The 53,625-nt window shown below is 42.6% G+C and overlaps 3 protein-coding genes across 7 annotated transcripts; all 3 read left to right on the top strand.

The window, feature by feature from the left end:
• Positions 1-2,877: 2,877 nt before the first annotated feature.
• On the top strand, positions 2,878-18,160 carry kdm5a (lysine demethylase 5A). 2 transcript variants are annotated; one of them, XM_086147017.1, is made up of 29 exons: positions 2,878-3,965; positions 4,693-4,770; positions 5,126-5,248; positions 5,715-5,885; positions 6,271-6,396; positions 6,669-6,747; positions 6,857-6,948; positions 7,033-7,191; positions 7,907-8,026; positions 8,193-8,351; positions 9,568-9,749; positions 9,832-9,994; positions 10,098-10,217; positions 10,309-10,503; positions 10,670-10,851; positions 11,322-11,446; positions 11,575-11,725; positions 12,071-12,191; positions 12,328-12,504; positions 12,585-12,763; positions 12,861-12,999; positions 13,372-13,551; positions 13,679-14,239; positions 14,336-14,494; positions 14,835-14,963; positions 15,055-15,202; positions 15,318-15,538; positions 15,777-16,247; positions 17,275-18,160. In XM_086147017.1, exons 1-29 carry the CDS (start codon positions 3,819-3,821, stop codon positions 17,593-17,595), a joined length of 5,178 nt encoding a protein of 1,725 aa, XP_086003143.1. In that variant the 5' UTR covers positions 2,878-3,818; the 3' UTR covers positions 17,596-18,160. The 2 variants fall into 2 exon arrangements, with proteins under 2 accessions (XP_086003143.1, XP_086003142.1); XM_086147016.1 differs by having other exon boundaries at positions 6,271-6,462.
• Positions 18,161-20,054: 1,894 nt separating this feature from the next.
• Positions 20,055-30,056, top strand: LOC147234200 (sodium- and chloride-dependent GABA transporter 2-like). The gene is made up of 15 exons (XM_086147019.1): positions 20,055-20,121; positions 20,348-20,539; positions 23,424-23,558; positions 23,641-23,781; positions 23,881-23,968; positions 24,063-24,195; positions 24,274-24,408; positions 26,279-26,382; positions 27,064-27,188; positions 27,259-27,371; positions 27,466-27,603; positions 28,396-28,498; positions 28,630-28,730; positions 28,849-29,019; positions 29,193-30,056. Exons 1-15 carry the CDS (start codon positions 20,115-20,117, stop codon positions 29,340-29,342), a joined length of 1,836 nt encoding a protein of 611 aa, XP_086003145.1. The 5' UTR covers positions 20,055-20,114; the 3' UTR covers positions 29,343-30,056.
• Positions 30,057-30,700: 644 nt separating this feature from the next.
• Positions 30,701-52,769, top strand: usp15 (ubiquitin specific peptidase 15). Of its 4 annotated transcripts, none has more exons than XM_086147012.1 (23): positions 30,701-30,809; positions 31,530-31,657; positions 31,989-32,113; positions 34,397-34,523; positions 35,191-35,336; positions 36,854-36,915; positions 37,380-37,469; positions 41,707-41,844; positions 42,486-42,633; positions 44,934-45,107; positions 45,450-45,608; positions 45,994-46,218; positions 46,334-46,417; positions 46,862-46,956; positions 47,604-47,792; positions 48,069-48,187; positions 48,309-48,587; positions 48,758-48,828; positions 49,122-49,246; positions 49,336-49,485; positions 49,992-50,095; positions 51,114-51,202; positions 52,169-52,769. In XM_086147012.1, exons 1-23 carry the CDS (start codon positions 30,721-30,723, stop codon positions 52,541-52,543), a joined length of 3,291 nt encoding a protein of 1,096 aa, XP_086003138.1. In that variant the 5' UTR covers positions 30,701-30,720; the 3' UTR covers positions 52,544-52,769. The 4 variants fall into 4 exon arrangements, with proteins under 4 accessions (XP_086003138.1, XP_086003139.1, XP_086003140.1 ...); XM_086147015.1 differs by lacking the exon at positions 30,701-30,809 and adding an exon at positions 31,277-31,451; XM_086147013.1 differs by lacking the exon at positions 41,707-41,844.
• Positions 52,770-53,625: the final 856 nt, after the last annotated feature.

The raw sequence follows: 53,625 nt of genomic DNA, 5'->3' as shown, positions 1-53,625 counted from the left end.
TTAACCCAACCAGACTCTTTACCCAAATAACATACAGAAGAAAGCGGATGTTTGATGTTTGCTCTATTGCAAAAAGAAAGTGTGACAAACTCATCCAGAGAGCTTCAGTAGGCACAGGACTCCCAACCTGCACAAGAGAGGTAGCTTCTGCAGAAAAAGCTGTGCATGCATCCAAAGATGTTGCCAGCAATGTGAACATTTGGTTCCTTATACTGTTTCTATAACTCCAACCGAGGAAAAATATCTAATTTCTCTAATTTCTCATATTAAAATATACAATAACAAGTGGTTGGTACATGGTGAATTAAGGGCTGTTCTTGCCCACTTACATTTCTCCCCACAATGGATGATGGAGAGGACCACAACTGTGCAACAGCAAAAACTAAAAGGTACAAAGGAAAATGACTGCCTAACGCAGAATGATTTTTTTGGTGACAGGAAAATTCAAGTTGGATGTTCTGTAGAAACTGCTCATCACATACTGCAAACCCAATACCATCAAGTTACTGGCAGAACTAGTAGAACTGAAAGCAGCTTGCAAGTTATTCAAAGACTGGATCATCATTTTGTACACAGCATGTGTATCTGCTGCTCTGATTATGTATAATCATGGGACAAAACTCACATCTTGACAAAATCTTTGGCTTGCACAATGCTCCACCAGTAGACTGCAGTTTTGCAAACTTAACGCTCACCCCACCTCTTGATTTCACAAGGAAGTGCTCGTACACACACACACACACTGCGGTTTGCTGTTTATTGCCATATGGACAGTCTGGAAACGTGTTGCCTGTACAAAGAAAATTCTTACTTTGCCGTCCACAGTGCATCCAGATATATGTAGTAAATAATAGGAACAATAAATTGATAAATAAATTATAAACATACTGTGGTGATAGTGCGGGAAAATGCAAGCAGTGCAGGGAACTGTAAACCTACACAGAAATGTAAGCAGTATTAATATTATCAGAATTACTGATGCTTGTAGGTAGCACCAAAATATGTTTTTGCACTACCTCCGTCTGCTTACCTCTCTCATCAGTGCAATATTTAGATTTATATTACATGGATACAAATGAACCTTACTCATTAACATTTTATTTTTCTACCCACATCCTCTACTATACTACTACTCTAACCTGTAATTTTGATAACCATTCCAAAGTCAAAGTCCTCATGTTTCTCCATATGTACTAGACATACAGAGGACTCGAGAAGACATTTCTCACTTTCCAGTGACGTGAAATTAACGAAATAATGACAGATTGGACAATAACAGTAAAATGCACAATAAACTTTAGACTATATAATATAAAGTGTAAAGTATAAAGTACATACGGATACAATCCACTGGTTCTGAAATGATGGATGACAGAGATTTTACAGCATAAAAACCTGAAATGTAGTAATATATGTAATTTGAATTTGAATAGAGTAGCAGCATAGACAGTATATAATACCACACAATAGCAGGTGAGAAAATGATGTGGATTTCAATGCATAAAAAAGTCAGTATATAGAATATAATACAATAGCAGCATGATGGATTTTACCGTAACCATGCAAAAATAGCAATAATCCAAAGTGCAAAGGGCAATTCTGTTTATATCTTTACTTCTGTATTCAGTTGTGTTCCCTTGTGCATGGTATTTGTTTTATTCTTATCTATGTCCTTTATTCGATTTTTTTCTAATATTACTATTTGCAAACTTTTCTACCCTCTAATGCTGATGTGACAAATATATTTGCTCGTTATGAGATCAATAAAGTCCATCTTATCTTTTCAACACACTGACGAAACGGCTGGGGTGAGGGCGGATCGCTAACCCACAGGTGAGGAACACAGACAAAAGGTCAAGAGCCTGTCAACCCCAACAAAGTAATGACCTGATGGAAGTCCAGCGTCACCGTTAAGAGCTTCACCTTGGAGTACAGAGGACACTGGCACCTGTTTAGAGCCCAGGACGTTGCGGTTTGTGGTGCTAATTGTTTTTTTCTGTTCTTACTGACCTGGAGGTGCATGGTGTTATAAATATGTACAGTGTCTCTCCTTGCTGCATGAATATTAATCTGAATTTAATTATGATTGCCAGGGCAATCCGCTGACCATTGGGAGCTGAATTGTCTGAGGTAGTTTTGTAGATATTTATACTTTGTCAAAATTGATTAAACAGGGGAGTTTACAATGGTTAATCTGTGCAGACTTGGATTCTCTACATGTGCCTGAGGATGCTTATGATCATTGTGTACCTGCACGTAGAAACGGCAATAATGTGAATGAGCACTGTTTTGCGTTTTTATTTTTGGCTTATTTTCTTGTGCCTATATCAATGACAATATTAATTCAAAAGTAAACTCTAAAATTGTGAAAGATTAATCAGTTAGTTGGAAAGTCAAGGTCTAATGCTCATTTACGTAAGCTGAAGTAATGATGCGTTTAAGGGTCATACGAAACAATACGTTTCTTCCTCTTTAACCAGGAAAATACTGTCTACCCGTATCGTTTATGTCGTCGATTGTTGAAATTATTTTCATTATTGTAGCCCTCGCAATGACTCTACTGAACCGTATCGTTTGGATTCTAAATAAATGAGAAAATAGATGTTTTCCCCTTTTTTTCGCATCAGCGCCGTCATCAGTACTGTATATTCTTATTTCACAAGCTAAATTCCAACCGTCAAAAGTTTTTTTCCGGTAGAAGTAACTCTAAATTTATACTGTACTTCAATGCAACACATAGCTGTTTTTTTTGCAAAACGCGAACTCGGAAGTGAAGAAATTATCCGAGGATGTTGAATACACCATGTACTCGACGGCTCCCCGTACCACTGCTAGTTGCTGCTAGCACGTAAGCTAAATATGCTACAGTCGCTTGTTGCGACGTGAGATGAAATGAAAAGCCATAACTTCTGAATCAACACGAAAGGAGTGTTATCGTATCAAACATTATGCGAGCATCTCGCTGTGGAAAAAGTGGGCTGTTTTTATTCGAACAGTATCTCGGCTAACGTAAACAGCTGCGCAACGAGCTATCGCAGTTAAGCTCGTTTAAGCTAACAAAATTAGCCCTGCGCTAGTTCTCACGGCGTAAATGAATGGGTGTCGCTGTGAATGAATACACAAGTCAACAATGTACGCCTGCTACTACTAGCCCCTTGTTGTGGCGCTGCCTTTTCCGTACTAAAGTTAACTACCAGGTGGTCTTGGAAGTGGATACTTTTCTGCTGGAGGTGAATACAACGTTTTTCGCTGACCGAAGGACCCAGTCAGTCGTTGCTAACTCTTGGAAATGCATCATCATGAAGAAATCCTGCACTACCCGGTTACACGGGAGTAGCTAGGTTAGCATGTGATCGCCCCCACCCCCTCCCCAGCCATCATTGGCAAGTTTGAAACCAGGAATGGTTTGTTTTTGCACGCTTCTTTCCAAGTTCTGCGATCGTCCTTGGGCAAAGTAACGCAATTCCCCGCCGAGCTGATTTTGCGTGGATGCCGTCAGTGAGAAGGAATGATGGCGCTTTGGACAGACCCTTCTCGCTGTCCCAAGTAGAAGACTGTTGGCAAAGATTCCCTGTTTTGGTGTGTTTACGGATGCGGAGGGAACGCTGAGACCATTCGCAGCAAGTGACTGTCTTTTATCCACCTGATAAGCCATCGCGTCTGGGATGTCCGGTCATTGACGTGATTTGTAATTTGGGACATTTGAAGGATCATGGAGAAAGTCCACTCACGAAGAAGACTGTCAGGAATTATCATGGCCTACTGAGCTGAACTCCGCATCCCCATATTTAAGACTATCAACCAGCACAACTCTTAACATGTCTGCTTTTGCTGAGTTTGTCCCCCCTCCCGAATGTCCGGTTTTTGAGCCGAGTTGGGAAGATTTCTCAGATCCTCTTGGGTTTATCAACAAGATCCGACCCATTGCGGAGAAAACGGGAATCTGCAAGATCCGACCCCCTGAGGTAAACGCGTTTATGATTTTCCAGCGTTTGGATAAAACATTGTGTTGGGGTCGCGCAAGGATTTGATACTGGTGCTCTTGCATAGCCAGGGCTGGTTTAGTGTGGGCCTGCGTGAATTCTGGGAAATCCAACGACAGGACTAGTTGCCATCCCTCTAATAGAGGTCAAATAAGGCGTTATTTCTTTTAAAAGCAACTCAGTCGCTCACATTTTCCACATCAGGGTGATCCGGGGTTGGGGGTTCAGTAAAGAAAACTTCCACAGAGGTGGAGTACAATGTGTATTTTTGCTCATATTTTGCACTGTTTTAGTATTTGCAGCTAGCTACGTTCCAGCACGTTACACCTACGTTAGCTGCGTAAATGCGACATTGGGCCTAACGCTGTACTTACTCCTTTATAAACTCCCATTTATGCAATTAAGTGTGAACAAAAACAAACAACCACAGGGGCGGGAGGGGGAAAGAACCATTTTTTTTCACCCATAGCTATTGGTGAGGTCTGTCTTCACTTCTGAAATCGCAGCCAAAACAGAATTACATAATCACATAAGCTTGATAGACTATTTGCGCGCACGTCCTGAATGTTTCACAGTTAACAGCGGTTCCTCTCAGTGGTGCGTTTGAGAGCCGTCCGGTCATGACCGTTTTGTCACCTCGACAAGACGGCCGACGAACGAAAGGAAGTCTTCCTCGTCTCTCATAAAGCCTGTACTTTCTGTTTGTCAGGACTGGCAGCCCCCGTTCGCCTGCGATGTGCGCAACTTCCGCTTCACTCCCCGAGTGCAACGGCTGAACGAACTTGAGGTGGGTTCGCTCAAAACCATGCATCCTGAACACGAGAGCCACACAGGCCCGGAGGAAAAGCTAGAAGCCTATCCTTGAGAATAAAATGCTGTTTTATTTGTTGAGGACTATTACAGCATTCTATCGTGCTGCGCCCCCATACTTAACATTGCTTTGAGATGTGTTATTTAACTCCTGGCAGCATAGTATTTACCTTCGACTTCTTTGTCATAACACCTGTGGAGTCCCACAGGAGTTTTGCAAAGCATTGTTTTGAACTAAATTACATCATTCAGACATCTGTGCTGTGTGTGTAACAGTAAAAGGATTTGGCCTACCTGCGGAGTAATTTTTTTTCTCTCTTTCTCTCGTCCAGGCCCTCACTCGCATCAAGCTTAACTTTCTGGATCAAATTGCAAAATTTTGGGAGCTGCAGGGGTCCAAGATTCGATTTCCACATATTGAGAGGAAGATCCTGGACCTCTATCGACTCAGCAAGGTAAACAGAATACTTCTATTTATTTATTTTTAATTTTTTTTTTTCACTCATAAAGTCAACACAATTGGGGAATGGTGTTTTTTCAACGACTCATGAGTCAAACGACGGTCTTTTTTAAGTTTAAGACGCAAAAAATATGACATATTTTCGATGGAGTGGACCGCTGCACAAATAAACTGATCAGTGAAGGAACAGAAAATAACGGTTATTCGGTTATTGATGAGAGAGAATCCAGTGAATACTTGTGAGAATATGACAGAGGTATTTCAATTTGAATCGGGAGCAAAAATATTATGGAGCACAGCATTTGAAATATAAATTAGGATTGTCATGATGATACCTGACGTATAGTTGTTATTAAAAATTGATTATAAATAAACATATGTACACAGTGCTCAGTTATTCAGTGCCATTGGCCAGCCTTGGTTAGTTGTATTGAATACCTCTGTGTTTCTTTGTGCTTCAGATTGTGTCGTCCGAGGGCGGCTTTGAGACGGTGTGTAAAGAAAAGAGATGGTCCAAAGTGGCTGGGAGGATGGGATTCCCACCCGGGAAAGGGACGGGGTCATTACTGAGATCCCACTACGAGAGGATCCTCTATCCCTATGAGCTCTTCCAGTCTGGAGCCACTCTGACTGTAAGAGCTGCTGAAAACTGAAATTAAAGACAAGACGCTTTCTGTGCTATGAAATGACACACACAAATCACATTTTACTGCATTTTGCGGAAATATTAAGGCATTGTTTTTTTTTTGTTTTTTTTTTTTACATTTTCTGAAATATTTCCTAGTGCTCCGTCATTTTCATGTGTTTTAGGAGGTTTGGCTAAAATAGTTATATTGCTGCATATTATCATCATTTTTATTTTATTTCTTTTTAAGAATTCTACATCAGTATTTATTATAAAGGAGCCTGTGATGATGTCAAATTACAAGATTAACAACTGAAATGACTAATGGATTTTAATAGCAAATTAAATACATAAAATTGATTTTTTTTTTCCACGCTCCTTTTTCCAATCAGGGTATTCAACGGCTGTATGAGGAGGGCGATGACGGGGAAGATATGGAAGAGAGAGCTGGTGAGGATGCAGCAGAGGAAGAAGATCAAGAAGAGGAGGATGACAAGGATAAAGACAAAGACGAAGCGGTAGATGCAAAACAAACCAAAGAGCGGCTTTTGCCTGAGAGACGCTCCAGGCGCCTTAAGTCTGAGGTGAATAAACTACAGAAAAGTTAATGTTAAGGCAGGAGTTTGGGTCCGAGGAAGGACATCCATCTACATATTTTGCTAGTATTATTGTTGAGAATAGGTCACAGATGAAGGAAGGAAACTCGATTGAGGATTTTTAAGATATTCAATTCAAATTTGGGTGTGTCACTGACTGTTGCTCCGTCTGCTGTCTTTTTTTTTTCATCCAGAGGGAAAACAAGGAGCCTAAGGACCTGAAGTTCTTTGGCGCAAGTCCCAAGGTGGTGGGCCTAGAGATCGTGTCAGCAGGTAACGCATATTTTTGGTTCGCCTGAATTTTTTATTTTTTTTGCATGTGCTGCCCATTTCACAATGGTCTAACTGTTCTTCCATTTGTGTTTTTTCGGATTTCGCTTAGACGACGGGTTCACCAAGAAGCACCGTCACCTCAAAGCCCAGGCCTTCGCCATCAAAATGCGACCACGCAAGGAAACCTTGGAGGTCAACTTTGTGAGTGTCTGTTTATGTCTTGGTGTGATTTGGCCCCATTGATTCCGTATTTGTTCAGCGGTTGAAAGGTCATTGATCTCTTAGATCGACCTCTACCTCTGCCTGATGTGCGGACGGGGAGACGAGGAAGACCGCCTGCTGCTGTGTGACGGCTGTGATGACAGCTACCACACCTTTTGCCTGATCCCACCTTTACAGGATGTACCCAAGGGGGACTGGCGTTGCCCTAAGTGTGTTGCCGAGGTAACGTCTTACGTGTAAAAACACAAAGAAAAGTTCTTACCTGTGGCCATCAAACTTTGTCTTTCGTACCTGTGGCCATCAAACTTAATAACTCCTCCCCATTATGCAAGAATGAAACCTGGCAGCATTAAAATCAATATCATGTATCAAGTGAATGAAGACGTCTAGCAGAAGAATTTCTTTCGGGATTGATAAAGTTCTGTTCTGTTCGCGAGAAATTTGGGTTTGGTAGATAATCCCTTTGATGTGTATGGTTCTCCCACGCGCTACTTAGCCTCCGGTTTGTAAATTGAATCAAATGTGGGATTGCCAGTAAGTCCTGTTCCTTCAGACTTCATTCACCTGATCCGCAAAACGACACCAAGCAAGAGTCAATAGTAGACTAGGCTGTTTGGCATTGGCAGAAAAGACTTGGCATGTTTTTCATGGCCGCAGCCTACATGCTCTTCTCTGCTGCTCATTACACAAATGCATGTCCCTTACAAATGTGGCAGCGTTGAAAAGGGAAATATACAAGCTTTCCAGCAGTGTAAGATTTATTGGTGAGAAGCACTGTTATAACAAAGAAATAATCTACAAGCAAAGAATTTCCCTTCCTCTTTTGTGCTATGATTATTTCTAAATCGTTCTTTTATAGCAGAGCTATTTCTTTTTGCGCACTGCAAATATACACTTGTTTGTACCCCATCCTGAACTTGCCCCTCTAATCCGACAGGAGTGCAGTAAGCCTCGGGAGGCATTTGGATTCGAACAGGCCGTGAGGGAGTATTCTCTCCAGAGCTTTGGCGAGATGGCTGACCACTTCAAGTCGGACTATTTCAACATGCCCGTTCATGTATGTAAAATCCAGTGCTCTGACCTTGGGCTCATTAACAGTTAAGCTGACAGCCTGCGATTATTTTGCCACAATACTCAACAACATAAGTTGTTATGGCTGCTCAAAGGGCTATTAAGTGGTGAACAGGTGAGGGATTTTTACAAGTTCACCCTTGTGTCCGCAGATGGTGCCTACTGAGCTGGTGGAGAAAGAGTTTTGGCGTTTGGTCAGCAGCATTGAGGAGGACGTCATCGTGGAGTACGGCGCCGACATCAGCTCCAAGGACGTGGGCAGTGGCTTTCCTGTCAGGGACGGGAAGAGGAGGCTACTTGGAGATGAAGAGGTTGGAAAGGTCTTCTGTTTTTCATGCGTCTCCGCACAAGGTCTGTCGCAGACCTTGACTTCCGATTGAAGTGGAGAGTTCTTCTCGTGTTGAAGCACAATATCGAAATGCTTGCAAAAATTCAATGATCCATGCTTATTTGCAGCTTAAATGTGTCATCCACTTCAGAATAGTGGAATATATGTATTTATTCGATGCATCTCAGCTTCTCTTATAATTAGAGCCCAACTGGTGCAAGTCAGCCACTATCAACCTTTGATATAGAAACTGCAGTATGCTATCGCACCAGCGTTGTGTTGGCCAAAGTGCTACAAAATGAAAACACAACAAAAGATGATTTTTTTTAATGTAAAACCAGACACCAGACCAGACACCAAAATGGCATTCAATATTGTTAGTGTCTCAACAACTTTTTTTTGTTTACACTTTGTTTTAAGCCCAACATTGGATTTCACTGGCAAGTTTGGCCGAGACAAAGCCCAACATCTATCTGGTATTTAACATTTAAATGGTGCATGAAAATCAATCAAGTGATAAATATATGACTAGATAAAATAAAAATGAACTTGTGAATTTAAATTTGCTTTTGGCACTGTTATAAAAGTTTTTGTTTACAGGACTACTTGTATGTTAATACTTATTGTATTATTTCGAAAAAGTAATTTTGAGTGTGACCAAACCCCTGACTTTTTTTTTTTTTTTTTTTTTTTTGCCACCTCTATGAAACCGTTCAAACTGCGTGACTCATTCTATCTACTCTCAAGGTCAATTACCAAATTTTTAGTGAATAAATTGGCTTTATTTGGTTTTAATGACCTCCCACTAGACTTTAAATACTGTCACAACCTGTGCAACGTGAAATACTGGGGGGCAGATAGGGGTTGTATCAACCACACATATGTTTACTAGGACAAAGTTGAAGCAGGGGGACATAACTTGCACTCGGTCCCATCGGTAGCTTTAAATGCCGCTAGTTTAACAACCCAATGTTATCGGGTCATTAAGTTTTTTAAAGTGTTCTATCAAATAATTTTCCTTTTGTATTTCAGCCATATGGGAAACGTCGTATCACTGTGCATATTCGCCTCACATCTTGTAGAGACATTTGCTCGGACGTTCTGTCCTAAAACCCATGTTTGCCAAGTAGTTTCCCCACCGTGTCGCCGTGGAGCGTGTCCTCGAGCTGACAGAAGCACATTTCCCCCTCTTCTTCTAGGAGTACGCAAACTCTGGCTGGAATCTGAACAACATGCCAGTTTTGGAGCAGTCAGTCCTTACTCACATCAATGTGGACATCTCAGGTATGAAGGTTCCATGGCTCTACGTGGGCATGTGTTTCTCCTCGTTCTGCTGGCACATCGAGGACCACTGGAGCTCCTCAATCAATTTTTTGCATTGGTGAGTGGCTCCATCGTATTCGTTAACATAGGTGCGGGACGGCGTGTACTTTAGAATAATTGCTAAAATAATTGCTCCTTAGGGGTGAGCCAAAGACCTGGTATGGAGTCCCGGCCTCGGCAGCTGAGCAGCTGGAGGCGGTTATGAAAAAGTTGGCTCCGGAGCTGTTTGACTCGCAGCCAGACCTCCTCCATCAGCTGGTCACCATCATGAATCCCAATGTTCTGATGGAACACGGTGTCCCTGTATGTAGGCCGAACATGGCATCGCTATTAAACCCTGTGGGGTCTCGATGTTTTTAATTTCAGAATCGTGTTTTTCCACCCCTTCCCCCTTCCCCCCCGTCAGGTGTACAGGACCAATCAGTGTGCGGGCGAGTTTGTGGTGACTTTCCCCAGGGCTTATCACAGTGGCTTCAACCAGGGCTACAATTTCGCGGAGGCCGTAAACTTCTGTACTGCTGACTGGGTGGGTTGAAAAGCAGAACGTTTACATCCTTGAAACCTTTTATTATTTTTACCCTTGTCTTCTCTTAATGCATATGTGGCTCAATTTTCAGTTACCAATGGGTCGTCAGTGCGTCGCTCACTATCGGCGCCTGCACCGCTACTGTGTCTTCTCTCACGAGGAGCTGCTGTGCAAGATGGCCGCTGATCCGGAGAGCCTGGACGTGGAGCTGGCCGCCGCCGTTTTCAAAGAAATGGGGGAGATGATGGAGGAGGAGACGAAGCTGAGACAAGCAGTGCAAGAGATGGTAGGATGAAAGATGTAGTTGGGTTTTTTGGGTGATTTGTCGTGAAATTTGTCCCTTACCCCAATATTTTGTGTAGAAATGATAACATGCGTATACTCACATGTGGATACTTTAAGGGATTAAAATGTGCACATCTTCAGTTTTCGGAATCCCACTCTGCTTGCAGGGGGTACTGTCCTCCGAGCAGGAGGTTTTTGAGCTGGTACCCGATGATGAGCGCCAGTGCCACAAGTGTAAAACCACTTGTTTCCTCTCCGCGCTGACCTGCTCCTGTAGCCCTGATCGACTGGTTTGTCTCCATCATGCAGCTGACCTCTGCGACTGTCCGCTCGGCAATAAGTGTCTCAGGTAAGAATCGCAGTTTAAACGTTGTACCTATTACATCTCTGGATGTGGTACGAGTTATCAACTAATGCTAAAACGGTTCTCCGCAGTTAGAGCTGTAACATTTGGTTGTGTGGCCGCGGCTGCTTTTGTATGTGTGAATAAAATACAGAGAGGAGGAGATGGTTGGATAGCGGACAAGTAAACCAAGGAGTATGACGCTTACCATCGGTTGCTTGGGGTTGGGACCAGTCTAGCATTGAGCGGTGTTTTATTTTAATTGGTTGGTTGACCATCCGAACACCGTTTTATCTCTGCATACACTCCTATATTAATTATTGAATTCTCATCAACCGGACTTAATTACCTTCACTTTTTGAAGTGAAGAAAATCAAGTCCAGTTGCCACGACAGGAAGATTTCGACAAGAATACACCCCGACCTGGATGAGCCAGAACCTCCATTTACATACACTCATTATCATTACCCTTGCAGGTATCGCTATGATCTTGATGAGTTTCCAAATATGCTCTACGGCGTGAAGACTCGGGCACAGTCCTATGACACCTGGGCAAAGAGGGTCACTGAGGCCCTGGCTGCTGACCAGAAGAACAAGAAAGGTCTGTTCTTTATTGAATAAATAAAAAAAAACAACACCATCTTCGACAACATTGCACTTGTTAATTGCTTGGCAAACGTTTGTATTAATACCGGTTTATACCTCCTTCATCTCCCCTCTTTGCTCAAGATCTTATTGAGCTCAAGGTATTACTGGAGGACGCCGAGGACAGGAAGTACCCGGAGAATGCTCTGTTCCGCCGCCTCAGGGAGATGGTTAAAGAGGCAGATACGTGCTCCTCTGTAGCCCAGCTGTTGCTCAGCCGCAAGCAGAGACACAGGCCAGTGGAAACACTTATTTTATACGTTTATTTATTTTATAAAACTTAACTTTTACTTACCTTTCTCCTGACACCCTTTCGGGGCAGATGGTTTTACTTAGAGTGAATTTCCTTTTACTAATGTAGATGATTTCAAGGTTTTGAGTGCAAACGTTCAAAGCAGTACAGAAACGTAATAAAACCAAGAGTTGGCAGCGCAGTGAAAACAATGTTAAATGAAATGTGTAAAACAAAAGACATAAAATGCATGAATGTATAAATCAAAAGAAGTTTTTTTTTTTTCTCGCGTTTCAATTTGTCTGCGCATCGCGTCGCAACAAATGCTTTTTCATGTCAAATCTACAGCAGTCGCCTGCGTTCGGACAGCAGTCGTAACCGCACCAAGCTGACGGTGGACGAACTCAAGGCCTTCGTGGAGCAGCTCTACAGGCTGCCCTGTGTCATCAGCCAGGCGCGGCAGGTCAAAGTGAGTCCGCGCACTTGCCGAGGAAACTGTTTTTACAGTTTTACAACTGTTTTTTTAATTAATGTTATCCCTCAAATTGTGTGATGGCCATCTATCAAGTCTGTAATTTCAACTGTGATCACTCCTGTGTGCCCAGGAGTTGCTGGAGAATGTAGAGGACTTCCATGAGCGGGCCCAGGTCGCGCTGGCTGATGAGATGCCAGATTCCTCCAAACTGCAGGCCCTGTTGGACCTCGGCAGCGGCCTGGATGTAGAACTACCTGAGCTCCCCAGACTTAAGCAGGAGCTCCAGCAAGCCCGATGGCTCGATGAGGTCAGCCTTCATCAGGTGACATATTTGGAGCATGGAAAGTGAAGTTAATAAGCAAAGGCCTTCTGCTTGTGACATCGTAGGTGCGCATGACCCTGACCGAACCCAACCGTGTTACCCTGGAGCTGATGAAGAGGTTGATTGACTCTGGGGTGGGCCTGGCTCCCCATCACGCCGTGGAGAAAGCGATGGCCGAACTTCAGGAGATACTAACTGTCTCAGAGAGATGGGAGGACAAAGCTCGCGCTTGCCTCCAGGCGAGGTAAGGCGACACACCACGGAAAAAATTGTATTATAGCACGTCGACAACTTTCAAATATGCCTCCGTGTATGATGCTTGTCTTTTTCAATACACAAAGACCTCGCCACAGCATGGCCACATTGGAGAGTATCGTGCTGGAAGCCAGGAATATCCCAGCATACCTACCCAACATCCTGGCCCTCCGGGAGGCCCTGCAGAAAGCGAAGGACTGGACCTCCAAGGTGGAGGCCATCCAAGTACGTACTTGAGAGTTTCACTCTTTGAGAGTCACTTTGGGAAAACCTGATTTCCGTAGTGAATCGAACAACACAAATAGAAACAAAAAGTGCAACCGGGGAATGTAAACAGAGCCGGATTCTTCGTATAGCCCTGCATGATGATGTAGAGGTCCTTTCGGATTGCCAACTAGTTCCCACGAGAAATTGGTTTTAAGGTCACAAACGGTGTATGTCGGAATGATGGAACTTTTTTACGACTTTCTTAAAAAATTCACGGGAGATGGCGACGTTGCCATGAAACGCCGTAAACTGAGGACTTCATGTACATTTGTGAAGACGATGCAAACCCATGGTTTGTAATAATAACAGTAATCTGTCCGTCACACACAGAGCGGCAGTAGCTTTGCCTACCTGGAGCAGCTGGAGAGCCTGCTCGCCCGGGGTCGCTCTATCCCCGTGAGGTTAGATCCACTGGCTCAGGTGGAGTCTCAGGTAGCTGCGGCACGAGCGTGGAGGGAGAGGACGGCCCGGACCTTCCTCAAAAAGAATTCCACATACACGTTGCTGCAGGTGAGGGAGAAGCAGTCGTCGATCAGGTTCTTACCTTGGAAACGTGATCATTTTTGCATTCAATGAAAATGTTATGCAATGCTGTGCAGTTGCGATGTGTGAATTTTTTTTTTTTTATATTTTCCAGGTTCTGAGTCCTCGTGTGGACATCGGCGTGTACGGCAACAGCAAGAGCAAGCGCAAGCGTGTGAAAGAGCTGATGGAGAAGGAGCGAGGAGGCTTTGACCCCGACACCTTGAGTGACTTAGAGGAGAGCTTCGAGGAGGTGCGAGACCCCGCCAGCGTAGTGGCGGCCTTCAAAGCTAAAGAGCAGAAAGAAGTGGAGGCTATCCACTCACTCCGGGCGGCCAATCTCGCCAAGATGGCCATGGCCGATCGCATAGAGGAGGTCAAGTTCTGCCTGTGTCGAAAGACAGCCAGCGGATTTATGTTGCAGTGCGAGCTTTGCAAGGACTGGTTCCACGGCGTATGCGTGCCTCTGCCGAAGACGGGATCGCAGAAGAAGTTGGGCGCTGGTTGGCAAAGTAACAGCAAAGATTCCAAATTCCTCTGCCCGCTGTGTCAGAGGTCGAGGAGACCGAGATTAGAGACTATCCTGTCGCTGCTGGTGTCCCTACAGAAGCTTCCAGTGCGTCTCCCGGAAGGAGAGGCCCTCCAGTGTTTGACGGAGAGGGCAATGAGCTGGCAGGTTTGCATCGAAAAGCATCCGGAAAGCGTCCCCTCCCTGATTTACAACCAATCGGCATTCAAAAAAAATGAAACATTTTGTTTCTTTCCCAATCAGGATCGGGCGCGTCAGGCCCTCGCCACCGAGGAGCTGTCCTCAGCCCTGGCAAAGCTGTCAGTGCTGAGCCAGCGCATGGTGGAGCAGGCTGCGCGGGAGAAAACGGAGAAAATCATCAACGCTGAGCTTCAAAAAGCCGCCGCCAATCCCGACCTGCAGGTGCTTTAAGATTCGCATTTTTCATAACGGTCGGATTTCTCCGAAACGCACAGTCGGAACGTCACAGTGACACTTGGACTGTGTGCCTCCTCTTTGGGTTTAGATGTAGAGATGAGCCTCACCACAAGAGGGCAGTAACATGAAATGACAGAAAAGGACAGGATCAGACGTATTTTCAGGCTGTATGTGGCACAAACAGTTGATTTAATGGATTCAATTTCAAAATTCTAGCGTCAGAGAATGTTGTCCGTAGCCATCCATATGCGATAATCTGCTTACCCTTGAATTTTTTTTTTTCACGGCGGATGTCAAAGTAAATACCATGTGTTTCCCGACCCAGGGCCACATCCAGACATTTCAGCAGTCGGGTTTCAGCAGGGCAACGTCGCCTCGCCAATCCGTGGACTACGATGATGAGGAAACCGACTCAGACGAGGACATCAGGGAGACCTACGGCTATGACATGAAGGTATAAGGCAGACAAACGATTCATTTGATTTTATTTTTAATCATCTCCGAACCCACTAAACTGAGAAAGATACCCATTCGATTGACCTCAGGACCCTGGTGAGGTAAAGCCCTACCTTTTCTGCGATGAGGAGATCCCTGTAAAGTCTGAAGAGGTGGTTAGTCACATGTGGCCGGCTGCAACGCCCTCCTTCTGCGCTGAACACGCATACTCCTCAGCTTCCAAGTCCTATGTTCAAAGTAAGTCATCCTGACTGACTATTTAAGTGCAAGTAATTTTGCAAAAACAAGAGTCAAGAATGTCAGAAAATAGCAGAAAACATTCGCATTTTGATATCCAAACGCCACATTTCAGATTTGGGAACACCCAGAAAGCAGCCCAGGAAGACCCCCCTGGTGCCGCGCAGCTTGGAGCCGCCTGTGCTGGAGCTCTCCCCGCAGGCCAAGGCTCAGCTGGAGGAGCTGATGATGCTGGGTGACCTGCTGGAGGTGTCCCTGGACGAGACCCAGCACATCTGGAGGATCTTGCAGGCCACGCACCCTCCCTTGGAGGAGAGATTCCTGCAAGTCATGGAGGTAGGAGAGTCAGTTATTACACAACCTGCTCAGCTGGACCCAGTGGCAAATACTGGGTCCGGTCTTGTCAGTAGATTGGTGTCGCAATCCATTTTCCGGTGTTGTTTCCAATTCCCTCTCCAAGTTTAAACCAAACTTTTTAAGACCTGAAAAGTTTCTGTAAACAATAGCAGCATGTTTTAAGCTCCAGGTTTTTTTTATCTCCTTTATCCTTTTTTTTTTTTTCCTCTCTCTTCAGCCCGAAGACTCTCCAATGGAGAAACCTCTGAAAATCAAACTAAAGGACTCTGAGAAGAAAAGGAAACGGAAGTTAGAGAGAGCAGAGCACCACCACCACATGCTGATGGCCGCCACGGGCGGCGCCTCGGCAATGAGCGACGCGCGGCCGGCAAAGTCGAAGGAGCTGAAGCGGGTCGGGCTGGAACTCGGCATAACGGGGAAACCCAAGAAGAAGAAGCTCAAGCTCAACCTGGAAAAGAGCCGCGAGATGAAGCAGCTTGCCAAGAGGCTGGCGAAGGAGGAGAAGGAGAGGAAGAGGAAGGAGAAGGCGGCTGCCAAAGCGGAGGCCATCAGGGAAGGGCTGGAGAAGCGGAAGGAGAAGAAGATCCTCGACATTCCTTCCAAGTATGACTGGTCCGGGGCCGAGGACTCGAACGACGAGAACGCCGTGTGCGCGGCCAAGAACTGCCAGAGACCCTGCAAAGATAAGGTGTGGACCTGGCAAAATACAATTTCAGAACCCCCTCCACCCCACTTCCCTCTGAAAGCAAGTGCTTTCGAGCAGTGGTGGTTTTTCAGCGAAAAGCACAAGGGTTATATCATAGATGATTGTTAGACAGCGCTACAGCTTAGATGTTAACAGAGGTCAAAGGTGACCATGTGACTGTGCATCTTTTTTATAAATACTTCCGATACGGCATGACTCGCCCGACACCTTTCTGGATCCTCGCGATATTGGTCCCGATAGCGTAGAAGTACCTCTACTTTGAGTTCGACGCAACGTTAGGTTGCCGCTGGCGTTCAGTGCTTTCGGTCGTTGCTTTTTCAGTCGATCTCCGAACGATAGCGAGGAACCGGACTGGGTTAGCCTAGACACGGTTCTCTCCGAAATTCGCTCTTTTCCGAAGTTCCCCTTTTATTGCCATGGGAAAACAGCAGTTGTATGTTCTGCAGCCTTAGAATTGTTGAGAATTAAAAACACACAAAAAAAAAATTTTCCCCCTTCGCCGTCAGTAGTGCAGACTAGCCTGATAAATCTGCCACAATGTGAATAGTCTCGGCGCGATTCTCCATTTTTATACCTCTAAGTTGGCAAACTCCGTAATTTCTCTGAACGACAGTTTTTCCCCCGAGTTAATAGCAAGCACTTTTCAAAACGATTGTGTAACTTTTATCGAATATCTACAGCTGATAACAGTACTGGAACACCTTAAGGAGAGTTACACATAATGTATTAACAGGAAGGAGTGGCCATGGCCCCTTTTCTCGCCGACGACACTCGAAACGAGCCGCCCAGGTTAACCAGTGGCCAGTTTGCCTCCACACACGTGCAGGGTGGACAGGAGGTTGGCGCTGTCATGAAAAATCAGATAAACACAAATTCCACACATAGATAAATGATATAGATGAGTGTTCTGATTATTTTTTTTTCGGTGATGACAAGATTTACTTCCAGATCGTGTGTGTCAGGAACGTGAAGTCAAACGTAGACATTCACCAATTGCGCTTGTTTCCAGGTGGACTGGGTGCAGTGCGACGGCGGCTGCGACGAGTGGTTCCACCAGGTGTGCGTGGGCGTTTCGTGCGAAATGGCCGAGAACGAGGATTACATTTGCCTGGACTGCTCCCGCAAGGCGGCCGGGGCGAACCGGGGGGCGCTGGGGGTGACGCTGGAGGAGGTGGCAGAGGACAACGTGGTGCTGCTGGCGTCCCCGATGCGTGGCGGCAGTGCACAGGGCCCGTCCCCGTCGCCGGCCGCCGCACCGTGGTCGCTTGCATCCACCGCCTCTCACCTGAACCCGGCGACTTCACAGCAGGAACCGCCGCACAGCAGTTAGCGTTCAGGGCTTCAGACTGGCTCCGAATACTGTACCTCACACGATAAACCCAACACCCATCCGGGATAGCGTCTGAACCTGCAAGAGTGCGGCGATCCGGAGGGACGAGCCGATCCGGAGGGACGAGCTCGGCGCCTCTCCGCTCGGCCCGCCCGGACCGAAAAGCACAAGAATCGGCGGGGAAGCCGTCTGAAACAGATGCTTTCCTCCGTGAATGAAGCGGGCACCGAGGTGGGACGAGACATCCCACCCCGCCGGAGTTTTCCCCCTATAAAGCTCCACCAGCCACTTACCGGTTCTGCTCTCTCCAGTAATAAGTCGCAGTCAAACACTCAGTTACCCAGCTGTTGTACTTAAATAATAATGTTCCCGGTCGTGTTTCACTGGACATCCCGCCTCCCACTCCTCTGCCTGGTAACGTCTCAATATGTAGGACTCAAGACTAGGAAAAAGAAATGGTTTTGACGTAGTGAAATTATTTATAATGTAAATAGCTTTTTAAGCGATTAAACCGATGGATTGTGTTTTTTTTCTCACCTTTAATAAACAGTTCCTAGTCAAATGATCAAATGTCAGATTTTAAGTCTGTCGTTTTCACGGAGGAAATGCATCCGAGCACCCGCGAACAAGGAAACTTGAGTTTTGTGAGCGTCACACTTTCCCCACGCATACAAGAAAAGTCTGATGTGTGTTTTTATTGATCGAAGGATCCTTGAACGTGAAGGGTTTCGCTAATTTCTCCTTGACCAGGTAATGAAGCTGCGACTTTCAAGAACCAAACAACCGAAGCAAACCTTATTTGTAAAATCCTGTCAATCTTAAAGAAACTGAAAGTGGAGTCCAAGCTGATTTCTGGAGAGCTAACAGGATTTTTATATCAGTGACTAATTTATGGAAGTTCAGAGTATTCCTTATGCCTACATAAGTGACTCACTTTTTGTATCTTTAATTTTTCTGTATTTACTACTGCAGTTAAATACCTCCCAACAGTATCCAACCTACAATTCCATTGTTTCTTTGTAAAAAAAAAAAACTAAGTTTAGGCCTTAACAGCTGGTGTGTACATTATGGGTCGTTCCAGGTAACAATACGAAATCCAAGCCTTTCTAACTAAATCAAATCGGATCAGATCGGGGCACAAATGCTACGAACGGGCTAAACCTCGCCGGCAGTGTTACCGAGAGGGCGGTTTTGTTTCAGTGCTCCTTGGTTAACCTTCACTCTCCGACTGTTACACATTTGTCCAATTAGACGAGAGGCATTGTTAACAAGCATGTTGTCGCCGGAAGTGTTGTGAAATCACGTGTTTTGCCACTCCTGTTTACGGAGATTTGGATGGAACGCCTTTTCCTGTCTATATTTTCATTATTTTTTTTTTTTTTTGTGGGTAGGAGGCCGATGAACGGGTCGTTTCCAGCGCAAACCAACCCAGGCAGCTTTTCGCCTCCGTCCGAGCAGGTCGGCCACCACGACTGACTGCACAGCGTTGACTCTAATGAAACACGATCAATTACATAAACCTGCTGCATGTCGTTCTGCCTCAGCCTCCGGCCGGGGCCAGTGTTTTTGACCCCCCTCCTGCCCAAACTTGTACACTGACTGACACCAAATGCTTGGAATGTGCTTTTAGTCTTGACCGACAGGAAAACTTGTGTTTTTCTCTCAGGTTAATAGTAATTGTTCTTATGTTTCAATGGAGTGCTGGTATGGGGATTTTGTATTTAATCTTTTTTTTTTTTTTTTTTTTTTTTTAGATCTAAGCTTAAATTCTGGTGACTGCAGGGATTTGTGACATGAGGGGTCATGACCCCCCCCGCCCCAGGAGAGCAAGGGGGCCGCAAGATCATTTTTAGACATCGATGAAACAAAAAGAAATACAAAGAAGATGTTTAAAGACTCCTAGTAAAAAAACAAAAAAATAAATTGAAAAATAATCTCGTGAAATTTTTTTATTCTCAGTAAATATTTTTTAAAATAATGGGAAATTAATTTAGAATGACCAAAAATTTGGGAGCTCGTCGTGAAGATCTGCGAAAATTTTCTCAAGAAAAAACTTCAAATTGGAGATTATTAATTAACAAATAATTCACAAGACATGAACACAGGAGAATCACGGAGGGGGGGGGGTGAATAAAGTGGCTCCATTTTTGAAATTACCAAATAATTTAAAAGCAGATTTTAACAGTGTGGTACTCGGCCAGTTACATGCTTAAATTATTTCCCACGTTTTTCTAAATCTTGATTTTGACACATTACGCTTCCGGTGAGACAGCGACTGCATGGGATTGCACAAAAAAGGTAGTCACGGTTTAGGTGATGCACTTTGCTCCGAAGAGGGCAGATGACGGGGAAGAAGCGGAGGCCGGCCTAAGTTTAGCATTACAAGCCTCCCGCCCCTCGCCCCGCTCGTGTTAAATTCTAAAACTTGAGCATTTTGCAGAGAAATCCCCCCAGTGACAGCTGCGGGTGTGAGTCAGAACCTTTTTTTTTTTTCCAAGGAGACAGACTGCGACCTTGCCATGAAGGGTAAGTAGTATTTTTGATCAAATTCATGAGTTTGAAATTCGGACCCTCCTCATATTGCATCCTGACAGTGCGATTGCTTTTAAAATAAAAATACATACGTAGGTTTCAGTGGGAAACACCACACTTTCCTCACATTATCTCACTTCTTCGGTTTTGTGCATCAGGACTGTCACTGAGCCCTCCCTTGTTTTGACGTTTGCACCCCTCACCCTCCCCAAATGAGTAGGAGACGCTGCCAAAGCAGGCCTCTCCAATGCCTCCGGTCAAGCCAAAGAGCCGCAACCTCCCTCGGAGGAGAAGATGGAGGAGCGCGGACAGTGGGCCAGCAAGATAGAGTTCATCCTGTCGGTGGCCGGCTCCATCATCGGCCTGGGGAACATGTGGCGCTTCCCTTACCTCTGCTACAAGAATGGGGGAGGTGAGTTGGCGACGGGGTCAGACCTTTGCAAAAATCATCCTGTCCATGCACGAATTTTAAATACTTTTAATGTTCTACAAAAATACCTGGATAGAAAGCCGACTTTAACCACCAGGCCACCTGTTTTGGTATTGATTACATATCGCAGACTATCACTACACTACATCTGCATCCAGGCGTGGGGAATTTTCAGTTGTATATTTAGTTTTAAATAGCTGCTCTGAAGTTTTTGTATTTTTATTTTTTAAATACAAGCAATAGAATGCTAGTTTTTAAAGTCATGGGTGACTTTTAATGCAAGTGAAAAAAAAAACAGATGTTGAAAGAAAGCAAGAAACGAAGTGAGAATCGGAAACAAATGAAGACGGAGCTGAGAGAAAAATTTAAAAAAATCAGGAATAAATAGTTCCTACGAAGTTATCCCGCAGTTACAAGAAAAAGGTTAGGATCATCAGATAAATGCTAAATCATTTTCAATTCTTTATTTAAAGTTCAGGTCTACTGTGAGGTATCAGACAGATTGAATTGTTTTATTTTGAAAAACATTGACAATTGACTTGTTTTTTGCCGTTATTTCCACATTACGCTTGTTGTTTTTTCAAAAGCAGAAATCAAAAAAAAGAGCTCCTGAAAGTTTTTCCTTTCTTCTCCCACTCTGCTCATTGTGGCGCACAATTTCTGAGCACGATGTTGCCATAGCAATCTGAGATGGGGATTCGGGGGGTGGGGGGGTTGGAGGGGGGCTTAATTAACGTCTGCTAGTCTGACCTACCAGAATGTTTTCTGTCGTTTGATTCTGGACACACGTCGAGTAGAAACATGCTTGTGTAGCTGCTAAATCGCGTGCCCCTTTCTCCACCCCGCCGCGGGGGGTGGCCGGGGAGGCCGAGCGGGGTCAGACAGCTGTTGTTGCTCCTCGCTCACCGCAGCTGTCCCTGCAGAGAGCCGGAAATCTGAGCTCGCCAAACATCCTGGGCCACCCGGTGGGACGTCCACACTGAACCTGAGAGAGAGTGGCAGTGGCTCAGGTTAATGTGTCTAAAATTAACGAAACCTGCACTTCTTGGGCCTCACATTCATTTGTTGCGCCTGGCTATGTACTCTCAATATTTGGCAGGAAGAAAATCCAATGTTGATGATGCTAACTGCATTGTTGTCACACAAGAGGTCAGATGAACAGATGATGCTTCAGACTTGTCGCAGCCGGTCGCAATTAACATAAGTATAACATGAGAATAATATGAGTATAACATGAGTATTGCATAAGTAAAACATGACCATAACGTTAGTATAACATGAGTATTTCATGAGTATAAATATAACACAAGTAAACGTAAGTACAGCATTAGTATAACGTGTATAACACTGGTAAAACATGAGTATTACATGAGTATAAGTATAACACAAGTATTACATGAGTGTAACACATGTGTAACATAGGTATAAAATTAGAACAACGTGAGTATTACATGAGTATAACAAAAGTCTATCATGAGTATATTTTAGTATCACATGTGTATGACGTGAGTATAACATGAATATTATACTATTTTCACAAGAGTGTAACGATAGAATGTCATTCGTATTACATGTAATATAAGCGATACAAGTATGATACGAGTATGTAATACAAGTATAATGAATAACATGAGTATTGCACAGGTATAACATGAGTATACCATAAGTATCACATAAATATAACATGTATATGACATTGGCTTAACATGAGTTAACATTAAAATTACATGAGTATCGCATAAGAAACACATGAGTATATAATTAAGAATTTACATGAGCGTAACATGAGTATTGCATACGTATAGTACGAGTATAACATGGGTATAAAATATAATACATATCATATTACATGCGTATTACCTGAGCATAAAATGAATATAACAGAACTATAACAAAAGTATCTTTATAACAAATGTAACTTTATAATTTACTGAGTATTACATGAGTATGTCATAAGTATGTCAGCCAATTTGTACATCCCTGAGTGGTAACAGTGAATATGACAAGGAGAATAATTTGAAATAAACATTTATTTATTTAATAAAGGCAAGATTTTTTGTTCAAATCCTGTGATAATCGTTTTTGAATTTAAGTTTTTTGTTGACTTGTTCTGACTTGTTTGTAGCAGCTGGTTGCAATTAACATATGTATAGCATGAGAATTACATGAGTAATGTATAAGTATAACAAGACTATAACATAAATATAACATGTGTATAACACTGGTAAAACATGGGTATAACATACCTATAACATGAGTATAACATAAGTGTAACATGAATATAAAATTACAACAACATGAGTATAACATGAGTATAATTACAACATGAGTAAAACATGAGAATAACATAGTATAACATGTGTATAACATGGATATTACATGAGTATAAGTACGAGAATAACATGAATATAACTTTAGAAATACAAGAGCATAAGTACAGCACTAGTATAACATCAGTACATGATATGTATAACATGAGTATAACATAAGTTTAATGTGAGTACAACTTAGCAAAACTTTGGTAAAATCCTATGTCTACCCACTGTAAACACCTAAATAATATTTATATACTGTCAGAAATTTTAAATTCTAATCTATTGTTTTTAAACCAGCCAACTTTCAAATCCCTGAGAGATAGCTGTAAGTATGACAAGAAAAACCATAAGAAATAAAGTTTCATTTACTTAAATATCTCACATTCAATAAAACCAGGATTTTTTTAATCAAAACCCTGTGACAATCATTTTGATTTTAGGGTTTTCTTTTAAAAAAAAAACCAAAACAACAACAATATATTCAGGACTCGTATTTTCACTGGCAAATGGGATGTTGTGATTTACTTTATTGTCAAAATGTTGGACCTCAGGTGCGTTCCTCATCCCGTACCTCATCTTCCTGTTTACCTGCGGCGTCCCCGTGTTCTTCCTGGAGACGGCCCTGGGCCAGTACACCAGCCAGGGAGGCATCACCTGCTGGAGGAAAATAAGTCCCCTGTTCGAAGGCAGGAATGCATCCAGTTTCACTTGAGCATATTGATAATCTATCAATTGTTAATTGATAAATAATTGATAAATATTCTGCAGGTCTGGGCTATGGCACGCAGGTGATCGTGACTCTACTGAACTTTTATTACATCATTGTTCTGGCTTGGGCCATCTTCTACCTTTCCTATTCGTTCACCGGGACTCTTCCCTGGTCTTCGTGCAACAACACGTGGAACACGGGTAACCGTGGCGTCGTCTTTTTTTTTTTTCTTCAAATTTTATTTTATTGCCGCCTCCCGAATGTAAACGTTATTAGTATTTGATTACCGCACCCTGCAGAAAACTGTGCTGAGTTTCAGAGGGGACATCTGTCGGTCAACCAGACGACCTTCCGAAACACCTCTTCGCCCGTCATTGAATTCTGGGAGTGAGTTTTCCGAAGTAAAATGGTCTCGTATAAAAGTGGGACGTTTATCGTATCCATTGCTTTTTTTTTTGTTTGTTTTCTCGCGCCCGAACAGGAGACGAGCGTTGAGGATTTCCCCCGGCATCGAACACATGGGCTCGCTGAACTGGGACCTGGCCCTGTGTCTGCTCATTGCCTGGGTCATGTGCTACTTCTGCATCTGGAAGGGGGTGAAATCCACAGGAAAGGTGAGCTTTCCGTCTCTGAACATTTCCAACAAGCCACGTTTTGGATCGAATTCTTTGTGTTGCATGTTGCGTTGTTAGGTGGTCTACTTCACCGCGACCTTTCCCTATATGATGCTGATTGTGCTGCTGGTCAGGGGACTGACCCTGCCCGGCGCTGGGATCGGCATTCAGTTTTACCTTTACCCTGATCTGGGACGGCTGAAAGACCCACAGGTACGCTGGCAACCTGAAGCTATTTTAAAAATTAACATATTTGAGTATGAGTAACATCCTCAATAATTCAAAAAAAAAATCATTTATCAAGATTATTTCTGTAATGCAGCTCAGTTTATACAACAATGATAATAATAATAATAATAATGATAATAAATTCACATAAGAATGGTTGATATAATAATAATAATCAATATAATAATATTAATATGAAAATAATAGTATTTCACATCATGATACTATAAGAATAAATACAACAATAATGATAACAATATAATAATAATATTTGATATATAAATTAATAATGATATAAAAAATAATAAACTTTCATATAATAATCATACCTAATTATAATTAACTATACCCCAGTAGGGGTGGCTGAAAGACCCATAGGTATGCTGCGACCCTAAAACTATGCTATGTGGCTCCATAGAGGTAAGTTAAAAAAATTGTGCATTTTTACTGCACAATGTGTGGGCATTCTGTGGCTCACTGCAGGGGGAATAATAATATTTGACATAATAGAAGTAATATAGATATAATACTATTCAATAAAATTTAATCAAAATAGTAGTAATGATACAATTTAAAAACAAGAATAATAATATTTGATATAAAATAAAAATAATAATGTTTAAGAATAAGAATAAGAATAAGAATAAGAATAAGAACAACTTTATTTATCCCGAAGGAAATTGTTGTGCCAGAGTTTCAAGTTAAACATAACGATAATAAATAATAGTAGGAAATTGTATAAACAGTATAAAAAAGGGGAGAGAATAAGAAATACAAATAAAACTATAAAAGGTCAAAGTAACAAGTCAAGGCTATAAAGTGTCTTAAGGTCTTAAGTACAAAGATTTTGAGATTCCCTGCAGCTGAAGGGAGAGGAATTAAAAAGTCTGATAGCCTCAGTCGCAAATGAATATAATAATAATTACAACAACAACATTAATGATAATAATATAATAATAATAATTAATAAAAATCATATAAAATAATAACACCTAATAATAATTACCCTTGCCCTGATCTGTGACAGCTGAAAGATCCACAGGTACGGCAGCACCTTTAAACTATGCTAAGTGGCTCCTTAGAGGTGAGTTAGACAAAAATTTTGCTGCACCAGGTGCGTCTATCCCGTGGCTCACTGCTTCAGGGGGTTGGGGGGTCTAATATCTGCTGGGTCCATCTGCTCTCCATGAAAGAAGCAGGGAGCTGCAGGGATCAGATGCAGGGTCAGAACACTGCTGCAATCTAAACATAAACTCTACCGGGAGAAGATTCGCAGGCAATCGACCAATCGGGCCTCCCAGTATCCACTCGTTCTGCTCTATCCCAGTTGAAAGGGGCCGCTTGAAAAGCTTTTCTGCAATGTTAAAAATTTGTTTGAACGTGAATTGAATCATTTATGTCTACGTGAGCACCATCCTCAACTACAATAAATGTAACAGAAAAAAATTATTTCTCAATATAATTTACAAAGAGGCTTCAGTTTTACTTAATAATAATAATGATAATAATTTCTGAATAATAATAAATATGTATTACAACAATATAATTATTGAAAAATATAATATGAAAAATAATACTATTTAATGTAACATTATTACATTATTAATATTATCTATTATAATTATTATTATTATTATTACACCTGACATGATGATCAGATACAGGAGTTCTTTCAGCACCAGGCTGATCGCAATATGATGTATTACAGATCACACATCATTCCTGCCTGTGGCCGTCACACTGTTTAACTCCTCACTCTGAGTGTACTTAAGGACTTATATGCAATGATATTTGTAAATATAATTCTATGTATATTTGTTGCATTATATTATCAATAAATACATTTTTTCCCAAGGTATGGATGGATGCTGGAACCCAGATCTTCTTTTCCTATGCCATTTGCTTAGGGTCGCTGACCGCCCTGGGCAGCTACAACAAATACAACAACAACTGCTACAGGTGTGTTTTGCAGCGCAGCATCTACATGCATACTTACCTGGCAGGGGAGATACCATGATCAAAAAGGTGGTTCACCCCGGGAAAGGCTCAGCCATTGCACATAAATACTGCACAATTTCTGGCAATGGGGCTCCGTGTATGCGTCCTCCCCTGAGCATCTCAAAAAAAACAAACAAAAAAAAAAACAACTAAATAACTAACTAAGTTATTAATTAACCAAAATAATTAAACAAAAAAAAACAGATATATAAATGTTCACACACACACATATACACACATACATATATGCATGTACACACATCGATATAGATAAATAGATACACATACATAATTTGTCAATTCTGGGATCAATAAAGTACATCTTACCTCATGCTGTATTTGATAAATAAGCCTCAGGTCTTATTCAAGTAATCACATTTGTACTTTGCCAGTACAATTTGAATTATTGAGGAATGGTCTTGAACAACGAATGAATCGTGCTTTTATTGGAAGCTGCTAACATACATCTTGTGGAACCACTGACATCGTTCGTGTTCTTCACTCCGTTCCCTCCCATTCCTTGTCCAAACCCCTGTTTTACACATGATCCAAGCGGAATCGGACCTTTCTAGAAATGCTTTACGAAATGCTTAATGACGCAGAGCTCCCTCCAGAGCCCTCAGAGCGGTCTTTGTCTTGCAGGGATTGCCTCGCCCTCTGCGGTTTGAACAGCGGCACCAGTTTCGTGGCGGGATTTGCAATCTTCTCTATTCTGGGTTTCATGTCTTATGAACAGAACGTTCCCATCTCAGAAGTGGCAGAATCTGGTGAGGCTCGATAAATACGCTCAAAGTTCAAGTGTAATACAGTAGATCGATACAAATGTCTATTCCACAGGTCCTGGTTTGGCGTTTATCGCTTATCCCCGTGCTGTGTCCATGATGCCCTTCTCTTACTTGTGGTCTGCTCTCTTCTTCTTCATGATTGTGTTCCTGGGTCTGGACAGCCAGGTGAGGTTGCACGTTGAAGAGGCCTTCACACTTGTGTTACCAATGTGAACCAACATTTCAATCTTCCTTACTTTCCTTCTGGGCTCTTCTGCAGTTTGTGTGCGTGGAGAGCCTGGTGACGGCGGTAGTCGACATGTACCCGACCGTGTTCCGGCGGAAATTTCGCCGGGAACTTTTTCTCTTAGCTGTGGTCATCGTCTCCTTCTTCATGGGTCTCATCATGCTGATGGAGGTAAGGGGTTCTCTCTCTCTCTTTCTCTCTCTCTCTCTCCTCTTCCTCTCTCCCACACACACACTTTAATAGATGCATGCACACAAACATCTGCATTGAAATTGAGGTAATTTGACCATTTGTCAAAAAATAGGCCTTCAAAAGAATGCTTAAATAACCAGATTAATTGTTTGGGTTTTTTTTTTGAGGGGGTGGTGGGGTTGCACCTGATGGTTGTTTATGGGTAAACCATGGTGGGATATTTTTTTCTTCTAAAAATTCCACAATATGGTTGACATGTTTTCACCTCTGCACAGCTGGCAGCATGAATGCTCTGCAGAGGTGTCAACAAGTCTTCATTTTGTAAGTACAAGTCAGAGGTTTTGTGCGGCACGTCTCCTGTAAGTTTTTTGAAACATTACGCAACGCCTCTCGTTGAAAAAGCCAAATTTGAAGTGCTTTTTTTTTTTTTTGCTCGGGTGTTTTTTTTTTTTTTTTCCTGTTCACACAACTGCATAGTAAAAAGCTATTATGGCTAATGAACCAAAATTCATGAATTAATTTTATTCCCTGGCAAGTAGATAATAATGATAATTTGACAACTCAGTTTTGATGGTCTTTTAATGTTTTCTGTTGTTTTTTTTTTTTTTTCAAAAATTTCAGTTTCAGGACAGTTGTTTTGGGTGATAGGAAATAGAGCATGAACTCAATCTTATCTAATCTTCTGGTCTACTTCTGAAAAAGCACTTTCTGTCTTTTTATTTAAGCAGGTGAATCGCGAATACCGATTCAAAGCTGTTGTTTTCTCCGCAGGGGGGCATGTATATCTTTCAGCTCTTCGATTATTATGCGGCCAGCGGGATGTGTCTCCTCTTCATGGCCATCTTCGAGACGGTTTGCATCGCGTGGGTCTACGGTGAGCTGAGTTTAAACACAACAATCGCGCAGAATTTCAACAATTGTCCTACTCCCTTCCATGCTCTTCTACTCAGCTTGGATTTTTAAAAGCTCAGCATGAAAACAAATATCTTTAACATGTTTTCTCAGGTGCAGATCGGTTTTATAACAACATTGAGGACATGATTGGTTACCGTCCAGGACCTTACATCAAATATTGTTGGTTGTTCTTCACCCCGGCTACATGTATTGTGAGTTTAAGCACGGATAATATTTCCAAAAATGGACAGAAACTCTTGATCCAGTTGGATTTTTTAGGAGTGATTTTGTTTGTCAGTAGCATTAACGCTTGCCGAATTGTATCTCCAGGGTACGTTCGCGTTTTCCCTCATCAAGTACACGCCGCTAAAATACAACAATGTGTACGTATATCCATGGTGGGGATATGTCTTTGGCTGGCTGCTCGCTCTCTCCTCCATGGTCTGCATTCCCCTTTGGATGATTTACAAGATCAGCACCACCAAGGGGACATTAAGAGAGGTAATATTCAGCCCATCTGCAAAAAAATGATAATTTTCCAATTTATTACTATTGAAAAACGAGCCTCTGAATGTCATTATATTGTTGAGATGTTGCAGGGAGCAAATATCAGCTCTTCATTTTTCTAAAGCCATGTCAAAAAGTTCAGCCTCTGTAAATGTGTTTCACCACAGCGCATCAGCATACTCACCACGCCATCTGACGACTTACCGAAAACCAAGAGGGAACAGGAAAGATTGCTGGCCATCTTTGCACCTGAGGGAGATACCCCGATGAATACAAACGGCTACTTTCCCGTATCAGAGAGAGACTCCAACTTATGAGGCCGAGGTTTGATATTTGTGGATTGAAAAAGGTTGCATGGAGCGCCGTTTTCAAGAGTCTGTTGATGACTAGGTGAGCCATTTGGTCGCTGCTGTGAATGATGTTTTTGGTTTGGCCTGTACATTTAAAGAATGATGTTATTATTACCGGCTTGTTTGATTTCTTTCTTTATTTTGTCATAAAGGATGAGGCCATTTTCAGGGACAAAAAAAGTAACTACATGTATCTATAATCTGGTATATTGTTTTTCGTTGTATGCATTTCACATACTATGTAGGACACTTGAGTGTCAGAGGACACAGCAACATTTCACACAATTTTATAGCAAACCACTTTGACATTTCTGTTTCATTGGAATGAATCAGTAAGATTCTATTAAATCGTTGATTCCCCTAAGTTCGTTGCATAAGACAACATATTGGAATATGATTTTTTTTAACAGATATAGTACTAGGAAAACTAAATCAAAAATAGAAGAAACTAGCTGTCTGTGAAAATGAAATATATGAAATCTACACTTCCCTGATGTCACATTTGTATTATATTATTGCATTGCCTATAGTCATTTGGGAGTATTTTTTTGTTTGTATTTTAATATGGTGACATGAGTGAAAGGCTGATACCATTTGGAATTCGAGTAAGAATTATTGTAACACAGCAGTACTTACATTACTAACATGGTAAGGCTCCCAATATTGCACTGTAAAATAATGTCTGTACAAAGAAATGTGTAAGTATGTTTTTAAATAAACATATAAAACCAAACGAGTGTTCCCGGTTGCATTTTTACTTATGGATCGCCGTTAGCCTTAAAATACATTGATGATTGAATCTTGATAATCCTTTTTTCCTCTTGCAGTTTCTTGTGTAAACACGTGCACTGTCTTAACTTTAATGTATAACATTATAAATCATCATTTATAACACCAATTCTGGCCCTCTCTAAAAGTTGATGGACTCTTAATTTTGTGTTAGGGTTGTCAGCAGAAAAACAACTCTGAAATTATGCATTCAAGCCTAATACTAGTAATTGAAGGAAGTTATACCACTAGTTTTCGGTACTGCTTCTGGCAAACGCAAACAGATTCTGATGAGAAAAAAAAAAAAAAGTCATGAGTCATTGCCCTTGCCTGGGTGAAAGTGGGGTTAGTAAACAACTATTTAGGAATTTATTTTTGTAGCTGTGTCATCTCAGGAAGTCAGTGCAGCAACAGCAGCGGGGAAGTTTGCAGGCGTTTCTCCAGATGGATTGTACCACTGGGTGTCATGCTTCTCCCTGTGATTGGCTGAAAAATTAACGTCATCATGACGTCACTAAACCCGCCTCTGGGACGCCCCGCTCTTTCCCATCATGCAACGGGTGATGTCCGAGGAAAGATGGCGGAAGGAGGAGCGGCCGATCTAGATACTCAGAGAAGAGAGGTCGCGGCACTGTTAAAAACACAACTAAGAAAGGGAGACACTTGGTAAGACATGGGATTGAATCTGTTCGAAGATGTCGTGTGGCCGCTGGTTGGCTCTGCCAAGGTTGTCAACGCCATGGAGGAAAAGAAAAATGAACTGACGGGCCGTGTTGACAGTTAGCTTCGAGCTAGCCGACTTGAGCCTGTCAGCTTCATGTGTGTCAGCTGCCAGGCTAGCTGTGGCTAAGCTAACGCTAACCATGAGATTATCACTGATGATACAGATAGACGTTGATACACGTCAACTCGCGCTGCGGTGGTTATATTTACTATTTTCTGAGTCACAAAGTCAGTGGACTTTTCTAATCATGACATAGTCACGATTCCTCCCGTTTGGTTTGCTTGATCTAGCTAGCCTGCTAATAGCTACACGGCTAGTCCACCGAAGTTCTAAGGGTTTGGCTGTCAGTGAGTTCATCCGTCGACTTCTGCAGGGCGGAGTCGAAAAAGAAGCACCTGTCATAACCAGAGCCAGCTGGCCCGGCATACAGCAACCCGAACTCAAGTCAGCGTCCGCCGTGCTAACGTTACTGTCACAACTGTTAGTCGGTGTAACGTTTGCCTATCAGAGTCATATTTGACGAGAGGCCATTGTTGTTGTCATTCACGATTTGCGACCAAACATCGCCGAGATTTATGCACATGGTAATTCAGATCAGTCGACGGGTAGACACCACCTTAGCGTCACCATACCTGAAATATTGAAGCTTGTCATTGCTGCAGGTATTTGGTGGACTGTCACTGGTTCAAACAGTGGAAGAAATATGTGGGATATGACAGTTGGGACAAATACCAAATGGGTGATCAGAATGTGTACCCAGGACCAGTGGACAACTCTTGTCTTCTCAGAGGTAAGGCAAATCATGTCTCACCTACTCAGAGCTTGTCTTGGATTTAAGTGCTGTCGATTTGTATTATGCATTGCGTCCCGAACCTCAGTATAGGTTAATTGTTCTGGAAGAAGCACCAACTAGCTCAGTAGGGAAATGAGGCAAAACAACAATGTTATTGTTATGGACTAGTCCCTTTTGCAAGGTTCATAGAAAGCTCTCCGGCATACCTGTTCCTTTGTGTTGTTTACTGTGTGAGACAGTCAGCGTGGGGTCAGTGGTGTAAGTGGTTTGTTCTGTTCTCCTCCTGAATGCATACTTGTTTGTCATTCCTCTCCCTTCCTGTCTCTAGATGGGGATGTTCTCATTCAACACCTCATTGACGAACTTGACTACATCCTGGTCCCAACAGAGGGCTGGAATAAGCTCGTCAGTTGGTACAGCTTGACAGAGGGCCAGGAACCAATTGCCCGCAAGGTAGGAGCTCAGTACTGGCATTGTTGTTTGAGTAGATGTTTTGCAATGTCGTGCTCAATATATTGATAATAGAGATAGGTGGAAGACTTGGTAACAGAAAATCCAGCTTCTGTTTCATGGTTGTGGTTGAGATTAAAAAAAAAAAAAAAGAATACAGGCTAAAATGCCATTTGCACTTTGGGCTTTTATGAGTACCGAGTATTTGGAAATGAAAAAGATATTTAGATGCGCCGTAAATCATATCTGGTAAAATCTGATATATACAGCTTGCTTTGGAACTTGATTTTATTTTGGGGTCTCAGTTAATATTTATAGATATATTAATTGATATTGCTTTTGTGATATATATTTTATTTTATTTAAGAGATACTTTTTATTCATGCAAGAAAAAGAACAGATAACACATGGGGACTAGTGAATATACCTGTGACGCACATTGTAGTCAGTAGATAGGAGGCAAAAGAATTGTTTGACACACACGCATATATATATATGAAAAAGCTGAAGTTCATTATTTAAATGCGTGTGGAACTGTAACATTTGTTGATGGGATTTTTGATTAATATCAAGGGGTTTTTGAGCCATTCACAAAGTGAACAGTATTTTTTTTTTCTTTTTTTTTTTTTAAATTAGACATTTAATGTTGTAAAACAGACCACCAAGTAGTTGTGTAGTGTGGCTGATGTTCTAGTGAAATATGTCATGATGACAGATTTAGATTTGCAGGACAGAACGTATCAAATGCCAGCATTTCATTTTGCTAGTCATTGTATCATGGCTGCTGGAAAGGATTTCACCCCCCTACCCCCTGAACATTCCCTCTCTCCTTCCTTTTCCCCCTCCATTGACCCTCCCATTTTACCATGTATGTGGGGCGTATCGGGTAGCTGTAGGGTTTCTATTTTCAGGCAAGGTTCTGGATGCATGAAAAGCTACATGGAGAGATCTGCGAGACACAACATGAAGGAGGTTCATTATATATATTTTTTACTCTTTATATCTTCTGCGAGGATTTTGTCGCTCTGTGATGGGGAAGACACACGCGTGGAAAAGGATTGTAGTTACAGGCCTAGCGTTGTTCATTCTGCTGTCTCATTGCTAACACCGGCGGAGTGTTCACTTGTGTCCTTGCTTTTTGAAGTGGACGAGGGCTCGCTGAGGTCATGCCGATCGCTTGAAGATGAGTGAGAGATCCTTGGCCAGGAGGGGAGGAGGGCTGTGGGTGGGGTAAATGCTTTGCCCTGAATTGAGAGGTTCCGTCAAGAGTTTGGACAAGAGCTGGACTTTTTCCTCCTAGCTCACAAACACGCGGATGCTCTGCTCGGGTATAGGATGGACTCACTAGGGATCGTGGTTTGGGACAGGGCAAGGGGGTTGAATCTGAGCTTTGTGAGTGTGTGTGTGATTGTGTGTGTATTCTATTTCCCAGGGACAGTCGTGAAGTTGGTGGTGTGTGTACATTCGAGTGTGTGTTGGAGGGGCTCAGTGGTGAAATAAATAGCCCGGGACCCCTCAGCTGTTTCCACAAGGTGCTGCTAATTCAGGCACCTCACTCTTGACTGCTCCTATCAGGACACTAGCTGAGTGGTAGCGACCAGTAGCAAACCTAACTTTATCTGAGGGGGAAAAAAAAGTCAGCAAATAGATTACAGGAATGCACTACTCATTTCTAGTTAAAGAATAATTAGCAGGGCTGGAATAAGTTCTTTGTTTGGCGGTCTGGTGCTCCGGGCTCTCAAAAGTGAAGGCGCTTTTAGTTGCCGGAGGCTGTGTCGTAGGGATGCAGCAGTTATTTGTTATTTGCCTGATTTGCTGTGAGCGGCAAACCAGGTGAACTCTGTCAATGGTAGTGACTGATGTTCCTCTCTTTTGTGAATGAAGGTTATGTTGTTTTAAGACTCAATTTGCGCTCCATCAAGGTGCGCCAAAGTGCTGAAAGGCTGAAGAGGGTTATGCTTTCAGTGAACAATTCCTTGATGCTTTTGCGTGAAAGGAGGAATGAATAACAATACACACAATCAATCTGACCAAATTTATCAGTCATATATCATGCGATAAGCTTTGATAACCACAATGTAATATTTTGCTGTCAGGTAATGAAGCTGAGATTAGACAAATTTCAAAGCAGATTGAAATGTTATTTCCTCAATAGAGTTTTTATATTTTTCTACAGCAGTATCTACTATTTAGCATATAAATATTTTGTGCTTTGTTAAAAAAGTCAGTGACTACATGACAAAGAGGACAATGGCCCTTCGAGTAACCAAAAACAATCTTTTACAGGTGGTAGAACAAGGTTTGTTTGTGAAGCATTGTAAGGTGGAGGTGTACTTCACAGAGCTGAAGCTCTGTGAAGACAGCAACATGGACAACGTGATCACAAGATGCTTCAGTAAAGCCGACACGATAGGTAAGATTGATTTCCAGTGGAGTCATTTCGTGAATCCGCTAACATTTTCTTCGGCCCAACACCTAAATACCCCTTGCCCGAGTAAGATACTTCTGCATTTAAATAAAACGAGCACAACAGAGGGCTGATAGAAACTGGCTAAAATTGTTTCCAAAAAAGCCTTTAAGGTCTTATGGTGCGGATAAAAATACAGTCTGTTGCTTACTTCGATTCGGATTGTTTTCTTCTTTTTCCAAAGTGGTTGCAAAACTTTTATGCATGCACATTGCTCCAGTTCTCCCACAAGTATTGACGCTGATATCAAATATGGGTCTCCCTTAAAGAAATACATTTAAGCTTGGGTTTAAGCAAATGCATATGGACAATCAATAGGAACTAGGCATCTCTACCTGCTGTGTAATGTACCCTTAGAGTGTGTTGAGCTAATGAAATTTGTGTAGCTTTTCCCGATGGTGTTGATCTTGTGTATTTTGTGATGGCACTGGGCCTTTGCAATGACTCAGAAAAAAATACATGTATTTTCAAGATATTGTCGTAATTCTGTACGCTGTTATTCAAGGCTCATAAGGGCATGGAGGAGACATTATGAATTTAAACTTACAATTTTTTAATATATTCCTTTTTTTAAGAAGAAAAATATTTATATGTATTTTTATCTTTGCCAAAGATCTTATAGAGAAGGAGATGAGGAAACTTTTTCGCATCCCTGATGAGAAAGAGACCAGGCTTTGGAACCGCTACGTGTGCAACACCTTCGAGGCTCTCAACAAACCTGATAACACCATCCAAGACGCTGGCCTCTTTCAAGGGCAGGTGGGAACTTTTCTGGCTTTACCTCTGAATCTCACTGTGGAAGAGCAGTTTTCAGAATTACTTTAATTTTCCTTTTTCTCTGCAGATGATTATGGCTCCAAGCCCTTTTTTTTTTAACTAGTTTGTCACTTTTGTTGTTTTTATTTTCATTGTTTCTTTGAAATCTATTTTTTTTTTTTTAAATATGAATATACGATGTCCTTGGTTGTCGAGTAAGGCGCCTTAAAATGTATTGTTATTATTATATCTACATGTAGTTTTATGAATATGTTTGCTGATATTAACAATTGAGGTTCATGTTCCTATTAGGACTTCGATGCAGCTAAAGGTAATATTTAGCTGCGGTCAGAACATGCAATCCTATCCTCTTGATTTAAAAACTAAAATTGATGTTAAGTTTTATTTTAATTTCTAGCCAAAAAACAACATTTCGCACACACCTTTTTTGGAAGCAAATCATCTGGTGATAGAAATATTTTTCTTCTGTTAAATTTAATGCTTTTCTGATGCTGCCGAGCATCTTTATGTAAAACTGTGTGCATGTTAGACTTGATCTACATCTGTTGCATTATTCATCAGATTAGCGTTTAAAATGCTGCTGAAATAGCATTAGTCAGAAATATCAGCACATTGACGATCTGTACAAGCTTAATCATTTGAATGTCTTTTGCTGACGCTCCATTCATATTTAATATACAAAGGATAAACATATTTTACAATATAGATTTTCTTTTTTCATTTCCGGTTGAGGTTATTCAGTATTTTTCAGGCAGTAATTTGAATTGGCTTTACTTCTTTTCCTTTTTTGAAAATCACTTTCAACTTCAACTATCCTTGTTTGTGTGTCCTCAGTCTGGTCGTCACGTTCTCATTTGAATTCAAATTTTTTTTATTCTGATATGAAATCTCGACTAACAGAAACTGTCCCACAAATTTCAGGCCTGTGATCTATTAAATCGATAAACGATTCACTATATTTTTTCTCAAAAAGACTAAAATCGCAAGATAGCACCGTCTTTCCGAACTGCTACCCAGCCAGTCTCCGGGCAAACCTTGAAGATTAGGAAATTCTCAAGGCAATGGCCAACCTAGATATCCGGTTGTTCCGACATAGTGATAGCATTTTTGGATTGCTCTCTCTGAAGATGGTGTCGTAATTAAGGCCCAGTGTTAATAGTGTCTTGAAATGAAATTTGTCACTGAGTGAAAATCCCACCCAAACCATCTGTTTGTCTGCAGAAATTCTAATGCTCTTATCCCGCTGCTTAACGCGTGTTAAATGCGCATCTGCGTGGCACCAGCCTTACTTAAGAACTATGTCGCCTGCTTTTCACTTGAAAGGCTGTTATTATTATCTATTACTACAGTATGTAAGGCAGTGTGGTATTTGATGGAAGTATTAAAAAGACTATTCTGGGGGTTCAGCCGAATATACACAAACACGACTACTATTTTTTATTCTTAAACTAGATTCAGTCCTCTTTTCTACATCCTCCGCCTCTCCTCTGTGTTGTCAGGTGCTTGTAATAGAGAAGAAGAATGAAGATGGCTCGTGGCCTCGAGGCTCCACCGCAACCAAGTAAGTGGACGGCAAAAGTCCAGGCTTGTGTTTCTGTGTTGACACTGGAAGGGGTTAGTTGCAGTTTTCCAAACGGAAACACAATTACCAGTCTGGATCCAGTCACTGCTGTCGGCTGAAAAATTATCACACACTCAAACACACACTGTTATTGAATTGCGGATGAGTGTGGTCACTGTAATGCGATATAACACACAGCGGAGGAATTTGGAAAGCTGTCCGTAAGGCTTTGGGTTTGCAAATGTGTAAAATGAAATCATTTTGATAGTAATTTTCACCAAAGATCCTCCTCTCTATGACTGTGTTCTGAGTCTACCTCTTGCTTGATCCTTTGTTGCTGACATATCCCACTTTATTTCTATTCATTTCAGTTTTATTTTAATTGACTCCTGCACTGAAACCTTTTTTTTTCAATTTTTTTTCCCTTCAACTCTAACTCATGATATATTCTTTATCTTTTGAAGGTCATCTGGTGCTTCCAATCTCTCTGCATTGCCAAAGATCTCGCCCTCATCTCTCACAAACAATCATAACAGCAGCTTCAGCAGCAGGAAGTAAGGCTTAGTAGTGGGTCGAGTAGCAGAGGGGTGATCAGGGACGCCATCAGCCAGAGACGGAGCTGACAGCGTAGCACAGGCACGCACCATAACCTGGTTAACCTTGTCGGCGTTTCACAATCAGCGGATCCTACCGCAAATACTTATAAAGTCAGTCACTGAAAGAAACGAGAAATGAGGTGACCTTGTTATTGAGGAAACTTTTTTTTTTTTATCCGGGTTTATCGTGAACCCAGTCCTAAATTTGGTACTCCTCAACAAAGCGGTTGCTAACACGCTATTGTGACATTTGTCGGACTTCGTGCAGGTCCATCTCTGGCTATCGGCCGGGGCTTAAGTCCAAAGAAGCAGTCTAATTCACGAGCTGACAGCAGGAAGGGGCGGGGGCTTACATGGGATTGATCTCTGATGTTTCTTCAGCGACAGCAGTGCTCTCTAGTAATGACAGAACTGTCCCTTTAAGTCTCTTAGTCAGCATTTATTTACCCTGATTGATAGTTCTGACTATGACTGCATGATTAGGACACGATATCATTCGACCTATCTTGTTGGCGCATATCCACAATTTCACCGGCCCTTTTTTAACCACACCGTTTAAAAGAGATTGCGAAAAGAGGTTTTAATTTAAATATATTCCATTCTAAGCAGTGCCAAAGTGTCCTGGGAGGAATGAGGCCAACGTGATCACTTTAAACCTTCAACGCCGTTAGGACCCCTTTCCCACAGAAAACACTGGGAGCCACAAAAACCCTTTGACACCAAAAATGAAGAGAACACTGCATACATCTTTTTTCCCCCTTTTTTGTGTAAACAAATTAAGAAAAAACTAGTGTGTTGCAGTTATGAACTGCTACAGAGAAAACTATAATGTCTTCATGCAACATGTTTTGAGCTTGCAGGGTTGAAGGTTGCATTCAGATAAAATGCTCAATGTCCATTTGAGTCCCCCTTATATTTAGGAAATAAAAAGACCCAACTTAAATGATTCCCTTGCAGCAAACTGAAAATGCCGTCTGTATGCTGTAATTTTAACGCGTGCAAGGGGGTGCAGTCAGCTGTCACAGCAAATTAAAGAAACAAAAAAGGGACCTTTACACTCAAGAATATGTATTTACAATTAAATAGCCAATATAAATATTTTACCTAGTTCATGTGATTTTTGCTCATGGAATCTTAGCACACATGCACCTCAGGGGTGTAAAAGCTCAATAAATGGTGTTGCCGGTGGTTGTCGCGCACCTGCGGTTCTGGCTTATATTTTGAGCAATAAGAAAGTGAATTTGTTTCATTTTAGCGTCGCAAGATCCCCAAAATCTTCAAATTTGGAATTACAATAGAAAAAATGAAGAACTATAATAAAATTGATGCAAATTAAATATATTTCCGAAATTGCTGGCCCCATCGCTCTAAATCAATGCTTACGTACCACCGTCTCCAGGCGACTGCACGCTAACATTACCAGGAGACAGCCTCTCAGGTGGTTTCTACCATGAATGAGAGTTTTCAATCACACAAGTAAAAAAAAAAAAAAGATGGTGATTGGAAATACTTACATAGTTTAGTAAGCTGACCAAAGAAAATCAAAATAGAAAATAAAATTAAAAAAAGAACAGTTAAGATGAATGAGATACGCAATTGACTAATGACCAAATCAGTAAACTCAGGCAGGTTGAATGGTTGATACTTTGTTTTAATGCTTGTAAAAATGTTTTCCTCAGGATATGGAACCTTATGGATTTTGATTTATTAGTTTTATCACAATAAAAAAAGAGAATAGATATTAGTACACCATTTCTTTTCTCAATTTCCTTGAGTTGAAGTGATGCCTTTAGTTTCCCAGCTCTACTCATTGGTCTGAATTAGATGGTACCTATTCATTTTGGGTAATTCTCATTAGAATTATTGGATCGAACGACCAATTAGAAATTCTAAATGTTACCCAAATTGTTACTGGCTGAATAATTAAATATTCAACGCCTTCAATTGGTTTCACCCGTTCCTTGCCCTCTGTATTCTCAGTGGATCAGACCGAATTGACAGCTGATTGAATGGTCGCACCCATCAGTTTTCTGAATGTGCTGTGCATTTTTCCACAACTCCTTCTAGTTTAGAAACCGTGGCAAAATTGGATTGTTTGGTCTGAATAATCATGCAGCCTTAGTTGGTTTTGGTACATTTCCAGAGGCAACCAACCTTTTCCCGAGCGCCTTTCTGTCAAACTGTATCTTTATTAAATATCACGCAGGTGGAGATTCTCCATGTCAAATTTCACTGTCGCAATGTTTTTCTCCCGCGTAAACTGACAGGGTTTTTCCTATCCAAAGATCTTGAAAGAGCAAAATGTGGGCGCTCTCGTTTGCTGCGTGCTAGAGAGCACTGCTCGACTGTGGGTGGAGCTGTCGCCTCTGCTGTCCAGTTTACTTAACTGTCCCCCCCCCCGTTCCCCCCTCCCTGCCTTATTTGTGTGATATACTGCATGCTGCTATGGTGTGAAGTGTGGTGTGTCTTTGGGTGTGCATCCCCCCCCCCCCCCCTGCACCCTCCTGAAAAAAGAAAAAAAAATATTTTGCCAGTTTGCAGAAATATTAGCAGCCAAAATTGACAGTCACGAATAAGCAAACTCCTCAGAATACTGCGTTGTACTTGGTTTGGGGATTTGAATGAAGGATCTCACTCAGTCATTTCGTATTTCTGCGGTGTGTGTATGTGTGTGTGTATTAATAACAGCAGTGGTGTCTTTTTATGTTCATTGTCAGTGAGTTGTGGAATGCACAGAGTGGGTGACTTTGGCAAATTCCCATGAAGCCCTTCCGTGCCTGTTTAACTGTAGTGCTGCTGCCATTGTTCCCTCTGAATTATGCACGGCCCCCCCCCCCCCTTTTTTTTTTTTAAATGTGCCGTGTCTTCATTGCATAACTCGTCTTTCTTTTTGTTGGTTCGCCATGGTCTGACCTCGACCGTGATGCTCTGTAATGGCAGTGCCCCCCCCCCACCCCCACCCACCCACTCCACCGATTATGCCAGGATGAATCCTCACTCCTTCTCTCGGTCTCTTCCTCTTTACCTCTCCCTAGAGCTCATTGCCATGCACATGTTCTGCAGTCGATGTGACCTTCAGAATTAATTTAATCTACTCTTCTCTTCCGTGCCCCGAGATGCATTCACAGTTCAGTGTCGTAAAACTACACCTTCCCTCAGGTTATGGCTTTTTTTTTTTTTTTTTTTGTTCTTCGAGCCAAGTCACCCCACAAAACCTCACAAGGGCGGCGGTGGTATATAAACGAGGATGGAAAAAAAAAAGTAACGTCAAAGTGAGAGCGTCGTTGGGTGTATCCCAAAGTGGAGGGTGTCAACATGTGAGCGAAAAAGCAATAGGACGTGTGCCACAAACGCAAGTGATAAGTGGCGGAACAGCATCTCAGCGTGGGTGAATGGGTTATCTTAATGTGTGTACGTGTGCGTTAGTTTGGCCCGTGAATACTGCAGCCTCAGCTGGATGCGGTGGATCAGCTGCTTCCTCTATCCCCATCTCATTCCTCTTCTTGCAGACCCCCCACTCCCCCCCCCTCTCCCTGTACTGACCGCCCCTCCCCCATTTTTTTTTTTTCTGCCTCCTCCCTCCCTCCCTCTCCGTTTCCCCCTCTAGCTTCGGTAGCAGTACTCTTGAGCATCGTCGCTGCTGCTGGCTGCTGCTGCTGCCGCCGCCGCCACCGCCGCTGCTATAAATATCCACCGGTAGCTGTAGAGCAGCAGAGAGCAGCAGGCAGGCCAGAGGGAGGAGCGGAAGACCAGAGGACAGCACAGGACAGGACTAGGGGAAGGGATCCGAGGCAGAAAGGATAACAAGATGACAGGCGGCTGAGTCTGAAAAAGGAGGGGGGGCGGTAGAACGGAGATGCTGAGTTTGCTGTAACGAGAAAGAGCATTTAAATGTTTGCCTTTGTTTATTGGTCTGCGCTAGAGTTGGGAGGCAAAACTTGCTCCGGACCGTATTCACATTCTTACCGGGATTCCACTGGCGTGTGCCGGGAGGTTGACTTTCAGACGCAACAGCGGAGAGCGGAACTGTACCTGTACTTCCCGGGCCTTCTACGAAAGCGGGCTTTGCATGTGCTGCGCCCGAAGTGAACATCATTCAGGCTGCAGGTCACTGAGTTTTGTACGGACATGTGTGCTGGAATGGGCCAGGGCGGGGCTGAGATGTCATGCTCCTGTGTTGCTGGTGGTGCCTGAGGTCTGAGGCGGTGGAGCTGGACGGCAGAAGGGTGGACCACCGTGTGCTAAGCTGCGAGGCCTCCACTGCCATCGCTGCTGTTTCCCTTGACCAGTGGGAGCCGGAAACGACCAACACTGCCTTGCAGCCCTCTGAGAGGTCTGCTGATCTCTGCAAATGTGAAGGCATAGCCTAACACTGTTTCAGCTCCAGCCTTGAGCCCATTTTACATTTTTCAAGTCGGAAGTATCGCACTGCTGTTATGCCTCACGGTTTGTGTACAACCGTGCAAGGATTGGGAAGATTGGAATTGGGAGATTTTTTTTTTTTTTTTACCCTTGATCCTGCTATGATAATAGTAACAGCGTCAAAATTTAAAGCTTTGTAAAAGATATATCTGCAACAGCTCAGTATTATCAGGGATGCTGTTGTCTTTTTAAATTTTTTTTGCTGCAATGATTTTTTTTTTTGGTTTTCTTTTTTTTTTTGTTAGTATCATAATATCGGGCTCATTATGGTGGTATTGTCCAGAGTAAGAGGGGATGTTGCTGGGGGGCGTTGCCTTTTGTATTTGATCAAAAAGTAGCTTTTCAATGCCTTCGTTCGATTGTGTTTTTAGTGCAATTATAAAGGTAAAATGGCATCATCCTACATTTGATAATCGTAGCCGACTTCTCGTTACTGTATGTGACAACTCTAAGCCTCGTCGACGAAACTCGTGCTCATGACCTTTGCTCGCACAAGTTTGTCAAACAGCTATCCAACCCTTTCCTGTCCGGCTGTGTGTCTGTTAATTGCAGTGTGAGGAATTCGGGCTATAGTCTGCCAACCTACCACCCCTACAGCAACAGCTATGACTACTCGGACCAGAGCAGGCAGAGTGAACGGTCGGGCCTCTGTGGACTCTCTAACCTTGGCAACACCTGCTTCATGAACTCGGCTGTGCAGGTAAAAGCATCTCTCCGAGGTTTTCCTGCAGACTCTCGTGAAAGCAGATGAATTTTCGTGAAGAGCACAGAATGCTAAACAAAAGTGTAAACACGGGGTTGCACCAGCTCTGACCTGGGTTTTCAAATTTTATATGCTGACTACCAAAAAGAGCAAAATTTGCAAAACCCACTTGAGATTTCTAAGTGTATAGAATTGACTTAAGCCATTTTTAAATGATTTTTGTTGCAAGAATTTTATTTATGTGCTAGTGTACATGCAATTAAACATAGAAACAGCAATGAAATGCATTCAGCAAAGGCCTTTTCCCACTATGTGGACATCAGCTCAGCTCACTGATAGCTCTTGACCTGATGAGCTGTTAACCCTTACTTTGTAAGCAGTCCCCAAATTTTGCATCTCATGAGTACACTACGGTTTTTCCCTCAAATTGATGATAGATAAGGTTCATAGATAGTTTTTCACTACGGCAAGCAAAAAAAGGGGAGCAGCAGCCTCTTTTAAAAGAGCAGATCTACATTTCTGAGCTAAACAAATGTTCTGCAATTCAGGTTTTTGTGATGAACATTAAAACACAAGTTTTAATTTGTATTACTTTAACTCTTTCGTATGACCATTTAAAACCCCAGAGTCCCAATAGAGCAATGATTGAATGTAGCGGTTTCTAAAGTTGTACCTGCTCAGATCCTTTTATTGGCTTCCCGATGCAGCCGGAGCGTCCTACAGTGTTCTGGTATTGGCCCTGCAAAGTAGATCTTGGAGTTACCGCCCTGCTCCCGTAGTCCACTATCTCGGGACAGTGGAAATTAACCCCAAAGTGATATAAAGTTGTTTTTTTTTTTTTCCTGGCTGGTACATGAATTGTTGCTCAAACGGTTGTCGTAGCAGATTAAGTGTTAAATCTTAGATGCGATAATTCCAGCTCCCAGCTGCTTCGCCCAGTCTTTGGTCCGCCGTGTCCTCATATTGCTTTCAAATAATGCTTGATGCTGTTTGGAACAACGGGGGAAAAAAAAAAAAAAAATTTGCATTGAAGTGATGCTGGGATAGAAGAGGATTCATTTATCTAATCTGCCGTAACTGACGTCAAGTTTCTGCTCATTACGAAATGGCAACTTGATCACAATGTTCTGCAGTCCAACAAGACATTTATTGGTCTGTATTTGTCTAATTTGTCACTCTCCTGTAGAACAACAATTGACGCAGGTTCGGAAAATGATCTTGTTAACTTTGACGCGGTAAATGAGAGATGCTTTCAGGCCTCATTTATCAGTGTAATGTGGGATTCTGTGTGATCCAGTCTTTGACCGTGACAACAAAATTAAAGAAATAGATGGATAAAGTACGAAAACAAAATCTTATCACCATACTGAAAATTAAACATTTGGCTATAAATATGATTAAAAATCGAGCTAAAATAATGTGCGCTGGCTATAAATCAGTTGTACAGCCAAAGCGAGAAGTTTTAATGAAACTTTAGGGTATTATTCTAAGCAGGGAATTAAAAAAAGGCTTACGTCACTGTTTTAATTGAAAAAGAAAATCTAATATTTTTCTTGCTGAAATGAGAAACAAACTAAATAGGAAAAAGTGCACAGTGAAGTCGAAGACATCGTTGCGGAAATTTTTCAAACCCCCAGCTGTATTTCAAAATGTAACACATGTACAACCTATGATATTAATATAATATCATGGCTTTTTATAGCGATGCTTTATACTGAGATGAAGATCCAGTGATCTAATATTAATCATCGCCACAGTAGATTCTGAAAAGGAAGGGTTAAGTTGAAGGTTTTAGAAAACAAATTCATTCAAAATAATCGGAAAATACACATATATTTGAGTCGTATCGATACACAGTAGATGTGACTCTTACGAATAATTTCAAATGTTGAATACGTGGCTGAGTATGTTTCAGTGTCAGACAGAGTGTTTGGTCTTATGTAACGCCTTTCAGGCTCAGACAGACTCACTGCAGCATCACAAACCACTGCTGAATCCAGCTCGCACACAACACCAGATGCGAGTGTCGATATTCTCCGGTCAGTGCCGGCAAATGCCGTTCTTCGTGCGGGAGTGACCCTTCGCTCTCCCAGGTGGTTCACTTACGGAAATTAAGGACAAATTAGCCACCGCACTGTTGTTCTTTGAAACCCATTTATTACTGACGGTTTGCGACACGGTGCAACACCGCGTATTTTGTTACCACATCGAGGAAAACACACGCGTTTTCTCCGAAACTGCAGTGCAATGATCCTTTTTCACCCGACCCCGTTTTTTTTTTTTTTTTGTCCCCACAGTGTTTAAGCAATATTCCTCCTCTGACGGAGTACTTCCTCAAAGATAAGTACACGGATGAGCTGAATGAGGACAACCCACTTGGAATGAAAGGAGAGATTGCCAGAGCCTACGCCGAGCTAATAAAGCAGCTGTGGTCGAGCAAACACAGTTACGTCACCCCGAGGCCTTTCAAGGTGACAATCTTTAGCGAACATTTCGAAGGAAAATCAATGGAGGTTACCACGGCAATGCATACGCTCATTTCTGTAAGGAAGCAACTGAAAGCAGCCCCACGGTCATTCGCCAATACGGCCAGTAGTGCTAATAAGACAAAAACGTTTTTTTTTAATGTAAATCATACAAGTAAGAAAATTACAGGAAAATAATTTATGCAATTGGAAGTTGGTCAACAGGATGAAAAAAAAAAAAGGGAAATTGATGGAGTCTTTCACTTTTTTTTTTTTTTTTGAAATTCATCCCTCTGTGTGACATTCCTTAAAAATGTGTGGTTGGTGTGTACTCCTCTGTCTCGCCAGACCCAGGTGGGCCGCTTTGCACCTCAGTTTTCCGGCTACCAGCAGCAGGACTCGCACGAGCTGCTGGCGTTCCTCCTCGACGGCCTCCACGAAGACCTGAATCGGATCAGGAAGAAGCCGTACATACAGCTGAAGGATGCGAACGGCCGGCCTGACAAAGTGAGATCAACGGCGACGGGATCACCGACGGCTCTGCCACACGTGTCGGCCGCAGTGTGACGTTACAGATTTTTTCACCCCGTGAATCTTAGTGTCGGAGTGTGAATTTATGAATCCCTCGTCTGACTGGGTACTTCCCCAAGCAAACGTTTTAGAAAAATCTGAAGTGCAATAAATAAATAAACACCGCGTAATTGGAAAAAAAAAAAAAAAAAATCTCGGTATTTTCGAGTGACAAATGTATTTTCTTTAAATGATTACAAGCAGCAATTTTAAAAGGTAAAGGTAATTTTTGAAAAGTGCAAGCCGCAGGATACAAAGCGGTGAAAACCGGTGTTATTAATATTTCCGACAAGTTTCCATCTGGCATCCCGTGATCTTCCAGGTGGTGGCAGAGGAGGCGTGGGAAAATCACATCAAGAGGAACGACTCCATAATTGTGGACATCTTCCACGGCCTTTTTAAGTCCACCTTGGTGTGTCCTGTATGCGCCAAGGTCTCGGTGACCTTTGACCCCTTCTGCTACTTGACCCTGCCTCTGCCCATGAGGAAGGAGCGCACAATGGAGGTTTTTCTGGTCAGACTAGACCCTCTGACCAAACCCATGCAGGTAACAAGTGCAGGCCTTGTGCGTGGCATCATGCCGCCCCTGCTGCAGTCTCAAGTTCGTATTCACTTGTGATGTGTTTTTTTTTTTTGTTGTTGTTTTTTTTCCTCCCCCTCAGTACAAACTGACCGTTCCGAAGGTGGGCAACATCTCTGATCTGTGTGCCTCCCTCTCCAGCCTGTCTGGGGTGCCCGCTGAAAAGGTAAATTAGTTAGAAATCCCCCATCCCAAATTATTATTTTTATATTTATTTTTATTTTATTTTTTTTAATGTCTCATGATTTTTTTTTATTTTTATTTATTTTTGCTTCTAACAAATCAGCAATGATTTATTTGTCCAACGTGGCATTTTTTTCTGTCGTCGAGCACCTCTTATTTTTCATGGGTAGCAGCATAATAAAGGTGAGTATTATTTTGCAGCCAATGCGGTGATATTTCAACAAGTCAGCTTTCATTCCAAGCGAAGTTATTTAGTTCAGAGTTTTGTTTTTCTCCTTGTCAGATTGATTATAATTTCCAGAGTTTCTGTTTTCTGTTCTGAAACATGTCTTGTCTGTCTGGCTAGTAGATTTGTCTATACAAAAATCTCCTCGTCCAGTTAAAAGAGGTTTTCCATTTATTTCTACCTCTTGTCTCTGATATCCAGATGATTGTAACAGACATCTACAAGCACTGTTTCCAGCGGATCTTTGCCACCAATGAAAACCTCAGCAGCATCATGGAAAGAGATGAAATCTATGTGTGAGTGCCAAGTGGGGATATAACTTTGCTTTACACAATATCAGAATTCATCGATTGGTATTTTCTGTAATGTTCTTAATTACTTTTTAACCCAAACCAAATTGAGTGATATTAACAAAGGGAATAAGCAATTTAATGTTCCTTGTTTTTTTTGTGGGTTCGTCAGCCATATTCGTTGTACTGAATGCTTGCTATCATTGTTGTTTTCCTCGATTTGCTAAGAACACCTTGTGTAGAGCAGGGCTATATTGTAAATTACAAAAAAAGACGCATATCGTAACTCAAAAGTAATTACAAAATTAGCATAAAATTAAAAATAACCAGTGAGAAATTATTTGAAATGAACCAGTTTGCCTAGATTAGCACAAAATGATTAAAAAAAACAAACCTTGGCAAGAATGCACATTGACGTCATTGATCTTCGTAAACTGTAAAAGTAAAACGACCGTGTAATTAAGGAATGACCTGATTATTTGGCACTGGTGAAAACTTTGAATTACAGTCTATCATAGTTCTCTATTTTTAGAATATATTGCGGTGCACTAGCAGTTCGACATTCCTGGCTGTGTTGACATAAAGACTGGCCCTCTGCAGAAACACTCAACATTAAACATTGAACTTTTGCTGAAGTCACCCCCTCTTTTCAGTTTTGAGGTAGCGATAAACAGGGTGGAGGACACGGACCACGTCGTGCTCCCCATACACCTGAGGGAGAAATTGAAACAGACGGGCTACAACAACACCAGCCCGGCCCTGTTCGGACAGCCTTTTCTCATCGCGGTTCCCAAATATCTCCTCGAAGACAAACTCTACAACATGCTCTTCCTGCGCCTTTGGTAGGCCATGCATGCTTCTTCATCAGACAACTGTAAGAACTGAAGTAGTAGATCTGAGAGAGTAAGCTTTTTTTTTTTTTTTCTTGCAGCGGTAAAGGAAAAAACAAATTCAATTTATCAGTCTTGAAACTGACTCCACTGCTTATTACTACTACCCCAAAAGCTACTGGATCATTTTAGAATATCAAAAATTATTTTGAACTTGTATGACTTGAATGACATTTTAAATGTGAAAACAAACACTGACAGTGATTTTTATCGGCTTTGCGTTCGCAGCCGATTTGTGAGGTCCTCCGAGGAGGAAGATGAGGATGACTGTGAAGAGACACTGTCTACAAAACAGCACACTGTCAACGGCAACGCCACTAATGGCCTCCTGGAGGAGGGATCGCCAAGTGAGGGCGCTTACATACTAAAAGACGATAGAATCCAATATTTTTCAGATCCCGGTGTCTTCTTTAGCGGTACGTGCTGGACACTTCCGTGACGCTTTTAGCCTTCTCCGTCTCACCCCAGGCGAGATGGAGACCGACGAGCAGGACGACGAGTCCAGCCAGTGTCAAGAGCTGCCATCCGAGAACGACAACAGCCAGTCGGAGGACTCGGTGGGCGGGGACAACGAACTGGAGAACGGCATAGCTGGTCAGCAGAACTCGAGCAAAGTTCAGCAGACCGGATACAACAGAAGGAGACTTTTTACATTCCAGTTCAATAACCTGGGCAAAACGGACTTCGTGCTCTGCAAAGAGGGCACCAGGCTGATCCGGTTCGACGACGAACACCTAAGGCAGAACGGTAGGACCTGATGTCAAGTGAACCGAAGAGTCTCCACACAACTGTATTTGAGGGGAAAAAAAAAGTCATTTCATCTATTCATTTCTTTTTAGCATACCATTCAACTCACACGCTCACATTACTGGAATCGTAATTTTACGTGCAGACGATGATGATGTTCGCTCTTTCAGATCACTCTTATCTTGCTTTGGACTGGGAATCAGAGACAAAGAAGAAGTACTTCAATGAGAGCGTAGTCAAGGTAAAGGCAGCATTGGTTATTTAGTTAAAATCATCCTTTGGATAACTAAGGTAGAGCGTGATTATATGGCTGTGTATAATCTACCAGGATGTAGTTGTTTATAACTCTACATTAAATGCATGCTGTACTTACATACTTCACTTTGTTTTTGGCACTGACTTTTTTTATTCAGCATGCAGTTGGCAGCAACCTCCTGTTGTGTGCCCAGCCTTGAAATTATAACGATAGCACACACTTCTTTGTTTAGCTAAACGGCGACGCTTGTGTCCATGTGTATCTGTGATGGAGAGCAGGACTTTGATAAGCACGAGAGCACAAGAGTACGAGAGTACAAGCCTCAGACGAAGGCCTTCTTCAAGCTGAAAGACTGCATCGAGCTGTTTACCACCAAGGAGAAGCTGGGAGCGGAAGACCCGTGGTGAGCGCCCGTTCGAAACGCGCCGATCTCGCCGTGGGCCGAACGTTGCCCTTCGACGTAGGTGACGCAAATGGACGCCGTGTCCGCAGGTACTGTCCCAACTGCAAGCAGCATCAACAGGCCACCAAAAAGCTGGACCTATGGTCCCTGCCGCCCGTGCTGGTCGTCCATCTCAAACGATTCTCCTACAGCCGCTACATGAGGGACAAGCTGGACTCTCTTGTCGACTTTCCGCACAGGTACTCGCACGCACACTGCGTCGCAGCGACATTCGCGTCGATGAATGCAGATGTAAGAGATCGTCTCCTCCCCGCCGGTCATATTTAGAATCTGAACAGATCGCGGAGCTGTCAAGGTCTCTTTTGATCATCAGGTTCACCTTTGCCGGTGTTTTGACAACGTGTCCTCACGAGTGTACGCATGGGGGGGGGGGATCGCTTCGGTGAAGGTGAACTTAAATATTAAAAAGGACCTTTTAAGGAGCCAAGCTGAGTCTCTCCTGTTTGTGCCTCGCTGCCGGCGCTTCATTAAGACGCAGCTATGCTTCACCCACTGCTTTGCAGAATGCCGTCAGGTACATGATGGCAGGGGATTTTAAAGTTTGCTACACATCTCGCTTTCGATCAGCTCCGATGTTTTTCGCCGCAGTTTTCAGTACGGTTCACGATGAGCTTAATAGAACTTGTAGACTTTTATCAGGGAAAAAAAAAAAAAAAAAAGACTGTTAAACTTGTCTTCCATGCAGAGATCTGGACATGTCCGAGTTCTTGATCAACCCCAACGCCGGACCGTGTCGTTACGACCTCATCGCCGTGTCCAACCACTACGGAGGGATGGGCGGAGGCCACTGTAAGGCTGCACGCACACACACCAACCCCCCGAGCCCGTCGGAGGCCGCTGTAGCGTTCCATGAGTTTACCGCCATCTCCGGGGCCACATTTTGACCGTCATTAAGCCGTAAATCGAGTTCTTTAACCGCCTGTTTAACGATATCTCATTTCTGTCTTCGTCCCGTCGTGGTGTTGTTAATGTGCTCTGCTGACTAAGGGTCCTTTACGCGCTGACACTCGTGCCGCGTCATCAGCTTTTACAAACAACTATTTCATTTATGTCTACACGGACCCTCTCCCGCCCGTCACCGCTGACGTCTGGTGCCTCATTCCATACACGTTTACATTTCTCGCCGAAGTCAGTAACATATTCTACTCATTTTATAGCAAATCAATTGCAAAAGCCAGTTACGGCCTCCCGGGCTACATTTTCTACCCCGGTAACACAAAGGTCGGGTCGTTTGACATTATTTTCACCAATTCACACAGACTGGGCAGTGTATCGACTGAGCATTGAATGTGTCCTTTTTATAATGCTTTAAATCGAAAAACATTGCGATAAATCGGTTAAAATGTTACTTGTTTTCACGCTTGCGCGAAAGTGAACGAGCATCCTATTGACCATTTGTTTGTTGTCAAGTTATCCCTAATTAGCTTTTTTGACCCCCCCCCCCCCCCCATTTTTTTTTTTTTTTTGTTACTCCTATTTTTTGATTTTCCACTTTCATAAGTGGGTACTTGTGTGGATTTTGAGCTGGGGAGGAAAGGCTTCTGAATATCATGATTCACTTTCCCCTCTTCCTGCCCTGCCCTGCTGAGAAGAGCCACATGCAGCTTTTATACGAGCAGATCACCATATGGGCCGCAGCGGCTCACAGCCATATCCGCTGACGTGAGCTGGGCCGCTCATACGCCCCAGCTCCCCCCCCCGAATCCCTGGAAGAGAGATATTTCTGAGCAAGATATTCAAGTGAATTGAAAAAAAAAAAAAAAAAAAGGTGCGAGTATCTAACTGCCTCTGCCGTTGTCCCGGTCAGACACCGCGTACGCCAAGAACAAGGACGACGGAAAATGGTACCACTTCGACGACAGCAGCGTGTCTCCCGCCAACGAAGGCGACATAGTGGTGAGTGAACTGACCTCCGAGCGCTTATATATCATTATCATTATCGGCCGATTTCCCGGCGTGATTAATTTATCCCACACGTCGGTTTAATTGTGAGGACTCTAGCTTTACGGTTATTTATTTGTCACCGGTGTTATATTATTTGGCACAGGGGAAACAGTATTTATAACCGCACCGCCATTACGCGAATTAAATTTATAGTCGTTTGACAGATCATTCGCAAACGCTTAAGAAAAAAAAACAAGAGTAACAATCTTCATTACAAGCACTATATATTATTTCTTATTTTATGTACCCTCAAAGTGACACTTATCAAACTCAATTTTTGTAGGGTTTTTGTTGTAATGCCCACTTTTCGCCACTAGGGGTCAGTGTTTGTAAGTCGGATACTGGGTAAAAATAAAAACAAACACAAATTGAAAACCGTATTTATAACAGGTTATATCGCGGATGAAATTGAGAGTCTTTAAACAGGTCATTCTAAAATAATACATAAGAGTGGAACAATATTCATTACAGGTGTTGTATATTATTTATTGTTTTAATTACCCGCAAAAAAGGGACACTATTAAACTCAATTTCCTTCAGGTTTTTGTTGTAATACACACTTTCCGCCACTAGGGGAAAGTGATCGCGAGTCAAATACTGGTAAAAATAAACAAAAAGGGAAACATCATGACCATCACGCAAATGAAATATCTAGCCTTTGAACAAAGCGGTCTGAAAAAAATTAAGACGGCAACATTCTTCGTTAGGGTTTTTGTTGTAGCGGACATTTTCCACCGCCAGTTATCAGTGGTTGCTATCGGAGTACTTTTCAAAATAAAAAGTTAGTTTTTGCTCATTTCAGTGATGAAGGCAGCTGTTACAGCTTTCCGCTCAGACATTTCTCCATCTCGAAAACAACGCAATAAACTGTAGTTGGAGCGTCTTTATTTACACCCGTGTGTGTGTGTGTGTGTCCAGTCCAAAGCAGGCTACGTGCTGTTCTACCAGCGCCAGGACACCGTGAAGGGCACCGGGTACTTCGCTCTCGACCGCGAGGAAGAGGAAGAGGACGATGAGGACGGAGAGGAGGAGGAAGAGGAGGAGGAGGAGGAGGAGGACGATGAGGACGACAGCGGCGAAGGGACGAAGGGTGCCACCTCTGCCCCGGGGGTCGCTTTGGCTTCCATCGCAGCTCACAGCGACAAAGAAGACCTGAACGAGAACCGGCGCAGGAAGAACGACAACGAGCAGGAAGACGAAGAGGAAGAGGAGGAGGAAGAAGAAGAAGAAGAGGAGGAAGAGGAGGAGGAAGAGGAGGAAGCCAACCAGGACATTGCAATGAAAACCAACTGAGGCTCTAACAATGAGACCGGTTTAAAAAAAAAAAAAAAAAAAAAAAAAGACGTCCAGAGAGAGAGACAGGGTTGGTTCCACCCGAAGCCATACGGACATGCAGCGTGGCGACAGGCGTTGCCGGCGTCTCCAGAGGCAGGACCGCCGGCCAACCGGGAGGACAGCCGTCAGGTCAGAGGGTCGCCGGGCTACACGATGCTAAAAAAAAAAAAAAAAAGAAAGAAATCCACCGCCCTCATCTGGTTGGATCACTGTGTGCTACCGTGCGTGCGTGCTTGTGCGTGTGTGTGTGTGTGTGTGTGTATGCGTGCGTGCGTAGGAGAAAGCGTTGCCACGTCTGTATTCTGGAGGGGATTTGACCCGCTGGCTCTGAGAAAGAGGTCAGACCACCACACTTTTGTGCTCCGGTCACACATTTTTTTTAGAGAGCAATGCATATCATTTTTAGCATCATTTAGGCCTTGTATATATTTTAAACACTGAATTGTCTGTGTTTTCATTCAGCGCTGATTCATTTTTGAACTTGCACAATCACCAACCCATCCACTTTTTTTTTTTTTCTTTTCTTTTTATTATTATTTTTTATTTTATTTGTTTTGCCAGACATACTGCAGTTGTCAGGCTGTGACGTTGTCAGTCACACAGAGACAAGGTGTAGGGAGCTGCCTTTCTGGGAGGCCTGTAGATGTTTATGGGTTTTATAAAGTGTCAAAAGAGCCAAACTTTCCTCGCTTTGCTGCTACCAATGTATTTGCATGAACCCTTTTGTGTGAGCGTGTGCGTGTTTTTTATTATTATCATTCATTTCGTTTTTAGATCCTACCTTTCGCTGTCTGTCTAGGTATCAACTCCTTACCGCTCACCCAGGAGTGAAATGCTATGCGGCTTTGCGTATGTAGGAATCCCCGGAATCTCAAAAAAAAAAAAAAAAAAAAAAAAAAAGCGTGAACTCCGACGTCCGCCGGAGTCAAACGTTTCCGCCACGGCTTTGCACTCTTTCTCCGCTTCGTAGTGGAGGCGCTGCGGGATTAGGGAACGTGGGCGACTCCGCCGGCATCCGGCTCCTGACGGTTGCCGCTCGG

Source organism: Fistularia commersonii, chromosome 5, assembly GCF_037954325.1.
Source record: "Fistularia commersonii isolate RoL2024-O1a breed Wild chromosome 5, RoL_Fcom_v1.0, whole genome shotgun sequence".
In the NCBI taxonomy this organism is placed as follows: domain Eukaryota; kingdom Metazoa; phylum Chordata; class Actinopteri; order Syngnathiformes; family Fistulariidae; genus Fistularia; species Fistularia commersonii.
The sequence above is the reverse complement of the archived record's forward strand: the minus strand, read 5'-3'. Positions and strand labels throughout refer to the sequence as shown.

Coding starts and splice junctions, on each gene's coding strand:
- LOC147234200 (XM_086147019.1), top strand. Junction 23,559..23,640: donor AATAAGTCCCCTGTTCGAAG/GCAGGAATGCAT, acceptor AATATTCTGCAG/GTCTGGGCTATGGCACGCAG. Junction 27,372..27,465: donor TCCTGGGTCTGGACAGCCAG/GTGAGGTTGCAC, acceptor GCTCTTCTGCAG/TTTGTGTGCGTGGAGAGCCT.
- kdm5a (XM_086147016.1), top strand. CDS start 3,819: ATGTCTGCTTTTGCTGAGTTTGTCCCCCCTCCCGAATGTCCGGTTTTT. Junction 8,027..8,192: donor ATTTCAACATGCCCGTTCAT/GTATGTAAAATC, acceptor TTGTGTCCGCAG/ATGGTGCCTACTGAGCTGGT. Junction 12,505..12,584: donor AAGCCCGATGGCTCGATGAG/GTCAGCCTTCAT, acceptor GTGACATCGTAG/GTGCGCATGACCCTGACCGA.
- usp15 (XM_086147012.1), top strand. CDS start 30,721: ATGGCGGAAGGAGGAGCGGCCGATCTAGATACTCAGAGAAGAGAGGTC. Junction 41,845..42,485: donor GCCTTGCAGCCCTCTGAGAG/GTCTGCTGATCT, acceptor TGTTAATTGCAG/TGTGAGGAATTCGGGCTATA. Junction 46,957..47,603: donor GAAAGAGATGAAATCTATGT/GTGAGTGCCAAG, acceptor CCCTCTTTTCAG/TTTTGAGGTAGCGATAAACA.